The 59,415-nt window shown below is 51.2% G+C and overlaps 2 protein-coding genes across 13 annotated transcripts; one reads left to right on the top strand and one right to left on the bottom strand.

Annotated features, from left to right (window-relative positions):
- Window positions 1-3,630: 3,630 nt before the first annotated feature.
- LOC100973723 (pepsinogen A5) lies at window positions 3,631-14,399 on the top strand. Its single transcript, XM_034932728.3, has 9 exons — window positions 3,631-3,820; window positions 4,428-4,590; window positions 6,828-6,945; window positions 7,815-7,933; window positions 8,609-8,808; window positions 11,066-11,182; window positions 12,318-12,462; window positions 12,565-12,663; window positions 13,774-14,399. The coding sequence occupies exons 1-9, from the start codon at window positions 3,765-3,767 to the stop codon at window positions 13,921-13,923; spliced, it is 1,167 nt and encodes a 388-aa protein (XP_034788619.3). The 5' UTR covers window positions 3,631-3,764; the 3' UTR covers window positions 13,924-14,399.
- A 6,539-nt stretch (window positions 14,400-20,938) lies between these two features.
- VWCE (von Willebrand factor C and EGF domains) lies at window positions 20,939-59,080 on the bottom strand. 12 transcript variants are annotated; one of them, XM_003828442.4, is made up of 20 exons: window positions 58,679-59,080; window positions 55,231-55,325; window positions 55,013-55,102; window positions 54,548-54,676; window positions 50,084-50,200; window positions 46,554-46,670; window positions 45,551-45,679; window positions 44,558-45,000; window positions 44,389-44,482; window positions 42,150-42,232; window positions 39,258-39,345; window positions 37,166-37,251; window positions 35,871-35,988; window positions 34,412-34,497; window positions 31,665-31,761; window positions 30,203-30,285; window positions 27,847-27,937; window positions 27,681-27,763; window positions 27,212-27,302; window positions 20,939-21,966 (listed from the first exon to the last, which is right to left on the bottom strand). In XM_003828442.4, the coding sequence occupies exons 1-20, from the start codon at window positions 58,786-58,788 to the stop codon at window positions 21,329-21,331; spliced, it is 2,868 nt and encodes a 955-aa protein (XP_003828490.1). In that variant the 5' UTR covers window positions 58,789-59,080; the 3' UTR covers window positions 20,939-21,328. The 12 variants fall into 12 exon arrangements, with proteins under 12 accessions (XP_003828490.1, XP_008952085.1, XP_054950366.1 ...); XM_008953837.4 differs by having other exon boundaries at window positions 31,665-31,757; window positions 34,432-34,497; window positions 58,679-59,074; XM_055094391.2 differs by lacking the exon at window positions 55,231-55,325.
- Window positions 59,081-59,415: the final 335 nt, after the last annotated feature.

A 59,415-nucleotide genomic window follows, 5' to 3' on the forward strand; every position in this document is an offset into this window, starting at 1 on the left:
GCTCACACGCTTGCTGGCAGGATTCAGTTACTTGCAGATTGTCACACTGAACGCCCAAGTTCCTTGCTGGCTGTCAGCTGGAGGCCACCCTTGATTCCTTCCTCTTGGGCCTCTTTATAGGGCAGCTTTCTTTATCAGAGTCAGCAAGGGGAAGAGTCTATACAGAGAGTGTGCTAGCAAGACACAACTTACGAGCCTGTATAATGTCATCACAAAACTGACATCCCATCTACTTGGCTGTATCCTGTTAGTTAGAAGCAAGTCCTGCCTACACAAAAGGGGAGGGGATTATACAGGGTTGTGAACACCAGCAGCATGAATAATTGGGAGCCATCCCAGAGTCTGTCTGCCATACCCCTGAATTGGTGTCAGCAAGCATGCCAGAGTCCCTCAGGGTGCTAAAATCTCTAATGTGGAGAAATATTATCATCTTCACCAATCTGAGAGCTTCCCCTCAATGTGATCCAAATATCCATCCAGGTGGAAAGGAAGAGCCCCTTCCACACCAGCTTTTCCTTCAACTGACCACAAATGCGCCAAAGGCATGGCTTAGTCCTACCATGCTCAGGGATGTACCCTCAGCAGCTAGAGCATCCCTGCACGGTACACAGCAAGTGCACAATAAGGCATTTGAATGAATGTGTTAAGGGGCTTGCAGGTTTCTGCCTGGGGAATCTTCCTTCTGCTTCCCAAATATACTTCTCCTCTGCTCAAAATTCCCATGTGGGCCCCAGACAAGCTGTGCCCCTCAAATCAGTGCCCATCCTTGGGCTCCAAGCTCCCTCCCTTCCATCTGGTGGCAGCCTTGAGTGAGGGGATTCCATCTGGTGCCCCCAGAACTTAGGCAGCATCTTCAGGACCATCAGGTTCTTCACGAGTGCTAGGATCAACCCATACTTAGGTGACGGATACTCCAAATACCCTGACTTCATCATTACTCTTTCTATGCCTGTAACAGAATATCACATGTACCCAAAATATGTAAAATATTATGTATCCATAAAGAGAGAGAGGGCCGGGTGCAGTGTGGTTCACTGTAATCCCAGCACTTTGAGAGGCTGAGGCAGGAAGATCGTTTGAGCCCAGGAGTTCGAAACCAGTCTGGGTCAAATAGTGAAGCCCTGTCTCTACAGAAAATACAAAAGTTAGCTGGGTGTAGTGGCTCATGCCTATCGTCCCAGCTACTCAGAGCCTGAGGCCAGAGGACTGATTGAGCGTGGGAGGTTGAGGCTGCAGTAAGCCATGTTCATGCCACTACGCTCTACCCTGAGTGACAGAATAAGACCCTGTCTCAAAAAAGAGAGAGAGGCTTGAGAGGGAGGAAAGAGAGAGGAAGATAAGGAGGCACCAGAAGACATGAACGTGGAAAATACGAGAGCTAGTCATACTGGAGTGAGATTATAGTTAAAAAAAAAAAAAAAGAAAACAAAACAAAAGAAAAGAAAATGGGCCCAGGATACACATTTGGGGCACAAAGATGTCAACTAACAGGGGAGTCTATAATGTCAATGTGTTTTCTACTAACCACCACTGTCCCTGAACTTATCCACACTGCCCACTCCTCAATACTCACCTGGAGGCACTGGGGGCACTTGGAGCTTTTATAGAACCTGTGGCTCTCATGGCTGGACAGTCTGAGGATGCCCCAGGGGATCCGATTTCAGAACAAGATCCTGAGACAGGGCTTCCTATCTACCTGGTGACCTCCCCGCTCCCCTGTCCTCCTCCACAGCAATTTCTGCATCAGGGTTTTCACTCTACTTTGTCCACTGAATAAAAATTCACAAAGTGGAGGATCCATTGGGTTGGTAAGCATCCTCTTTCTTTTTTCTTTTGTTGTTTTTTTGTTGTTTATTTGTTTGAGACGGAGTCTAGCTCTGTCACGCAGGCTGGAGTACAGTGGCAAGATCTCGTCTCATTGCAACTATGTCCTGAATTGGTTCCTTCCGGTGGGTTCTTGGTCTCACTGACTTCAAGAATGAAGCCACGGACCCTCGCGGTGAGTGTTACAGTTCTTCAAGATGGTGTGTCCGGAGTTTGTTCCTTCAGATGTTCAGATGTGTCCAGAGTTTCTTCCTTCTGGTGGGTTCGTGCTCTCACTGGCTTCAGGAGTGAAGCTGCAGACCTTCGCGGGGAGTGTAACAGCTGGTGCTTACTGGTGCATTTACAAACCCTTCAGCTAGACACAGAGTGCTGATTGGTTCATTTACAAGCCTTTAGCTAGACACAGAGTGCTGATAGGTGCATTTGCAATCCTTTAGCTAGACACAAAAGTTCTCCAAGTCCCTAATCAACTCAGAAGCCCAGACGGCTTCACCTCTCACAACCTCTGCCTCCTGGGTTCAAGCGATTCTCCTGCCTCAGCCTCCCCAGTAGCTGGGATTACAGGCGCCCACCACCATGCCCAGCTAACTTTTCTACTTTTAGTAGAGACGGGGTTTCACTATGTTGGCCAGGCTGGTCTTGAACTCCTGAACTCAGGTGATTCACCTGCCTCAGCCTCCCAAAGTACTGGGATTACAAGTGTGACCCACGGTGCCTGGCCAAGCATCCTCTTTCTAAGTCACTCACCCACGAGTATGAATTGTTTGCCCAGATTGCTTTGCTCCATTGTAGCTGATTTCAACCCAGTTGTAAGCCTGGAGCACCTGGAGAAATCAGACCTAGGTGGGATCTCAAAGGTGGAGAGGGTGGGAAAGGAGCAAAAGAAAGAGAAGGGGTGCAGAAAGGGAGGGACACAGATTCCAAAGACATACCTGGCCTGTCTGAAGTTTGCCTCCTCCAGGAAGGGAAAGCAGCATTCTCCCGGTGCTCTCTCCCTCCTCCCCCATGTACTGCGCACATCTCTTTCCCAGACTCAGCCCAGTTGCACCAAAAGCAAGTCGCAAGTCCCATAGGCTAGTCAGACGCCCAACAACCCCACACAATGACACTTATGTGGGGAATTGTGTCCTGAGTCCCAAACGACTGACCCCTCAATGTGCTGTGGATAAGCAGTGACCACAACCAGTACCACCTATGACTGAGTCGGGGGGCTCCTCTCTAAGAACCCCAGCTGCGTGACCACGGGGACAAATCAGGCCACCTGGGGCTCCTTCACATCTGTCCAATGCTGCGTCAAACGCACTTTTAACCAATTTTGTCGAAATGCTCAGCTGGTAAAGTTTTAACGTAGGCCCTTGTCAGTGCTTCAGAAATAAGCCTCTGGCGGCGCGACAGAGCAAAACTCCGTCAGGAAAGAAAGGAAAGAAATGGAGAAAGGGAGAAAGAGAAAGAAAAAAGAAAGAAAGGAAGAAAGAAAAGAAAGAAAGAAAGAAAGGGAGGGAGAGAAAGAGAGAAAGAAGGAAAGGAAGGAAAGAAAAGAAAGGAAACAAAGGAAAAAAAAACAAATAAGCCTCCAGGTCATTGCTTAGAAAGAAAAAGAAAAAAGAAAGAAAAAGAAAGAAAAAGAAGAGAAAAGAAAAGAAAAAAGCCTCCAGGTCATTGCTCCTCTCTCTCTCTGCGGGTCCACCCCCATGGCACCCTCCCCCCTCCCCATGGTGCAAGGTTACAATGGAAAGTGCCTCAGCTGGAAAGGTCTCAGAATGCGGCTCAGGGCAGCCACAATCTTATCAGGAGCTTTTCTGTTTGGGATCAGGGGAACCGGTGACTTTCCGAGGCCGATAAGGCGGGACCCAACTTGTATATAAGGGGCAGCTCATGCTGCTGCTCTGCACCTTCCTCCCGTCTTGCCTTCTCCCTTGAGTTGGGATCCAGGAAGAACCATGAAGTGGCTGCTGCTGCTGGGTCTGGTGGCGCTCTCTGAGTGCATCATGTACAAGTGAGTCCGGGTGGCGTGGGTGTGAAGATGCTGCCTCTCACATCACCTTTCTTTCCTCCCGTGTCTTCCTTCTTCCCTTTTTTCTCTCTCTCTCTTCAGCTGTCTCCATCCCCCTTTTCTGCCTCTCTCTCTCTCTGCCCTTTTGGGAGGCAGCCCTGCAGACATGGTTAAAACTCGGGCCCAGCCTGAATCTGGTTCCCAGCTCCAGCGCTAGTCAGCTTAACCTCTTTGCATTATTGTGCAGAAGTGGGAGCCTCTCTCTTCCTTCCATCTTCCTCTCTTAAACCAGCTGGTTGAGAGTCCAGCCTGGGTTTGGTTCCCAGCTCCAGCCCTAGTCAACTTAACTTCTTTACATTATGGGGCAGAAGTGGGAGCTCCTCCCTTCCTTCCATCTTCCTTTCTTAGACCAGCTGGTTAACAGTCCAGCCTGACTCTGGTTCCCAGCTCCACCACTAGTCAGCTTAACTTCTTTGCATTGTTGGGCAGAAGTGGGGGCGTCTCCTTTCCTTCCTTCTTCCTTAGACCAGCTTCCCTTCCCTTCTGGGGCTGCCACAGCACCTGGTCAGCAGAATCCTTGCCTAATTCCTCTTCCTTCTCCAAACCACAGGGTCCCCCTCATCAGAAAGAAGTCCTTGAGGCGCACCCTGTCCGAGCGTGGCCTGCTGAAGGACTTCCTGAAGAAGCACAACCTCAACCCAGCCAGCAAGTACTTCCCCCAGTGGGAGGCTTCCACCCTGTTACACGAACAGCCCCTGGAGAACTACCTGGATGTGAGTGTGCGGGCAAGTGGTGGGGCCAGTTCTGAGGACTTGGCCAGCAGGAAAGAGGGTGTCCCAGGGGTCTTGGAGGACACTTGGGGACCCAGAGTCTGCCCCCTAGATGTCAGTGGCCCAGGGCAGGCAGGAAAGCTCACAGTCAGAGCTGTTGCTCTTTTGTTCATTCATTCATTCGTTCACTCGTTCATACAATGTTAATTTCTCTGAGCACCTCATTCTATTTCAGGGTCTGTGCTGGGCTCAGGGGGAGACAGTGGTGAGCAAACTCATAGCCTAGGAGACAAACACAGTAATCAAGGGGTCTCACAAACCAATGAAAAGAACAGGCAGCAGGAGGACTACAGAGTGACGGTGTCACACTGCGAGAGTCTGCCACTTGGGCAGGGAGCCTCCCTGGAGCCACGCAGGAAGAGCAGGAGTTTCCAAGAGAACAAGACAGAACTCCACATAGCCTGATCCCTTGTGCCAAACCCTGTAGCAGGCGGGAGCACAGTGCATTTGAAGGGGAGCCGAGAGGGAGGGAAGAAGGGTGCTGCAGACTACAGTCTGAGGAGCTGAGGGGTGGACGCAGAGAGACTCCATCCTAACTGCCTCTGATTTATCTTAAACAGGGGGTGACAAGATCATATCTGAGTTTCAGAAAGATCACCCTGACTTTGTTATTTGAGACCCAATAGCAAACACCCTGCCCTCCTGCAGATATTGTATGTCCCCTCTGTGACTGGCACAGGGCACAGGGCACAAAGCAGTGATGCCCGTGGTTCAGAGACTGGCCTCTGCCATCCAGCAGACCTGGTGCAAATGTGGGTCCTAGTGCCTCTAAGCCACAGGACCTTGGCCAAGTCATTTAAATACTCTGAGCCTGTGTCTTGGTCTGGAAAACAGAACCACTAATATCTACCATCAGAGGTTGTTGCCAGGAATTAACACGATCATGTTTTCTGGAGGGCTTAGCATGGGGTCTGGCAGGCCCTTGGTAAGAGGCTTAATTAGCGCATTTATTTAGTTCACAAATATTTAACAAATATTGGCACCTCTCTATGTGCCAGAGGCTATGCAAGTTGCCAAAATGATGGTGAATAATCAAAGTTCCTGGAGCTTATACTCTAAAGGGGATGACAAATAAACAACCATGTAAGATAATTTCAGGTAATGATAAGGGCCTTGGCAAATTAACTAATGGGAGTATGGGGAACAAGAAGATTGAGAGGGGGCAAATTTAGATAAAGTGGTCACGGAAGGCCTGTTGGCAGAGGGGACATTTGACTAGAGAGCTGAATGATTGATTTTTGATAAAAGGATCAGCCAAGGAAAGATCTAGAATAAACATTTTCCTAGCACAAGGAATAGCCAGTGCAAATGCCCTAGGGCAGGAGTGACTGGTCATCGCCAAAGAACAGCAAGCAGACCAGTGTGGCGGGAACAGAGCCGGCAGGGGGAAAATGCTGCCACTAAGAAGAAAAATACTGGTTGATTGGCTGAGGCGGGTGGATCACTTGAGGTCAGGAGTTCGAGACCAGCCCGGCAACATGGTGAAACCCCGTCTCTACTAAAACTACAAAAATTAGCCGGGCGTGATGGCACACAGCTGTAATCTCAGCTACTTGGGAGGTTGAGGCAGGAGAATCACTGGAACCCAGGAGGAGGAGGCTGCAGTGAGCCGAGGTCACGCCACTGCACTCCAGCCTGGGCAACAGAGCGAGACTTGCCTTAAAAAAAAAAAAAAGAATAAAAATTCTGGCAATGCCCTTTCTTGAAACCTGCTGTACACATCTAGATGTAGAAATAAGAAAACTGGACAGGTTTCCATCTTTAAGTGGCTTGCTTAGCTTCTGATAAACAATTTAAGGCACAAGCACTTAAGCTGTCACTTGCCCGGTGCTAGAAGGTTCCACCCCCATCCTCTGAGAACATGGGCTGTAAGGATGGGAAGACTGTGACAGACAAGACAACAGCTGAAGAGGGAACAGCAGATTGTTAGGTGCTTGTGGTGCTTAGCAGAGAGCAGAGGGTAAATTGGGGGAGCAATCAGGGAAGACTTCAAGGAAGACGGGACGCCACGGCTGGGCTTTGAAGGATGAAGGCAGTGCCTGGGAAGAGAAAGACAAGAACTGTGAGGAATGAAGGAAAAGGTGGAGAGGCGGACTGAGGAGATGACCCAGAGACAGCCCCTAGGGAGGCCCCAAAACAGAGACCCCGGTCCATGAACTGCCCTGTCCTGGCCTCTGCAGGTGGAGTACTTCGGCACCATCGGCATCGGAACTCCTGCCCAGGATTTCACTGTCGTCTTTGACACCGGCTCCTCCAACCTGTGGGTGCCCTCAGTCTACTGCTACAGTCTCGCCTGCAGTAAGTGCCCAGCCCGCCCTACCCCACTCTCGCTCCCCAGCACCAGCCGACCCTGGGGAACCCTGGACACTCGCGGGCTTCAGACAGCTCCCACCTCAAGCCTGCTGGAGCCACTCAACAGGCATTTATTGAGCACCTACTACGTGCCAAGCACTGGGCTCAGGTGCTCCAGGGGGTAAAGGGATGAGTGATATGATCCCTGCGGTCAAAGACTACACAGTCTGAGGGCAGAGAGAAGCTCTCCTAAATAACCACAGGCTGGGAGAGGAAGTATGGGGGGCCCAAAGCAAGACAGGGCCAAAGGGCTGTAGAATAGCCCACCAGGAAAGAGTCCAGTACGTGTGAGAAAATGGCTCCAAAGCCTGGCTAGAACACGCTAGAGGTCAGTGCTGAGCTCCTTTAAAAAAAAAAAAAAAAAAAAAAAAAAACATTGGTTTGCTAATGAAAGAGAGTTTGTCTTTGGAAGTCATGAACAATGTGTGTCGCAGGTTCCTTCCTCTTCTAAGTTTTAATGAAGATGAGGTGCCTGTGGCATCATCCACATCATAACGGGAGCACTGGCTGGGGGCTAGAGGGTGAAAGCGCTCGTCACTGGGCAGCCACGGGCCTGCTCCACTCAATGTTGGCCTGGAAGGGTCCCCGGGAGGTCCTTGGGGTTGGCTGGGGACCTGCCATCAGTGAATGGTCCCAGTAGTTCAACGAGACAGGACAGAACCTGGGGTCTCTTGGGCTCCAAGGGTCTAGGGGGAAAGGTCGCTGCTCACCTCCAGAGCCCGTCCCAGGGCCAGGACACCCTATCCCAGGAAGACATCCAGCCCATGACCTTCACCCAGCTCTCAGAGAATAACACTCACCGCTTGTCCTTGCAGTGGACCACAACCTCTTCAACCCTCAGGATTCCTCCACCTACAAGTCTACCAGCAAGACAGTCTCCATCACCTACGGGACCGGCAGCATGACAGGCATCCTCGGATACGACACTGTCCAGGTGGGCACCTGCAGGCTGCCGCTGCATCCCCCCATCAGGCACCCCCAAAATAAGCTTATTCCAGCAAGACGGGTCTTGGTGATCACAGAAGTAACCTGATTGGGGGTGCAGGGTGGGGGAGAAGCAGCAGAGGTGTCACAGACATTGCTAGCTCAGGTGGCAGTGAGTAAAAGGGTGGGGTGCGGGGAGCCATAAGCCAGCCTCAGCTCCACCCAAGCAGAATGTTATGGAGTGTGGGGAGAGTCAGTAAAGTCTCAATTCTCTACTAGCACCTCCTCCTCTTCCTTCTTCTCCCGACATGCAGCACCCCAAGTCATGAAATCTCCACAAGCCCTCCCTGCTACTTTCGGGGCATGGCAGGGGTCAAAGGCCTGGGGTCTGGGGTCTGCTTTGCGTTTGTTCATCAGAAACACAAACACACAGTGACCATCTGTTCTCCAGCAAAATCTCACCCTGAGTCATAGACTGTGGCCATCTGGAGATCAGCTGCCATGGTTACCTCCAGCAGAGGAACCAGCATTCCAGCAGACAGTCCCTCTGCCCTCCTTCCGGGCTGATACCCTGGAAGCCAAGTCCTGCATGAGATGAACCAGGGTGGCTCTGGGCCTGAGGCTGGCACCCAGAGCTCAGTGAACATGACCTGATGGTGAACATCATCTCGGTTTCCCCACCCAGGTTGGAGGCATCTCTGACACCAATCAGATCTTTGGCCTGAGCGAGACCGAACCTGGCTCCTTCCTGTTTTTCGCTCCCTTCGACGGCATCCTGGGGCTGGCCTACCCCAGCATTTCCTCCTCCGGGGCCACACCCGTCTTTGACAACATCTGGAACCAGGGCCTGGTTTCTCAGGACCTCTTCTCTGTCTACCTCAGCGCGTAAGTTGAGTGGAGAGGGGCCTCCTCCCACCTCCCCCTCCAGAGGTCACAGTGTTCCTGCCCAGCAGGAGCTGTCCAAGGCTGGCTGGGATGGAGAGGGTCTTGGGAAGCAAGGGATTTGAAAGTCAATGTCTGAGGCTGGAGAAGTGTGTCTTTGGAGAGTAATAGTGCCAAGTCTGTCTCTGACGGGCCATGTGCACTCCATCTTATTTTACCAGTGTCTTTGTCCCCTAGATGTGCACAACTCAAATGTCATCAGCCATTTGCCCCTCAGTGCCAGTTCGCCCATCCTTGGCCCCCAAAGATACCATTTAAAGTGAATACACTTAGCCAGGCATGGTGGCTTATGGCTGTAATCCCAGCACTTTGGGAGTCTGAGGCGGGAGGATCACCTGAAGTCAGGAGTTCAAGACCAGCCTGGCCAACATCGTGAAACCCCGTCTCTACTAAAAAATACAAAAATTAGCCAGGCAGGGTGGCAGGCGCCTATACTCCCAGCTACGCAGGAGGCTGAGGCAAGGAGAATCGCTTGAGCCTGGAAGGTGGAGGTTGCAGTGAGTCAAGATTGCGCCACTGCATCTTAGCCTGGGCAACAGAGCGAGACTCCATCTCAATAAATAAATAAATAAATAAACAAATAAAATAAAGTGAATACACTTAGACCAAAATTCCATAGCACAAAAATGAAAAGATTTGATCAAGACGTATCATGAATGATGACATTTTTCAATCATGAAAGCAAGTTTCTTTTATGACTTCATAAAATCTAGGTTCCATTTGTGACCGGGGGCTAATTCTAGGAATGAACAAAGAATAAGTGAGCAAACAAACAAATGAACAAAGAATAAACCAAATGTCAGTTTGGGCTGAGTAGAGTGTTATGCAAGAACACCTGAGGGCATCCTCCACTTTCTTAAGACATTCAGCTTTCCTCTAACACTCACCTACATCGTCCTCTCTTGAAAGGGTTCGCCGTCATTCATGTGTCTCCTCGGTTGGTAACTACACGTCTAGGTCCTCACTATATTGCATTGCACTGTGAGATGTTCACAGCAAAGGTGGGGTGGGTTCAGTGAGTGGGGTCATGTTTTAGAAATGGCCAGTTCTCAGATGATTAATCTCTTTTTTGTGTGTGTGACAGAGTCTCACTCTCTCACCCAGGCTGGAGTGCAGTGGTGCTATCTCCCCTCACTGCAAGCTCCGCCTCCCGGGTTCACGCTATTCTCCTGCCTCAGCCTCCCGAGTAGCTGGGACTATAGGTGCCCGCCACCACACCCAGCTAATTTTTTGTATTTTTAGTAGAGATGGGGTTTCACTGTGTTAGCCAGGATGGTCTCGATCTCCTGACCTCATGATCCACCCGCCTCGGTCTCCCAAAGTGCTGGGATTACAGGCGAGAGCCACCGCGCCCAGCCTGAGATAATTAATTTCTTATTGCCATCTACATTTCCTTCCACATCTAACCTGAAACTGCAGAGATTTAGAAAATGAATATTGCAATAACAAGGACTCCTGCAATTTACAACAGGAAGGCTCTTTGTCATGTATTCCTCTTGGCCAGTTAATGTTCAAGGTGGCTCTGAAACATCATCTGCCTTTATGAGCACTTAAATATTTCATGTGGGGCCATTGTATCTCCCCAGCCAGATCCCAGTTTCTCAATCTGGGCACTGTTAACATTTCAGACCACCATAAGTCCTTGCCGCCAGGGACTGTCCTGTGCATTGTAGGATGTTTGGCAGCATCCCCAGCCTCTACCCATGAGATGCCGGCAGCATCCCCTACCCCCACCCAATCATGACAATCCAAAATGTTTCCAGACATGCCCCTGGGGGCAAAACTGCTCCCAGCTAAGAACCAGTGACCTCCACCCTCAAGTCCTTAAGAGCCGACACTGTCAAGCACTCACTTCCCTGGGGTCCCCATGGCAACCAGAGCGGGTACCACCGTGGAAACCACACACTCAACCTACAAGGCCTGTGTTCTTCCAAACGCAGTTCCACCACTCCCCCGCTGTGTGACCTTGGGCAGGTGGCCTCACCTCCCTCAGGCTCAGTGTCCTCATGGTAAGTGGAAATAACAGTGACGGTGCCCACTGCACGGGCCCTGGCCTAAGAGGAAAAGAAACCACATTGGTCACACCCCAGGACAGCCCTGGAAAGTGCCCAATCAACGGTCGCTCTGAGGAGGCAACAGCAGATGGTCACACAAATGGACGAACAAAAAAATTCATGTCTTCTCCCCTCACTTTCCACAGCGATGACAAGAGTGGCAGCGTGGTGATATTTGGTGGCATTGACTCTTCTTACTACACTGGAAGTCTGAACTGGGTGCCTGTTACCGTCGAGGGTTACTGGCAGATCACCGTGGACAGGTGAGACTGCCATGGACGGGCAGCATCCAGGCCTGGGCCCCAGATCCCATTTCCTTATGGATTCATAGCCAATCAGCTTTCCAGAATCCCCCCAGGAACAGCTGGCACAGGGGAACACACTCCAGGGGGAAGGTGGAAGTTGGCCAAGCCAGAGACCCCTAGAAAGACACCTCCCTGCAGGAGGAGGGAAGAGCTGTCTGGGAAGCTGAGACTCTGCAAGGGTGAGATAGCCACTGTCCTCCTAGTCACGGAGGCAGGACCATCCACCAGCATCCCTGGGGAGAGCAGGAGGACCCACCTGTCCACGCATCTCACAATTTAAGGGGCCGGTGAACCAGCACATGCTCCTCCCACTCGAGGAAACATGTCACTTTCAGTCTAGAAGTGGGGCAAAATGGCTAAGAAATTGTGTGAAGTCACTTCGTTCCCCCCTCCCCTTCAGGGCCTCCCCGGTCTCCCTAGCAGCTTCATTTCCATGCTGTTCTTCCCCAGCTAGCCTGCTAGGGTGCTCAGTGGTGTGGGTTTTCCCAAGGATGAACAATTTCCCAGGACAGAGACTTTCAGTACTAAAACTGGGACCAGCCCAGGCAAATCAGGACACATGGATCACCTCATGTCTGCCCAGCCATGCTAGAATTTCACCAGTTCCTCCAACACCTGCCCCAGCCCTCTGGTCTCTGTCCCTCTCTGCATACCATCCCCTGATGATGTCCTCCTTCTCTCTTCACCTGCCTGGCATTCCTGGGTGTCTGTTCCCCTGGCTGCTCCCCTCCACTACCTCTCACCCTGGACCCTGTTTTTGTTCCCCACCACATGCCTGACTGATCATCTTGCCCTTCTGCCAACATAACTTATCTTGCCAGCTAGGCCGGGAGCTCCCTGCAGCCCGGAACTGTGAGGCTGTCTTGTTTCGCTTGGCGTTTCCCATGCCTGGCAGAGAGTAGGCACTTGGGAAATATTTGTAGGGTAAATGAATGCGGGATGAATGAGTGCGTGAATGAGAGGAACAGAAATTTCACGCACTGGCCAATGGATGGGTGGGGAAGGAATGTCTGGGCTCACTCACCTCCTTGTTCCTCCTTGGAGAGAAGTACCCCTGAGGGCTCAGGGAGCTTAACTTGCTTCTTGCCCTCAGCATCACCATGAACGGAAAGACCATCGCCTGCGCTGAGGGCTGCCAGGCCATTGTTGACACCGGCACCTCCCTGCTGACCGGCCCAACCAGCCCCATTGCCAACATTCAGAGCGACATCGGAGCCAGCGAGAACTCAGACGGCGACGTGAGTCCAGCCCCGACTGCTCTGTTCTACACTCAAGTAGTGGGTGTGCCAGGCAGAAGGGACAGAAACCCTTCTAACTTTTCTCACTCTCACTCTTTCCAGATGGTGGTCAGCTGCTCAGCCATCAGCAGCCTGCCCGACATCGTCTTCACCATCAATGGAGTCCAGTACCCCGTGCCACCCAGTGCCTACATCCTGCAGGTGAGGAGGCTCTGGACCAACCACTAGAGAGGTTCACACAGAATGTGGACACAGAGTCCCCCTCTGCAGAGGGAAAGTGCACTTCCACGAGCTGAAGCCAGCAGGCAGAGGCAGACGAACATCTGCCCTAGACAGCCTCCAGAGAAAAAGAATATATTAATAACAAATGCAGGAATAAGAACTCGGATACAGCCCCCTAAGGGAACAAGTGAAGCAAAGGTTAATGGAGTGAAAAGAGGATTCTATTTGGACCCCTGCGTCCAAGTCCTAAGTCTGAATTACTAGCCCATTGATTCTGAGCAAGCTACAGCTCATCTCACCCTCAGTTTTCGCATCCAAAAGGTAGAGATGGCAGCCTTCCCCACCCTCAGAGTGCGTTTAGGTTAACCAAGTGAGACTGATCACATCAGAGCTACCAAGGGTTGGGCAAATGGAAATCCTAATTTCCATAGGCTGGGGCTTCTGACACTTCTACCATCTCTACCAAGTAGCAAATCTTTAGCTATACGAGCCACAAGAAAACTATTTCCCTTCTGTTATCGTAACATCAGGTGGAAAACTAATTTTGCCAGTGGACTCAAGTTATTCAACAAGAAGCACTGATGCCTGGGCTCCCCCACGGATTCTGATTACATTAGGAGAGGGCAAGGCCTGAGCAATGGGATGGGGCTGCGGGGGTTCAAAGCTCCCCAGGTGATGTGCAGACAAGGTCGCAGCCCAGTGACTTAGTGAGGCAAGAGGGCTAATAGCTCATCCGGTTTGCCTCTGACCGGATCAGAATAATAATGAGAAAAGGCTATGGCGGCAGGGTTTTCAAACTCCTTCCTAGCAGCTGAATTCTCTCTAAGCCCCTTAGCACCAATGCTGATGTCAGGGTTCGTGTGCCTGCCAGAAACACCAGATAATGTCCAGTAATGCGTAGAAACCAGTCGTGCAGTGGATGGCTTCTACAGGCCGACTCCAGGCCAAGAACAGCCGAATCCCTGGACACTGAGCCAGGAAGCTTCTCCTTGCACGTGCCTTACAGCTGGACCAGGGCGCCCTGGATGTTTATCACCCAGCGCCTATCACGGCGTGTCCCAGCTCCACTTTTATTCTCCTTTTCTCCAGAGCGAGGGGAGCTGCATCAGTGGCTTCCAGGGCATGAACGTCCCCACCGAATCTGGAGAGCTTTGGATCCTGGGTGATGTCTTCATCCGCCAGTACTTTACCGTCTTCGACAGGGCAAACAACCAGGTCGGCCTGGCCCCCGTGGCTTAAGCCTAAGTCTCTTCAGCCACCTCCCAGGAAGATCTGGCCTCCGTCCTGTGCCCACTTTAGATGTATCTAATTCTCCTGACTGTTCTTCCCAGGGGAGTGTGGAGGTCTTGGCCCTGTTCCCTGTCCTACCAATAACGTAGAATAAAAACATAACCCACTGAAACAGGTTTTGTGGAGCTGCTTCTCTTTGCTGGTCTTTTTCCTTCACATTACTGGGGTTAGAATGCCAGGGCAGGGATGAAAATGACCACATCCACTTGGATGGCACCCAACATAGTGACCCCAGCAGCCAACACTTCATGATGGAGCCAGGAAGACAGAGAGGCTTCAGGGGGTTGTGCTGGAAGCATCATAAAAAGACCTGGGGGCCAAAATACTGGGCTAATTGTCTTCTCATAGAAGGGACACAGAGCTGAGATCCTGCCATTGTACTCCATCCTGGGCGACACAGAGAGACTCCAGCTCAAAGAAAAAAAAAAAATAGGGCACTGAAGCTCTTAGTTGAGGGAGTCAACTTCTTCTTTCTCCCAAAGCCAATAAGAGATCATGAGAAGGCTGGGCACAGTGGCTCACGTCTGTAATCCCAGCACTTTGGGAGGCTGAGGCGGACAGGTCACCTGAGGTCAGGAGTTTGAGACAAGCCTGGCCAACACAGTGAAACCCTGTCTCCACTAAAAATGCAAAAATTAGCTGGGCATGGTGGTGTGTGCCTGTAATCCCAGCTACTCGGGAGGCTGAGGCAGGAGAAGCGCTTGAATCTGGAAGGCGGAGGTTGCAGTGAGCTGAGATCGCACCATTGCACTCCAGCCTGGGCGACAGAGCAAGACTCCATCTCAAAAAAAAAAAAAAAAAAAAAAAAAGAGCTCATGAGGAAAGGAAAGCAATCAGGAGAGTCAGGAAAGGTGGACACTAATGGTGATGTCCCTAAGTAGATAGGACAGGGCAGTGTTGTCTGCAAGACATGGACAAGAGAAGTGGAAGAAGCTGACACCCCACAATCTTATAGGATGCCCTTGTGATTCGCTGGCTACCAAGACTAACAGTTAATCTCCCCCAAGTCCCAGGCATAAGACACTGAATCCATCTGTTTCCCCATCTGTAACCAAAGAGAAAGGTCTTTCACTTCCCTGAGCAGAGGTTGTGAGACAGAGAATTAAGCATGTTCATTAGCATATATGCCCTAGAAAGGCAAAGAGGAAATGGAGCAGTTTCTCAGACTGGGCTTGGTAGCAAAATGTTCAATGGAAAACACAGTTTCAAAATAAGTATAGAACATGCTACATTCTAGGCCCTTCCCCAGGGTTCACCAGCTACAGTTCCCAATCAAAAGCTCTGACAAGTCCTGCTGCAAAGTGATCTGTTTCTTTTTAACTCAGCTGAGCTTCATCTCAGACTCTCTCTTGCTAGTAAGTCTATTACAGCCCTGGGCTCCCCGGCATGCATGCTGGGAAAATTCCCATAGCTCCTGCTTCTGGTGACAGCTGACCTAGGCTGTCTGCTGAAGACACAAACCCAGAGGCTGGAGCTGGGCTCTAGGAAGGGTGGGGGTGAGCTCCAACACCCAGTCTCCCCAGGGTCACTCTCACCCTCCCAAGCCCATTTTCCATAGCTGAATAAACTTTAGGAAACATAAATTTCATCTCATCCCTTCCTTGCTTTAAACTCTTAATGCCTTCTTGCCATTGCCATTGGAATAAAACAGCAAATCTTTGGCATAATTCCAGGTCCTGTGTGCTCCTTTCCCTCCAAACCTTCCCTGCTTCACTCTGATCCCGTTATCCTGAGCTCCGTCCACCCTGGCCTCCCACGGCCACAAAAGCCCATGTGTTTTCCCACCTCCAGACTTTGCACATGCTGTTCCCTTTGCCTGGGTTGCTTTTCCCTCTTTCTTGACTTGCTAACACCTAGCATCTGCAGACGTGGCTTAAATGTCACTTCCCAGCTGTGTGTGGTGGCTTACGCCTGCAATCCCAGCACTTTGGGAGGCCAAGGCAGGCAGATCAGCTGAGGTTAGGAGTTTGAGACCAGCCAGGCCAACATGGTGAAACCCCATCTCTACTAAAAATACAAAATTAGCCGGGTGTGGTGACCCATGTCTGTAATCCCAGCTACTTGGGAGGCTGAGGCAGGAGAATTGCTTGAACCTGGGAGGCGGAGGTTGCAGTGAGCCAAGATCACACCACTGCCCTCCAGCCTGGGCAACAAGAGTGAAACTCCGTCTGAAAGAAAAAAAAGCATATGGCTCAGTAACTTCCCTTCTGAAAATTTACCTTAAAGATACACTTGTAGATGTGCAAAGCGATGTAAGGACATGATTTTTTGTAGCATCATGTGGAAAAGCAAGATTTGAAATGACCCAAAAGTGCATCCACAGGAGTTGGTTCAACAACTTATGGTGCATCCACACAATATACAGCTGTAAAAGGAAGAAGCAAATGTGCTCACTGGGTGCTAAGATGGAAAGACCTTTTTTTTTTTTAAGACGGAGTCTTGCTCTGTCTCCCAGGCTGGAGTGCAGTGGCATGATCTCAGCTCACTGCAAGTTCGGCCTCCCGGGTTCAAGCAATTCTCCTGCCTCAGCCTCCCGAATAGCTGGGATTACAGGCACCTGCCACCACACCAGCTAATTTTTGTATTTTTAGTAGAGACGGGATTTCACCATGTTGGCCAGGCTGGTCTGGAACTCCTGACCTCATGATCCACCCACCTCGGCCTCCCAAAGTGCTGAGATTACAGATGTGAGCCACCACTCCCAGCCTCGGAAAGATCTTAAAAAGAGGGTAAGTTAAAAAAAAAAAAAAAGTGAATTACAGCGATTTTGAGCCTCTGTAAGTTTGTCCTACTTAGAAACCTACCGTGACTTGCCTTCAGGCCATGCATCTAATAACCTTTAAAATCAGGTCTCTTGAAACAGGTCTGATCATTCTGCCCTTTGGGAAGCTGCCAGGTGCAAGGGAAACTGAGGCCACAGAATAAGCTTCCGACACACCCCCATTCTGTTCTGTTTCTCAGAACCCTAAAAGTGGAATCCTAGCTCAGGAAAAATGCAAGGTGTCTCTATCCAAGAACAAACACTCCCTTGCTGGTTGGAGCCCAGGCTCCCGAGAATTCAGAGCAGCTTATCCCATTAAAGGCACTGCGCGCCCCACTGGGGGCTTCAGGTGGACTCCTGCCTCCTGGTGCACTGCGGTTTACTGTGGACAGAACATGTGCTTACATGGCCCAGTGAGAGCCCTGACCCAGCCCTCCACCAATGGCTCCTGCACCTCTGCCCCAAGAGCCTTCTGGTGCCTGGGGACAAACAGAAAGGCAGGCTCAGTACTATGGCAAGGCCAGCAGGGTGTGCTAGAGAGCCAAAAGCCCAGGACAAGGCTCGACCAGTGAGGGACGAAAGTTGAGGGACAACTACTGGTGCATCTTCACACCCTTGGGGGACAATCCTCAGGCAAGGCATGGGCTCCACAGTCTTCCAGAAGGTCCCTAGGACAAAGTGCCAATTGCCCATAGCTGCAACCGGCTCATCAATGCCCCTTGATTGGTCTTTTTCTCTTGGCTCTCACCCGAATACTATCTCTGGGTCTGCTTTAGGGGGAACCCAAACTAAAATAGTGTTCACAGGGCCCCTCCTAAACTGTGGGCCATCAGCTGTCTCTCCAAACACCAACAGGAGAACCTCATCAGGTGAAATGTGAAGCGAAGGAAAAACACCTGGACTGGGAGTCAGACGAATGAGGCTGTCTTCCCATTCAGCCGTCATAATCTGTGCAGCCTTAGAACACTCTCCTAACTTCTCTGAGCCTCTGCTTCTCAGCTGTAATATTGGGTGGGGAACAGTCCAGTTAAACATGTTTTTATACTTGGAAAAACTTGGGAAAAGTGTTTACAGCTGTCCCCCTGCCCCACCCCCAACCAATCTTTTTTTTTTTTTTTTGAGATGGAGTCTCGCTCTGTCACCCAGGCTCTGAGTGCAGTGGTGCGATCTTGGTTCGCTTGAACCTCTGCCTCCCAGGTTCAAGCGATTCTCCTGCCTCAGCCTCCTGAGTAGCTGGGACTATCGGCACGTACCATCACGCTTGGCTAATTTTTGTATTCTTAGTAAAGATGGGGTTTCACCATATTGGTCATGCTGGTCTTGAATTCTGACCTCGTGATCCGCCCACCTCAGCTTTCCAAAATGCTGGGATTACAGGCATGAGCCACCACACCCGGACTCCTTTTTTTTTAACATTCAAAATGAACATCATTGACATGAGTCCTATTTGCAGAGGCAGGTGGGGGGAACTAGTATTAAACTTAAATTGCATGCTAACTTATTGCATAAAGGAACAGCAATGAGGAAATTGGCACTAATTTTTAGCCACTACCATTTTGACAGATGGACTTGTTTGAAAAGTTGCAGCATGGGGGCAATGAGAATTCTACGCTTTTATCCTGAAATCAGACCCCACGTGGCATCACCGAGCCGGGTGGGCTGTAGCAAGCTTAGGGGCCACAGGGCCACAAGTGCAAACCACTGAGACTTATGGAGGCATTATCACACGTCATTGTCACAACTCCATAAAGTAGGCCTGTTATTATCCCCATTGTCCAAATAAGGGAGCAGAGGCCTGGCGCGGTGGTTCATGCTTGTAATCCCAGCACTTTGGGAGGCCGAGGCAGGCAGATCACCTGAGGTCAGTTTGAGACCAGCCTGGCCAACGTGGCGAAACCCCATCTCTACAAAAAATACAAAAACTAGCTGGGCATGGTGGCGTGTGCCTGTAATCCCAGTTACTCAGGAGGCTGAGGCAGGAGAATCGCTTGAACCTGGGAGGTGGAGGTTGCAGTGAGCCGAGATCATGTCACTGCACTCCAGGCTGGGTGACAAAGCAAGACTCTGTCTCAAAAAATAATAATAATAAGGGAGCAGAGACCTAATATCCCACAGCTAGTCCAGCTGAGCAAGGCTCCAACTTGAGATTCATTGGCTGCAGACCCCGCTCATGACCATGACCCTTTGTATCTTACTGGACAAAATGGCCTCTAAGTCCTTTGCCTCTCTAAACTGTTTGGTTTCCATGCTCCTATCTCCCACATTTATTATTCCTGCCACCAGCCGCAGGTTAGAGGCCAGGACTACACTGTCGTCTGGACTGGATACCAGGTTGCCTTTGCAGCCAGGAAACACTTCAGCAGACCCTTCACCCTGGGACACAGAGTGAGCAGCAGGTCAGAGAAGGGCTCAGAAGAGGGTGGCCTCGGCAAAGCGATGGGCCATGCCCTGGGGGTGCTTTCACTCCGCAGCCTCCATGGGTTTCAGTGGTAGCAAGTGTGGGGCTGCAGGCCCGTAATCCCAGTACTCAGGGAGGCTGAAGTGGGAGGATCCCTTGAGCCTAGGAGTTCAAGACCAGTCTGGGCAACACAGCGAGACCCTATTTCTACAAAATTTTTTTAAAAGTTAGGCGTGGTGGCATGTGCCTCTAATCCCACCCACCCAGGAAGCTGGGGTGGGAGGAAGGCTTGAGCCCATGAGGTTGAGGCTGCAATGAGCCATGATCATGCCACTACACTCCAGCCTGGATGACAGGGCAACATCCTGTCTCAAAAAAAAAAAAATGGTAGCAAGTGGTGACTTGGTGACAGGGCAGCTTCTGCTTTCCAGCCCCACATCACTTCCCTTATCACAAATCCGCATCCCCCCATTCATGACGGCACTGTCCTCTTTCCGTCTCTCATGCACACTGTGCTACACTGCCCAGATCCCCCCACTAGGACTGAAGGATCAGTCTCCCAGCTGCTGGGAAGGTGGTTGATGGCAGCTCTCTGGTCAATATGAGGCAGAAAGCCCTGCCCCGTGGCCCCAGCTCAGGACAGCTCCGAAGGGCCAGCCTAGCCCCAGAGCTCCCAGAGGGGGCTGGCTGAGGCTTCGAGAAGGCCCAGCAGCCCCAACTCTCCCTCCCTGCTCCTTCCCCCCTGCCCACAGGTGTTCCTGCTGAAAACACGTCTTAAGAAACTGCTGGCCCGGCCCGGCACGGTGGCTCAGGCCTGTCATCCCAGCACTCTGGGAGCCCAAGGTGGGCAGATCACCTGAGGTCAGGAGTTCGAGACCAGCCTAGCCAACATGGTGAAACCCCAACTCTACTAAAAATACAAAAAATTAGTCAGGTGTGGTGGCGGGCACCTGTAATCCCAGATACTCAGGAGGCTGAGGCAGGAGAACCGCTTGAACCCAGGAGGCAGAGGTTGCAGTGAGCCAAGACCTTGCCATTGCACTCTAGCCTGGGCAACAAGAGCGAAACTCCATCTCAAAAAAGAAACTGCTGGTCTGTCATTTCGTCTCAGAGGTTCCTTCCCAGAAGCAAGTCCTCTCCATCATCTTTTCCCTTCTCACTGTGGAAGCCCCCCAGTGTCTGTATGGTATTCCATGGTTTACATACTATGCAGCCATAAAAAAGAATGAGATAACGTCCTTTGCAGGAACATGAATGGAGCTGGAGGCCATTATCCTTAGCAAAGTTACGCAGGAAGAGAAAACCAAATACCGCATGTTCTCATTTGTAAGTGGGAGCTAAATGATGAGAACACATGGACACATAGACACGAAAAGCACACACTGGGGTCTATGGAAGGGTGGAGGGAGGGTAGAGGGAGAGACTTAGGAAAAATAACTAATGGGTACTAAGCTTAATCCCTGGGTGATGAAATAATATAATCTGTATGACAAACCCCTGTGACATGAGTTTAACTATATAATAAACCTGCACATGTACCCCTGAACTTAAAATAAAAGTAAAAAAAAAAAAAAAAAAGAAAACAGAAAAGAAAACCATGATCTTGGGGAAAAAAATAAAAAGAAGTCTCCCAATATAAAAGGCCGCCAAGTGCTTACAGGAGACCCTTCCCCAGCCCAGTCACAATTTGGTGCCAGCTTTTCTCCCCAGCAGTGGGGTAAAGGTGGATGCTCACTTACCACCTGTGGGCTTGGGGTCACGTTTCCCACCTTCCCACAGGTAAGCGGTGAATGAGCAGCGCAGCGTGGGGAAACCGAGACAACCTTTAATCAGGAAACCTCAGAGAGACGCATGACACCTGGCGGTACAGTCCCAGTGAGTGGAATCCCAGCCGGACGCAACTCTTCCTCCAGGAGAACTTGGCAGCCCCAACCGTTCTCAAAAGATGAGCCAGCCACGCGGTCCAGGGAGGATGCTGACAGTGGAAACCACTTCCTCCATTCTTACAGCACATTCCAAACACTTCTTGGGAACAAGGTTACATCCAGCCTTGGGGGTCTTCCATCCCCACCAGGGCCCCTGCAGGAGGGAGCCCAGGCATCCCCACCAGGTTCATCCTTGGAGCTACCCTGCACACACCCTGGGCCACTGGCAGAGTGTCCTCTCTCCAGAGTCTCCCGGACACAGTGACCTCCTTACATGGTGGACTCTTCCCCCCGAGAAGCCCCCACTGGGGGCTGCTGGGGGCCAGGGTGGGTGGTGGCTGCAAGGGCTGTAGAGAGTCTAGAGGTGGTGGGAGAAAGCATGCGAGGCCCGAGGAGGGTGATGGGGGTCTTCGAGGGGCTGGGGTCCATCATGGAAAGTGCTGAAGCTTCCGTCAGGAGGGTGGCAGGCAGAGGAGGCCACCTGGACACTATCCGGGCCCCAGAGGCTGAGAACGAGCGCTCTGGAGTCACAGGAGGTGGCTGAGGAGCCCCTGGGGAAGCTAGAGGTAGAGTGGGGGCTCCTGGAGGGGTCGAAGGCCCTGGTGAGAGTCGAGGGGAGGCCCCAGGCTCCCCTGGGAAAGTGCCTGTCAGCCCCAAAGCGGGTGAGTGTGGACCATGAGCTCCTGCCGGGCTTGTAGGTAAAGTCTGTGTTTTCATCAAGTTCATTCTTAAAAGGAGCTGGAGGAGATGAAGCACCGGCCTCGAGGGTGATGCTGTCGAGGGCCCAGGACAGGAGCTACAGTTGACAGGGGCCTCAGTGTCTCCATGCAGGCTCCGACCAGCTTTGCTGAATGCCACATTTCCGTGAGGGGAGAGCCCCTGCTTTTCTTCCAGAGGAGACAGGGAATCTAGAGAGACGAGGGTGAAACGAGATGCACAATGGCTCTCTCCAGTGGCCAAGGTGGCTCTGGGACAAGGTATACCAGGGACACCCAAGCTCTGTCCTCAGAGGGGCCTCAGCACACCTGGTGAGGACCAGCCAGCTCCTGCCTCCAGGAAGGGAAGACTGAAGGAGCCATGAACGGAGGGAGGCAGGCAGTTAGCTGTGTGACCTCACGCAAGGCATGCAACTCTCCTGGGCCTCTGTTTCCTCATCTGTAAAATGGGCACAGCAGTAAGGACTGAGTGTGAATGAAAGGGTGCACGGAGAGTCTCAGCCTAAACCTCAATGTGAACTATAGACATTGGATGTCAATGACATGTCAGTGTCAGTGTAGGATCACCGATTATAACAAACATGCCACACTGGTATGGGGTGCTAATAGGGGGCAATGCTGTGTCATGTGGAGTCTGAGGCATATGGGAACTCTCTGTACTTTCCACTCAATTTTGCCATGATCATCAAACTGCTCTAAAAAATAGTTTCTTTGAAGAATTTTTTAAAAAGTCTCAGCCTAGGGCCTGGCATATCATAAAGGCTCAGTACACAAGGAGAAAATAAACACAGATGCCCCTTGACTTATGATGGGGTCACGTCCCAATAAACCTGTAAATCAAAAATGCATTTCTGACCAAGCGCAGTGGCTCACGCCTGTAATCCCAACACTTTGAGAAGCCGAGGCGGCGGATCACCTGAGGTCAGGAGTTCAAAACCAGCCTGGTCAACATGGTGAAACCCCATCTCTACTAAAAATACAAAACTTAGTCGGACGTGGTGGCACGTGCCTGTAGTCCCAGCTACTCGGGAGGCTGAGGCGCGAGAATCACTTGAACCCAGGTGGCAGAGGTTGCAGTGAGCTGAGATCGTGCCACCGCACTCCAGCCTGGGAGACAGAGCAGGACTCCGTTTCACCAAAATTTAAAAAAAGGCTTTTTTTGGGGGGTGGGGGGACAGGTTCTCACTCGCTTGTCCAGGCTGGAGTGCAGTGGTGCAAACATGGCTCACTGTACCCTCAACCTCCTGGGCTCAAGCGATCCTCCCATCTCGGCTGTCCTACTTGCTGGGACCACAGTCACATGCTACCACACCTGGCATTCTGTTCTGTTCTGTTCTGTTCTGTTCTGTTCTGTTCTGTTCTGTTCTGTTCTGTTCTGTTCTATTCTGTTCTATTCTGTTCTATTTTATTTTTGTAGAGACAGGATCCTACTTTGTTACCCAGGCTGGTCTCAAACTCCTGAGCTCAAGTGATCCTCCTGCCTCAGGCTCCCAAAGTGCCGGGGTTATAAGTGTGATCCACGGTGCCCAGCAAAAATGCATTTAATACAGCTCACTTCCTGAACACCACAGCTTACCCTGGCTGACCTTACACGTGTTCAGAACCCTTATACTGGCCCACAGTTGGGCAAAATCATCTAAGTCAATCCCTATTTTTTAATAAAGTGCTGAATATCCATGTGTCACATATTGATAACCCAGGAAAAGATCAAAATTCAAAATACAGCAAAATTTTGATGGTTTCACATCATTGTAAAGTCAAAAAATCATTAAGATAAACCACCAGAAAGTCAGGAATCATCTGTGAAAGAAGGAAGAAGCTCAGCAAAAAGAAAATGAAGAGTGAAGAAGCAAAAAAAGAAAAAGTATCGGCCCAGGCGCAGTGGCTCATGCCCATAATCCCAGCATTTTGGGAGGCCATGGTGGACAGATCACTTGAGGTCAGGAACTTGAGACCATCCTGGCCAACATGGTGAAACTCCATCTCTACTAAAAATACAAAAATTAGCAAGGTATGGTGGTGCCTGTAGTCCAGCCACTTGGTAGGCTGAGGCAGTAGAGTTGCTGGAAACTGGGAGGTGGAGGTTGCAGTGAGCCAAGATCATGCCACTGCACTCCAGCCTGGACAACAGAGAGAGACTCCATCTCAAAAAAAAAAAAGAAGAAGAAGAAAGAGTATCGAAGGTATGATCAAGGAAAAATCAGATGTTGTCAAGCACATAAAAAACTGGAATGATTATATTTTAAAAATCAACTATTCATATTAATAGATGGTTGCATAACTCTAAAAATATGCTTAAAATGACTGAATCATACACTTTAAATGTGTGAATTGTATGACATATGAACTTTATCCTTAGAAAGCTGTTATACTTTTAAAAAATCATCAAAAGAGGCTGGGCTCAGTGGTTCATGCCTGTAATCTCAACAGTTTGGGAGGCCAAGGCGGGACGATTGCTTGAGTCCGGGAGTTGGGACCAGCCTGGGCAACATAGCAAGACCTTGTCTCTAAAAAAATAAAAGTAAAAAAATTAACCAAGTGTTTATCACTTCATGGGCTTGGAAATAAAACAAAAATAGAAACAAAAAATTAGCCAGGCAGGGTGGCATGCACCTGTAGTCCCAGCTACCTGTGAGACTGAAGTAAGAGGATTGCTTGAGCCCAGGGGTCGAGGCTGCAGTGAGCTGTGATCGCACCACTGCACTCCAGCCTCGGCAACAGAGTGAGACCCTGTCTCAAAAAAAAAAAAAAAAAAAAAAAAAAAAAAAAATCATCAAAAGAAAGTAATTCATATTCTACTTCAATAAAAAGTTGTTTTTCCTTAAAGGGAGCTCTTGTTAATAAGAGGTAGGTGGTAAACATAGTGTGCTTCAGGAGAAGGAGCTGGGCTCTGGAGGTTACCTCTTTGTTTTTGTTTTTGTTTGAGACAGAGTCTTGCTCTGTTGCCCAGGCTGGAGGGCAGGGCGCAGTCTCAGCTCACTGCAACCTCCATCTCCCAGGTTCAAGCAATTCTCCTGCCTCAGCCTCCCAAATAGCTGAGATTACAGGTGTGCACCAACATGCCCGGCTAATTTTTCTATTTTTAGTAGAGACAGGGTTTCACCACGTTGGACAGGCTGGTCTCAAACTCCTGGCCTCAGGCGATCCACCCACATCAGCCTCCCAAAGTGCTGGGATTACAAGCGTGAGCCACCACGCCAGGCCTGGAGGTCACCTCTTTGGGCCTCAGTTTCCCCAGGTGGAGGTAGGAGGGCACGGTGGGAAACAGGATAGGATAGGAAATAAGAGAGACCTAGGCTTAAGTCTTACACACCAACTAGAAACTTAACTTCTTTGAGCCTCCATTTCCCCACCTGCAAAATGGAGATAACATAGCAGCCACGCTGGAACACTCCATGAACATTTAAATGAGGTAATACATTTAAATAAGGTATAAAATGCTCAGTATGCTGCCTGGCACATTAGCTAGCAATCAGTCTCTAGACAGTCAGGGGACTAATATCCACTAGCATGCAGAGAGGTTTGTGGTGGTTACAATGAAGTACAATCTATAATTCCCCAACATGATGGATTTGAAGGCTCAATGGATATTCCTGGCGCCACCCGCCCTAAAAGCTCATCATCCACAGATCTGAAGAGCTGCCCCCGAAAACAGAACATACTCTTCAAAAGGTCAAAGGAGTTAAACAAATATTTTATAAAAAAGGAAATTCAGGCCACCATCAGTGAAAAAAATTCCCTGTCTTCCTAGAAGTTTAAAAAACATAAAATAGATCCAGCAATCCCACTGCTGAGTATTTATCCAAAAGATTTAAAGTCAGTTTGGGAAAGAGAGCTGCAGTCCTGTGTTCACTGTGACACTATTCACAATAGCCAAGCTATGGAACCAACCTAAGCATCCATCAATAGTACTTCATTGTGTGCATATACCACATTTCTTTATCCAGAATGGAATACTATTTAGCCTTTTAAAAGAAGGAAATTACAGGCTCACGCCTGTAATCCCAGCGCCTTGGGAGGCCGAGGTGGGTGGATCACTTGAGGTCAGAAGTTCGAGAACAGCCTGACGAACATGGCGAAACCTTGTCTCTACTAAAAATACAAAAATTAGCCGGGCATGGTGGTGTGCGCCTGTAATCCCAGCTACTCAGGAGGCTGAGGCAAGAGAACCACTTGAACCTGGGAGGCAAAGGTTGCAGTGAGCTGAGATCGCACCACTGCACTCCAGCCTGGGTGACAGAGTGAGAATCCTCAAAAAAAAAAAAAAGGAAATTCTGTCATCTGCAACAACATGGATGAAACTGGAGGACATTATGCTAAGCGAAATAAGCCAGACACACAAAGACAACTATTGCAAAATCTCAGTTTTATGTGGAATCTAAAAAGGTTGAAGCCAAAGAAGCAGAGAATAGAATCGTGGTTACGAAGGCTGGCAGGGGCGAGGGGAATGGGGAGATGATTGTCAAAGGGTACACAATCTCAGTTAGACAGGAGGAATATGTGTTGTGTTGTGTTTTGTGTTGTTTAGAGACAGTGTCTCTCTGTGGCCCAGGCTGGAGTTCAGTGGCGTCAGTTCTTGGGAATCAATCCACTGTCCTATCTAAAAGCATTGACTCCAGTCTGAAATCCTGGCTCTACTACCAATCAGCTATGTGATCTCGAGCACAGCACTTCACCTGCCTGGGCCTGTTTTCTCACCTGGCACAGGAGGATGACGAGAGTATTGCAGGGGTGTAGACACATGAGGTGTCCCGGCACACAGTGGGTGCTCAACACATATTAGAGATTACTCTTCTGCAAAACGGACTTAGTTCCCATGTTGTAATTTAAAACAAAGAAGAAAGCATAGGAAGAGGTTAAGAAAGGGGATAAAGAAGAAAAAGGGAGTGCAGGCCGGGCGCAGTGGCTCACGCCTGTAATCCCAGCACTTTGGGAGGCTGAGGCAGGCAGATCACGAGGTCAGGAGATCGAGACCATCCTGGCTAACACGGTGAAACCCCATCTCTACTAAAAATACAAAAAAATTAGCCAGGCGTAGTGGCAGGCACCTGTAGTCCCAGCTACTCCAGAGGCTGAGGCAGGAGAATGGCGTGAACCCGGGAGGTGGAGCTTGCAGTGAGGTGAGATAGCGCCACTGCGCTCCAGCCTGGGTGACAGAGCGAGACTCAGTCTCAAAAAAAAAAAAAAAAAAAAAAAAAAAAAAAAGAAGAAGAAGAAAAAGGGAGTGCAAATAAACAAACATCATGGTGTGTGGCATCATGAGCACGGGATGAGGGTCAGCAGGCCACAGCACAGCTGTACAACCTTGCGCGAGCCGTGTTCCCTCTCTGAACATGCCTTTCTCTTATCCAGCCCTTTACAAGTTCTATGTACTGGGGAAGAAAAGTAAAATGGAAGAAGATAGTGGAGAAACTCCAGGACCCAGAGACCCACTTACCTGGACAGGAAGAGCAGCAGTCCCCAGGAATCAGGGCAGGGTCGGCACAGGCCCGCTGGCAGGGAACCTTCTCACAGCTCACCTCTCCCAGCTGGGGAAGCAGAAGGAACCCCATGAGGAAGCCCAGAGCATCTTGCCTGCCCTGGGCAGTGCCCTCAAGGGCCTCTTGCACCAGCAGCAGGACCCACGGAAAGATCCCGGGACAGAGGCTGCAGTGCCTGAGCCCTCGCCTGGAGAACAGGTAAAGCCACCCATGGCAGGACCCCCTTAGGGAAACCACTTCTCCCTCTGGACTTCCACAGAGGGAGGAGATGGTCAAAACCAAAGATATTCTGGCAGTTAATTAAAGGTGGAGGATGGCAGGAGGATGGACTTATGCTGGCTAAAGGGCTCCATGTTTTGCAAAGGGACAAAAGGCAAGGAGCTGCCCTCTGGCGGGGCCGCTCCTGGGTTCCCAGGCCCAGCTCACCTGGCACGTGCACCGGGTGCAGGGTTCATCATCCAAGGTGAACACCTGGCCATTCGCCACCTTCCTTCCCTCGTAGTTGCAGTCTGTGGAGGCAGAGGAGACAGGAGCCCATGAGAGCCGAGGCCTGGCCGGGAGCCTGGCACGTGGGGCAGCTGGTCCCACTCACCTCGGCACACGGGGCAGCACTCTCCGTCAGGGTGGAAAGGGTAGGTACAGGTGATGGGGCAGTCCACGGGGGAACAGGCCACTGAGCCCAGCTGCAGGACACAGAAAACACACAAGGCCCTCGGTTCAGGGCAGCTGACAAGACACTCAGGAAGATGCCGCTCCTATAGCCACTGAGCGCCCATCAGAACAATCAACATTGTGGGAGGAGTCCATGGTGGGGCAGTGGGGCAGGGGGCGCATTTTCTCTGTTGGGGTCCAACTTCCCACTAGAATTCAAGCCCCTCGAAGGTAAGAACATGGCCTTGTCCACGGAGGGCATCTGTTAACGGGTGCCTGTTGCATAAACTGCCCAGAAAAGATAAGCACCAAAACCCGATAGAGAAAGATCCAGGGGCCAAAGTTCCCCAAAGCCCGAGGCTGAGAACAACTAGGGCCTACGTGCAGTGGGTCACTCAGGGTAAGTAGCCCAGGGCTGTTTACATGCACAGGGCTGTTTACCCTGAGTTTCTCAATCTTTCTGCAGACCGTGTCCCTTGTCACGCATGTACTCTGCTGAGGCTCACTGATCACCAAAGAAATACCGCATCTGCACCCACACCAGCAAAGCAGCGTCATCCCGCATTCAGGGCGTCAGCATGATAAGCATGAAGAATTTTTTTACCCGGAGTGGTGGCTCACACCTGTAATCCCAACATTTTGGGAGGCTGAGGCAGGAGGATCATTTGAGGTCAGGAGTTCGAGACCAGCCTGGCCAACATGGCAAAACTCCGACTCTACTAAAAGCACACAAATTAGCTGGGCGTGGTGGTGTGCACCTGTAATCCCAGCTATTCAGGAGGCTGAGACAGAAGAATCACTTGAACCTGGGAGGCGGAGGTTGCAGTGAGCCAAGATGGCGCCACTGCACTCCAGCCTGGCGACAGAGCGAGACTCTGTCTCAAAAAAATAAAATAAAATAAAAGAATTATTTTTTCATCCAGGCATAGTGGCTCACAACTATAATCCAGCACTTTGGGAAGCTGAGGTAGGAGGATCACTTGAGGCCAGGAATTCAAGACCAGCCTAGGCAACACAGCAAGATCCTGTCTCAGTATTTTTTTATGTAAAATTTTTTTAGATACATTTTTAAAAAGAAAAAAAAAAAACTTTTTGGCTGGGTGCAGTGGCTCATGCCTGTAATCCCCAAACCTTGGGAGGCCAAGGTGCGAGGATTGCCTGAGCCCAGAAGTTCCATACCAGCCTGAACAATACAACACGACCCCATCTCTATGAAAAGAATTTTTTAATTAGCCAAGTGTGGTGGTAATCCCAGCTGGGTGTGATCCCACCTACTTGGGAGGCTGACATAGGAGGATCGCGTGAGCCCAGGAGGTCAAGGTTGCAGTGAGCCAAGATCACGCTACTGCACTTCAACCTGGGTGACAGAGCAACACCCTGTCTCAAAAAAAAACATTTTTTTTTCATTTTCCAAAAACTAAATGATACTATGGGACATGCTTTTTCAGACTGAGAGGCAGTATGACCCAGGAGAAGAAATATGCATCTCGGAATCACAATACTAGGGTTCCATTCTCAGTACTTTGATTAACTAGTTACGGGATCTTGAGCAAAGACTCTCTCTGTGCCTTGGTTTTCTCATCCAGAAGAATGAGATGACAAACTCTTGAATGGATTAGCTGAGTGCATGCCTATGAAGGGCGTGGCACACGGCAAGAGCTTGACCACATGGGTCTACTGAAAAGGTTCCAGTACTGGGTTCTGGGTTTGTGCGTTTCACCTCCACCCTCATCAAGAATCCCTAAGACTCTCTCTAGGGGGTAACCCGGAAGCAGAGGACTTTGCCAGCCAGGTTTAAAAATATTTCTCTGGGCTGGGCATAGTGGCTCATGCCTGTAATCCCAACACTTTGGGAGGCTGAGGTGGGCGGATCACCTGAGGTCAGGAGTTCAGGAACAGCGTGGCCAACATGGCGAAATCCCGTCTCTACCAAAAATACAAAAATTAGCCAGGCGTGGTGGTGCATGCCTGTGGTCCCAGCTACATGGGAGGCTGACACAGGAGAATCGCTTGAACTCGGGAAGCAGAGGTTGCAGTGAGCCAAGATCACACCACTGCACTCCAACCTGGGAGCCTGGGTGACAGAACAAGGCTCCATCTCAAAAACAAACAAAAAAAATTTCTCTGGCCCTGTCTAAAGGGTCACCCTGGGCAGGACTGGAGGGAGCTGACTTCCACCATGAACCAGAAGCATCCCTTGTCTTGGAGGTCTCTGGATTTTGCCTCTGGGATTCAGGAGCCGATGTCAGTTGTGGGGGAGTTTCCAGAGGCGGGAGTCAGATCTGGGTGGTCCATACCAGGCAGATGCAGCTCAGACATGGGTCCAGCACAGACGGGAAGGTCTCGTTGTTATAGAAGATTCTGCCTGTGTAGGTGCAGCCTGCCAGAGAGAGCATGCGCTGAGCACCAGCTGGGAGTGGCCAGGCACCAGGCTTCCCGCCAGGGCCAAGGTCATAGGCTTATCTGGATGGCAAAGGGGAGGCCATGTGCCTCCCCAGGCAGTCACCCTGGGAGTTAGGGAAGGGACAAAACGCCTGTCTGGATTGTCTGAATCGGGTATTGACTTTTTTCCCACTGGATTCAGCAAAAGGATCAAGTGTCTTGGCCTCAGTGTCCTCACCCTGAAGAGTGGGGAGATTCATCCTCTACCTCCTCACCAGGGGGGATCAGGCAGAAGAACTGGGAAATACGAGGTGTGTTTGAGGCCCCACAGCATCTTCCCAACCTCCTCTCTGCCCTCCAAACTCACTCAAACCACCAACCCCACCTGTCCAGAACATTCCCCAACACTACTACCCTCTCTGATTCCTGACAGCCCCAGAAGCCTGATGTGAGTGATGCCAGCTTGGATGATACTATCACATACTGCTAAGTGTAAAAGCAGGTGATGAGACAGTAGGGGAAGCTTTAAAAAAATAAAATAAAATAAATAAATATATGTATGTTTATATATATAATATATATATATAATGTACATCTACTAAATGTGTGTGAGCATCACAAAAAGACACTAGAAGGACATAAACACAAATTTAACAGTGCTAATAGGTCCTTGCTAATATTCTTTATTTTTGCTTTCTGTACTTTTTTTCTAAATTTTCTATAATGGAGCTGGGTGCATTGGCTCATGCCTGTAATCCCAGCACTTTGGAAGGCCAGGGCAGGCAGATCACCTGAGGTTAGGAAATCGAGACCAGCCTGGCCAACATGGTGAAACCCCATCTCTACTAAAAATACAAAAATTAGCCAGGCATGGTGGTGGGCACCTGTGATCCCAGCTACTCGGAAGGCTGAGGCAGGAGAATCACTTGAACCCGGGAGGCGGAGGTTGCAGTGAGCTGAGATCGCGCCACTGCACTCCGGCCTGGGTAAGAGAGCAAGGCTCTGTCTCAAAAATATAAGATAAATTTTCTATAATAAAACATTACTTCTGAAATCATGGAAAAGGTAAAAATGACTATTAAAAGGCAAAAATGACTGTTAAAACTTCTCTCCTCCTGCTGTTCTCCAGTTGTCTCACAGGTGCAGCTCCTGTACCACCCACCTGCACCGTAAGCCCTGCATGTCTTCAGATCTGCCTCGAGCACTCAGAGGGGGCCTGACTTGGGTAAACTGTTCTACCTCAGTTTCCTTATCTGTGCAATGGGGTTGTCCCTTGGGGTTGTTAGGACGACATGAGATGAAGGCTGTATAGGGCTTAAGGAGCCCAATGCCTGAGATGCCCTGCCCTGGGGGCTTCGGGCAGAGGCAGGGGATTACCTGCTGAACAGTCTGGGCAGCATTGTCCAGGGATCCGGATCGGGTGAGGGCAGGAGTCCACACAGTCTGTCCTCTTGCAGCTCACCGAGCCATCTGCCTGGAGGAAGGAGGAACTTCACCAAGACCCCACTGGTGACACCAGCCCCTGCCTCCCCGCCCTGCAAAAGAAACAGCAACGCTGCAAGCTGGCCAAGGCTTGCCCTGAAAGGCAACATGATGCGGCTTGAAGATGGCAGGTCTCCCCTAAAGAGGGCCGGCTACTTGAGAAAGGCCATGTGAACCTTCCAGGAAGTCTATGCATCTTTAAGGAGAAGGAAGGTCAGGGCTGGGATTCTGTCTCCTCCGCTTCCTGTAGCAGCCAAAGCCTGCACCATCACCACCATCCTAATCCTTTCTCAGCTTTTCCCTGGAACCCTGGCTCACCAGGAACCTACAGAATACCATAAAACCCTATTTTTAGAAAAAACAATGCCACCAGAAGTGTCTATTTCAGAGAGCCAAAGTGCCATACAAGGTTTCTTTCTTTTTTTTTTTTTTTTTAAGACGGAGTCTCACTCTATTGCCCAGGCTGGAGTGCAATGGCGCAATCTTGGCTCACTGCAACCTCCACCTCCCAGGCTTAAATGGTTCTCCTGCCTCAGCCTCCCGAGTAGCTGGGATTACAAGCATGCGCCACCACGCCAGGCTAATTTTTGTATATTTAGTAGAGACAGGATTTCACCATGTTGGTCAGGCTCGTCTTGAACTCCTGACCTCAGATGATCCACCCACCTTGGCCTCCCAAAGTGCTGGGATTACAGGTGTGAGCCACCGCACCCGGCCTCTTTTTATTTTAAAAAAAAAAAAAACACAAAAACAATCTGACAGTTTGAACCTTTTGTATCACTCTCTTGGTGACTGATTATGGGTGCCCGAAATCAGTCATAAAGGAGAAGACAGCACAGGAAGGACTTTCCTCCCAACTCTAATTTCAATGAGACGTATTCAGCTTACAGCATTTTTTTTTTTTTTGAGACGGAGTCTCACTCTTTCACCCAGACTGGACTGCAGTGTCTCTATCTTGACTCACTGTAAGCTCCGCCTCCCGGGTTCACGCCATTCTCCTGCCTCAGCCTCCCGAGTAGCTGGGATTACAGGCGCCCGCCACCACACCCGGCTAATTTTTTTTGTATTTTTGGTAGAGACAGGGTTTCACCGTGTTAGCCAGGATGGTCTCGATCTCCTGACCTCATGATCCACCTGCCTCGGCCTCCCAAAGTGCTGGGATTACAGGCGTGAGCCACCACGCCCGGCCCAGCTTACAGCTTTTTAACAAACGGCTCATCGAAGGCACTAGAAGGCTGGGCTTCTCCCACATGAAAGTGCACCCAAATCACCTGGAGGTTAAAATGCAGTTTGTGAGAGCAGAGGTGTGGGCAGGGCCTCGAAAGGCTGCACGTCTAACCAGGGCTCCCAACGCAGGTGCAAGGGACCTCATTTTGAGAAATAAACCTCTAAAAGACTCGAAGCTCTTAAAGTAGAAAGGAAAGCCAGCATGTATTAGATTGGTGCAAAAGTAATTGCAGTTTCTGCCATTATAAGTAATGGTAAAAAACCGCAATTACTAGTACTTCAATAATGAGCTAAAACAATTGTATTTCTGGGTGGATAGCTGTGTTTGCATTGTTGTTGATCTGACTCAAACTCATGCACCTCCTTACCCATTTCTGAAATGGTGAGGTCACAAGTTTTGCAGTCATGAAGAAAACATTGCAATTTCACAGAAACAGCCTGAACAACTGGGTCTCAGGCTACCCCACTCCCTCAGTTATCCATGCCTGGGGAAAACCTTCTATGAAGATTCCTAATTCTTACTCCTCATGCCGGCAGCTCCCTGCACATGCACAGTGTGTTACACACACTTTTTTTTTTTTTTTTTTTGAAACACGGTCTTTCTCTTCTGCCCAGGCTGGAATGCAGTGATGTGATCATGGCTCACTGCAGCCTCGACCTCCTGGGTTAGCCTCAGGAGCTGAGGAAGCGATCCTCCCACCTTAGCCTCCCAAGTAGCTGGGACCACAGGGGCATGTCACTACATGCAGCTAATTTTTGTATTTTTTTGTAGAGACAGGGTCTCACCATGTTGCCCAGGCTGGTCTCAAATTCCTGGGCTCAAGCAATCTTCCCACCTCAGCTATGTTGGGATTACAGGCGTGAGCCACCACTCTTGGCCATACACACTTTTTTTTTTTTTTTTGAGACGGAATCTTGCTTTGTCGCCCAGGCTGGGGTGCAGTGGCGCGATCTCAGCTCACTGCAACCTCCTCCTCCCGGGTTTAAACGATTCTCCTGCCTCAGCCTCCCAAGTAGCTGGGACTACAGGCACCTGCCACCACGCTCGGCTAATATTTTGTATTTTTAGTAGAGACAGGGTTTCACCATGTTAGCCAGGATGGTCTCAATCTCCTGACCTTGTGATCCACCCACCTCGGCCTCCCAAAGTGCTGGGATTACAGGCGTGAGCCACCGCACCTGGCCAACAATACACACTTCTTAAGGCCAACTGCCAAGCACCATCGTCCTCACACATCTACTGAGAGCAGGATAAACTCGGTCCAACCCTTTTTGTGAAAGTGGAACTTGACAGCACTGGAGGGAGACTGCGGCCAGCCTGAGGCCAACCTCTGGAGGGGCCAGGACGCTTGTCTCCTCTGGGTGAGGCGGGGCAGCCAGGTAAAGCAGCTGAAGGCGAGCAGGTTGTCATTCACCTGGCAGATGCATAACTCACAGGGGTCACCAGGCGACCAGATCTGTCCAATCGGAAACTCAACCCCGTTGTCGTCAAGAGAGCAGCCTGGATGAGGACAATGGCAGAGAAAAGACGGCACAAGACCTAGAATACAACAGCAGCAAGGACAGACGCCTCATGCGCACAAACACACACAGACACCGATATCACTCACACACATGGACACACAAACTTACACACACTCATACAAATGCACACTTACACAGATACAATTCACACAGATACACAAACATACACTCATACAAATGCACACTTAAATATACATGTACACACAGATACCATTCATGCACAGAGACATACACATACTGATACAAATGTACATTTGCATACACGCACAGATACAACAGACACACATGCTGATACAAATGTACATTTGCATACACAGATACAACACAGACACACATGCACACAGACACACACATACTCATACAAATGCACATTTACATACACACACAGATACAACTCACACAGACACACATACACTCATACAAATACACTTACATACACATACATATGGTCAGACACACACACACAGATACTACTCACACAGAGAGACACAAACTTACACACAGACACACTCATAGAATCATACACTTACATGCACATACACACATACAGACATGCATGCTCACACAGGCACACACAAAAACACAAAAACAGACACATAACATACATACCACAGAGACACACTTATACTACACAAAACAGACACATGCTCATACACAAAGACACATGTACACAGACTCCCACACACAGATACCATTAACACACTGACACACACACACAGAAAACTACTCAGAAACACACAAACACACAAACACACAGGCACACACTAAGACATACTACACAAAACACAGATACACACTCGTACACAGGCAAAGACACATGTACACAAATTTACACCCATTCATATAAATGCACACATACACATACATGCTCACACAGACACACACTACTCACAGACACACAAACTTACTCTCACACAGACACACTCATACAAACATACACTTACATGCACACACACATATGCAGACACAACAGACACAAAGATGCATGCTCACACAGGCACGCACAAAAACACAGACACATACACACACACCCACAGAGAGACACATAGACATACTACACAAAACACAGACACACCTCATATACATAAATACAAAGACACACATACGCAGGTACCACTAACACACCAACACACAGATAACCACTCACAAACTCAGAGACACACAAACTTACACAGGTACACACTCAGACACACTACACAAAACAGACTCACACTCATACACATGCACACAAAGACACATGTACACACACACACAAACAGCACACACACCAGCAGTCTCAGCAGCAGGTGAAGCTCAGCCTCTCTCCCCAGCATCCATGCCCTGTGTCGGGGCAGCCCTGGACCAGCTCACCTGTCGAGGGTGTGGGCTCCTGGCAGGCGAAGCAACACTGCCCAGGGCCCAGCCGCCACTCTTCTCGGGGGCAGGCCAGCTCAGGGCAGGGCATGAAGGAGCACTCCACCTCCCCATTCTGGAAGAGAGCCCAGGCACAGAATGATGAGGGCAGCACCCCGCCTGGGGACCATGGAGAGCTAGAGGAGGCCACAGGCTGCCATCACCCTTCCAGCTACGCAAGTGAAACTGAAAGAAATCTACTCAAGTGAAACTGACAAAGAAATCTCCACGGAGCACAACAGTGGGGTGGGGGGAACCGGGAGTCCTTCAATGGGGGCTGGGTGTGAGCCCAGGAGGGCATCCTGGGAATAGGCACGGCCTTCACCATCTCTCGCCCTCCCGCTTCCATCCAGGCTCCCTACTGCCTAAACCGTTCGGCAGCTTCACCGAGTGCAAAGCCCTCAATGCAGCTGGTGGAGCCCTTCAGGACTGAGTCAGGGGCAGAGGCTGTCAGTGCCCACCCAGGTCCTGTCTCCGAAGTACTGCCAGTGGCTGATGGCAGCTGCGTCCTCCAGAGATGCCTAGATGGTCACCACCCCCACTCCCTGGGGAGCAGAGACAGTCTCTATAACTGACTGGCCCTGAGGTGCAAGAGCCTTGCTCCCCAGCACGGTCCACTGCCCAGAGCTTCCCAGGGATCAGTGTGAGACCACACCTTCACCCTGCTTCCTCTCCTGCCCCACCCTTCTTCCCTCGCCAGTTTCTTCTGAGAGCACTCCCTTGGTAAGTCGCCTGCACTGGCCCTGCTTCTAGGGAACACAACCCAAGATGCAACCCCTACCTGCAGCCTTGCCGCCTGCCTGACTCTCTCCATGCTCCAGGCAGAATGGCCATCTCCAATCCTCCACCCTCTTCTGGGTACAGCAACCTCAGCTCCCCACCTGATGAGTCCCTACCACCCTCCAGGTCTCTACTTAACATCCCGCCTTCCAAAAAGGCATCAGGAGCCCTGAGCACCCGGCCATCAACCCACCTAGGCAGTGGGCTTCCGGACCAAGGGGACTGGGGCTTCCTTGTGCTTAGCTGTGTCCCCAGCACACAGTAGGTGCTCTGTAAATAGCAGTGTTGAAAGATGGAAGTTCAAAGAGACTGTGGGAAGACCTGGGGGATCCCTGTAGTGCCTTTGCTTCCTCAGTTTCCCTGTTGCTGTATGGCAACTCATGTTCTCCTAGTCATGTCAACCTGAGTAAAGTGTTGTGCCTCGCTCCCCTCTCCATCAATTCCACAGGCTTCGGGACGCTCAGCCACCATACCTGGCAAACACAGGTGGTACACTCGTCACCGCCCCCACTGAACACAGCCCCGTCTGCGTACCACCGGCCGTGGAAATAGCATCTCACTGCAGAGGAGAAAGGGAGAAGCAGCTCAAGGTCTTTGGGCAGAGGCAGCTAAAGAAAAGGGGGAACAAATGGGTAGGGAGCCCCGGGGCACTTAACACACACCCACGACACTCCACAGCATGCTCCGTGCCCAGGAACCCAAAGCACTTCTCCCCCTCCAAACCCCAGACACAAAACAAGTCATGCCGACAAAGGGGTGGGTGTGGCAGTTCATGTCTGTAATCCCAACATTCTGGGAGGCCGAGGTGGGAGGATCTCTTGCACCCAGGAGTTTGAGACCAGTCTGGTCAACACAGCGAGACCCCATCTCTACAAAAACTTTAAAAAATTAGCTGAGTGCAGCAGTGCGTGCCTGTTGTCCTAGCTAATCAGGAGGCTGAGGCAGGAGGATGGCTTGAAACCAGGGGTTGAGGTTATAGTGATTGCACCTCTCTACTACAGCCTGAGCGACAGAGCAAGACCCCATGTCAACAACAACAAGAAAAATCTGACAAAGAATGAGTCACATGTAAGATGAGGTCCTCAGCCAAAAAGGCAGGGGAAGCCTTAAATAACTAAAAAGTAACAGAAAAAAAGAAATAAAAAGAGACTGTCCAACACCTAAGACAAAGGTGCCACCTTAGACAAATGATGCTACCACCCCCTGGAGGCTGTGAGAATTTGGGGAGAGCCTTTGATTTGAAGATCCACTCCAGCGAAAAAACAGCCTTAGAAACTGCCCAGGCCCACCTGCCACTAGTCAGACTGCCCTGGGCTCAAATCCGAGCTATACAACTCACCAGGGAATGACTTTGGGCAAGACACTTAAAGCTCTCTAAGCCTCAGTTTTCTCATCTGTACAAGGGGACCGATAAGGGTTCCTATCTCACAGAGACTACACTGACTATGCAAAAGTAAGTCAATTTAAAATAATGTAACATTTAAACATTAAGAAAAAAAACACTTAAAAAGAACACCAGCTTTGAAATCAGGTAGACTTGAATTCAAGTTCTGCTCCATTACTTAATGGTCATGTGTCTTTAGGCAGTGACTTGAACTTTCCAAGCTTCAGTGTTCCCATCTATAAAATGGGGCAATAAATAGTACTGCCTTACAGTGGTGACATAAGGGTTCCATGAGATGGAGTTCTGGCAAGCGCCCCACACAGCAAGGGGCACAGAGTCAGCAGGGAACATCCATGGCAGCGATGAAGCCATCCCAGGAAAGAAAACCTTGTTTTTAACAAAGGACCAACTCATTGGTGGCTAAGGAGAGACCCTTCCCTGCCCTGGGACAGCAATGACAAGGGTGGACTGAAACTCCATCCTGCCTGAGCTGAAGGTGCCTCCTAAGGCAGGGGAAAGCTGGGCTGTGAGCACAGTCTAGCCTCAAACTGCTGTGCACATAAGTGCACAATAAAAACAGGCGCTTTGAAATGCTTCACTTGATCTGAGTTTGTAAAGCAGAAAGCAATCTCCTCCCTCACTCCTCCACTCACCCCACCCCATTGCACACTCAAAAGACATGCTCCCCTACACACACAAAGAAGCAAAATGTAAAACTGAGCTCGGGGGCTCACGCCTGACATCCCAGCACTTTGGGAGGCCGAGGCAGGTGGATCACCTGAGGTCAGCAGTTCAAGACCAGCCTGGCCAACATGGTGAAACCCCATCTCTACTAAAAATACAAAAATTAGCCCAGTGTGGCGGCAGGCGCCTGTAATCCCAGCTACTCGCTACTCCGGAGGCTCAGGCAGGAGAATCACTTGAACCTGGGAGGCGGAGGTTGCAGTAAGCTAAGATCATGCCACTGCACTCCAGCCTGGAAAGCAAGTCTCCCTCTCGAAAAAAAAAAAGGAGCAAAATGCAAAACTGGGCTTGGGGGCTCATGCCTGTCATCCCAGCACTTTGAGAGGCTGAAGCAGGAGGACCACCTGAGGCTCAACACCAGCCTAGGCAAAATAGTGAGGTCTACAAAAAATCTAAAAAAAAAAAAAAAAGCAAAATTCTCCAAGAGTGTCACTTACCTGGAACACAAGTACAGCAATCCGACTGTGGGGGGGTCTGACAGGGGCCAGAAGGACACTCAGGAGAGATGCAGGACACGTTTCCAGCCTGAGGAGGAGGCAAGAGAGGGCACTGGGGGTGCGGGTGTGGAACAGGGTTCATTCCCCATCTCACAGCAGGCCCTTCGAACAGGAAAGCTGCCTAAAGGAGGCCACAAGAAACCCTTAAATGCTGCCGTGTCACAGGGACAAATTCCCGGTGTTTATGATGCTGATATGGTTTGGCTGTGTCCCCACCCAAACCTCATCGTGAACTGTAGCTCCCGTAATTCTCACGTTGAATTGAATTGAATCATGGGGGCAGTTTCCCCCATACTGTTCTTATGGTAGTGAATAAGTCTCACAAGATCTGATGGTTTTATGAGGGGTTTCCCCTTTCGCTTGGTTCTCATTCTGTCTTGCCTTCCACCATGTAAGACGTACCTTTCACCTTCCACCATGATTATGAGGCCTCCCCAGCCACATGGAACTGTAAGTTCATTAAACCTCTTTTTCTTTATAAATTACCTAGTCTCAGGTGTGTCTTTATCAACAGTGTGAAAATGGACTAATACATATGGTGTGGTTAGAACACCTCCATGCCATAACACACCATTCCAGGAAAAAGATCAGGGCAGCCCAGCAGGCAGAGCATGCTCCCTTCCTTATGCAAATGTGCCTGGGAGCTCTGGAAGGTGCTGGGGAGCAGAGAACAGAGCTGATTCCTGCAGGGAAGGAGACCCCAACACACCTTCCCATCATGTGAGTTTTGAATCAGGTGGCTCATATTGGCTAGTCAAAGAATTAAATTTCAAAATAAATGTTTTAAATTTGACATTGAGACCAAAGAGCCCCCAGTTTTGGAGTCAGCCACACCTGAGTTCCAACATCTGCTCCTCCCCTGTAAAGACTTTGGGCCAAGTACATCACATCTCTGAGCCCTGGTCTCCCCATCTAAGAAATAGGCTGGAATTGGCGTGTCTCTCAGGGGTTTCCAAAGTTTACATGAAATGAGATCATGCATGAAAGCACTTGGGGCTGTGTGCAGTGGCTCACGCCTGTAATCCCAGCACTTTGCGAGGCCGAGACAAGAGAACTGCTTGAGCCCAGGAGTTTGAGACCAGCCTGGCAACATAGGGAGACCCTGTCTCTACAACAAAAATAAAAATAAATTAGCTGGGGTGGTGGCACATGCCTGTGGTCCCACTTACTTGGGAGGCTGAGGTGGGAAGATTGCTTTAGCATGGGAAGTCAAGGCTACAGTGAGCCATGATTGCACCACTGCACCCCAGCCTGGACAACAAAATGAGATGCCATCAGTAAGAAAAGAGGAGAGGAAAGGAGAGAGGAGGGATAGGGGGAGGGGGAGGGAGAGGAGAGGAGAAAGGGAGGAGGAGAGGAGAGGAGAAGACAGGGAAGGGGAGGGGAGGGGAAGGGCAGGAGAGGAGAGGGGCAGGAGAGAGAGGAAGGAAGGAGGGAGGGAGGGAAGGAAGGAAGGAGAGAGGGAGGGAAGGAAGGGAGGGAGGGACGGAGGGAAGGGAGAGAGGAAGGAAGGAAGAGAGAAACAGAGAAGTGAGAGAGAAAGAAAGAGAGAGAGAAAGAGAAGAAAGAAACAAGAAAGAAAGAAAAAGAGAGAAAAAAGGAGGGAGGGAGGGAGGGAACTTGGCTGCTGTGCTTTCATGTAGCACATAGGAAGAGTTCGATAAGGGGTGCTGGTGGTTGTCTGCATGCCCCTGATTTCACACTGCAGCATCCACCTTTGATGCCAGAGCAAGAGACACTTAAAGATGGTCATGACTCGGTGCAGTGGCTCATCCCTGTAATCCCAGCATTTTGGGAGGCCAAGGTGGGAGGATCGCTTGAGCCCAGGAATTTGAGACCAGCCTGGCCAACACAGCGAGACCCTGCCTCTACAAAAAAGAAAAAAAAGAAAAATTAGCCGGATGTAATGGCATGAGCCTGTGGTCTCAGCTACCTGGGAGACTGAGATGGGAGGATCGCTTGAGCCCGGGAATTCGAGGCTGCAATGAGCTATGACTGCACCACTATACTCCAGCCTGGGCAACAGAGCAAGACACTGTCTCTAAAATTAAAAAAAAGATGGTCAGAGGGTGGCAGTGAGGGCTGGTAGACAGAGCCCTGACTTTGGGCTCAGACAGACCTCAAATCCCAGCTCTGCCACCTCCCAGCCTCTGTCTTTTCATCTGCAGAATAGGGGCAGTAAAGCTGACCCCGAAGAGCTGCTGGGAGCCTTGGTGAAGAAAGAGATGAGAAGCACCAACCCTGGGCCTGGCACTCAGTAGATGCTCCTAATCAGCATTTTCTTTTTTTTTTTTTAAGACAGAGTCTCGCTCTGTCGCCCAGGCTGGAGAGCAGTGGCACGATCTCAGCTCACTGCAACGTCAGCATCTGGCAGGGCAGGCACACAGTAGGTGCTTAATAACTATTCTTGCAGGAGTGAATTTTCCCAAAGCCAAATACTTTTAACAAGCTGAGTTTGGTAATGAGCCTTCTTTCTCCCAAATGTGGAGACCTTTATTGTGCTGGCAAATATTTTGCCTGGAGAGAAAAACAGCCTCCCTGGTGGGAAGTTTCCGAGGGAGTTTCGTCCCCTCCCCTTCCTAAACAGACAGACCCTGTGTGCCTGCTGGCTGTCTGCTGTGGAGCAGAAGCCTCCCTTACTCCACCAACCTTCGTGTTTTACACTTCCCTCCCCCTTTTAAATTCTACAGCTTCTAACCAAATTCCACAACCTGAGAATGTTCCCTTCCACTCAACAAGCTCACCTTTAACATCCGGTCTTTTCCTCTTCCTCTAAAACCCCCAAAGGTTAAGAAAACACCCACGAGGCTTTGAGGATCTTGTGATGCTTACCAGACAGACACAGACGGTGCAGTTCTCATTGGGAGGTGAAAACACATCCCCTTCAGCTCGGACGACACCACTGTGAAAACAGCCTTTGAAGGACAAATAGGAGGTAGAGGCATCAGACCTCTTCAAAGAAGAGGAAGCTTGAGGTCTCGCTGCTTCTCCATGCTTAATGTACCTGGAACATTCTCTCACTGCCCTAGGTGTCCCAGGAGTGGTAGATTCAGGGTACTCTGACTGTGTGGTCCTGCAAGGATCAGCCGTGGTGGCCCCAGAAGGGTCCATTCATGTCTCACAAACCCACAACTGTCTGGAGAGCACAACATTTTCTTCCCAGAGGGCAGGAAAGGCAGCCTGGTTTCAAAACCTGAGGCCAGGCGCAGTGGCTCACACCTGTAACCCCAGCACTTTGGGAGGCCGAGGCGGGCAGACCACAAGGTCAGGAGTTTGAGACCAGCCTGGCCAACATGGTGAAACCCCGCCTCTACTGAAAATACAAAAATTAGCTGGGCGTGGTGGCGTGCGCCTGTAATCCCAGCTACTCGGGAGGCTGAAGCAGGAGAATCGCTTGAACCCGGGAGGCAGACGTTGCAGTGAGCCGAGATCGCACCACTGCACTCCAGCCCGGGTGACAAAGCAACACTCCATCTTAAAAAAAAAAAAAAAAAAAAAAAAAAACTGGCCCTCCAGCTCCATTAACCAGCGTGTCCCTGGACATGTCACTTCACCTCTCTAGTACCTAGCTTGTCTTCACTGCAAAATGAAAACACCATCATGTACCCTGCAGGGATCTTGGAAGGATCCAAAACCTGGGCAATAAAGTACCCAATACTTCGCACTCAAGACTCAGCGTGTAGCGGGGACATAGCCCACAACAGTCATTAAGAAAATCAAGCCAGGCCCAGCGGCTCATGCCTGTCATCCCAACACTTTGGGAGGCCGAGGCGGGCGGATCACTCGAGGTCAGGAGTTCAAGACCAGCCTGGCCAACATGGCGAAACCCCGTCGCTAATAAAAAAAGTACAAAAATTAGCCAGGCTTGGTGGTGGGTGGCTATAATCCCAGCTACTTGGGAGGATTGCTTAAACCCTAGAGGCGGAGGCTGCAGTGAGCCGAGATCACACCACTGCACTCCAGCCTGGGCGACAGAGCAAGACTCCATCTCAAAAAAAAACAAAAACAAAAAAACAAACAAACAAAAAAACAGTGCATTTCCATTTTAACCCTTAGGAAGACTTTTTAACTACTGCTCAATCTCCAGCAACCTCAGTGTCATATCACCAAGACCATCAGACAAAGAATCCCCTCCCAGACCAACTGAATGAGAATCTACTTTTTTTCTTTTTTCTTTTTTCTTTTTTTCTTTTTAGCCAGGGTCTCACTCTGTTGCCCAGGCTGGAGTGCAGTGGCACAAACATGGCTCACTGCAGCCTCGACCTCCTGAGCTCAGGTGATCCTCCCACCTCAAACTCCCAGGTAGGTAAGATTACATGTACACACCACCATACCTGGCTAACTTTTTGTATTTTTTGTAGACACGGGTCCTCCCTATAGACACGGGGCTAGTCTCAAACTCCTGGGCTCAAGTGATCCGCCCACCTCGGCCTCCCAAAGTGCTGGGATTACAGACTTGAGCCAGCATGCCCAGCCAAGAATCTGCATTTTAATAAGAATCCCCTTGATTCAACTGCAGAGCAAGTTTCGAGAAGCTCTGTTAAGGATCTGTGAAGAATTTGGGTCCCTATCCTTCCAGCAATGGGAGGCAAATGAAAAACCATCAGCAGATGGTGGGGGCGAGTCAAAAAGGGGGCAGAATTTAGAAACAACTACTCCTCCGCCTGTAGGAGGGTAACTGGGCAGGAGAAGGGGACTGCACAGTGGATTTAAAGAGGCTCAATGAATGACTGAATAAATGAATGAGCGAATGAAGCTGAAAACAGATGCCCAGAAGATGAAAAGTCCCCCTTGAGGCATATTACAGCATAAATGAGTGGTTCTCAAAGTATGGTCCCTAGACCAGCCACGTCAGTATCACCTGGGAACCTGTTCAAAATGCACATGTTCTGGCCCTATCCCAGACCTACTACATCAGAAGCTTTGGGGACAGTGCCAAGGGAAGTGTGGCTTAGTAAACCCTCCAGGAGATTCTAATGTATGCTAATGTTAAAGAACAGCCTTTTGGCTGCAGGAGGGCGCAGAGAAAGGAAGAGGCAGGACTACGTCCTTCCCTGGCACCAGCTCTCACCTGTGCACGATGGGCAGCACCCACCATCTCTGGAGGGAATTGGGTGGGAACAAGCAGCTTCACACCTCACCTTTTCACAGGTCACCTTCCCGTCCTAGAAGCACAAGCAAGAGTTAGAGCCACCACAAGGCCCCAGACCAAGGAAGCTCCGGGGACCCCTAGTACCCACCTCGCACCAGCACTGGGAACACCCAGGCTCTGTCCAGCGACTCCTTGATTCATGCATGGCTCCCAGGTGCCAGCAGGGAGAGGGCCCTGCTGCCAGCCGGGGGGACTCAGGGCCCCTGGGTGAGGAAGGGGTCCCCATCACCTCTCCCTGAAGGAGTGAGGGGGGTCTGAGGTTCCCCAGCAGGGAGGCAGTAGGCACTGGGGTGGCCATCAGGGTGGACAGCAGCCACACAGGGGCAGAAGGGGAGGATGTGGGTAGTCGTGGGGTGGGAGATGGGAGGCGGGTGGTCCTGACTCCGGCTGGGGGCCCTGGAGCCCCAGAAGGAGGGCTATGTCCTGGGGACAGGGCAGGCCGGCCGGCCTCAGGAAGCAACAGGAGCATCTTGGACGGGTGTTGCCGGGGTTGCAGGATGGCAGATGGGGCCAGCACGGCTTTCGGGAAAGCTGAAACAGAAGCACGGAGGTCTCTTGGGGTGGACAGCTGAGACAGGAGGCAGGGTTTAGGGAGACCTGGGCTCGGCTCCACCACCACAAGTCCCTGTTCACCCCCCGTGGTCTGCGCAACATTCTACTATGTTTATGGGGACACTGTCGCCGTTTGGCAGGGCGAACCACGGAAATGGCTGTCCCTGTAGCCCAGGATACTCGGACTCCTGTTGGGTTTTATCCTTTTATCATTTGGGAAAAAAACAGAAGGGCTGGGGAAACAGTGAAAAGAAGAAGGAAGAATGGATAAAGAAGTGGAAAAAGAAAGCGAGGAAGAAAGTGGAGTGTTGAAAGTAACAAACAAGATGAACTGAAAACAAGGGCAGAGCAGAAAGGGAGCCTAGCGCCAGGTGGGCGGGGCCGGGGTAGGGCGGGGCCAGGCGTTGAGTGGGCGTGGCTGGGCGCCAGGAGGGCGTGACGGGGAGGGGCCAGGCTCTGGGGGGGCGTAGCTGGGGCAGGCACTGAGGGGGCGTGGCCAGCCGCTGGGAGAGAGGGGCCTGGCGCTCACCTTCACAGGACACGCGGTCAGCTCGGAGCCGGAAGCCAGGTCGGCATGTGCATAGGAAGCTGCCCACGGTGTTGTGGCAGGAATGGTGACAGACTCGCCTCTCCAATGGCCTGCGACACTCGTTTACATCTGCGGGAGAGCCTCGCTGCGGACAGCTGCTTTGTTTGGGCTACGGAGCCCTTCTTCCGCCCATCCCTTAGCTCAAAAGACTTGGGGAGTTTCTCTGCCATGTTCTTACAGGGTCCATCCCTGCCCCGAGGTGCGGGATGTGACTCAGACAGCTGGGAGCGGGGCTGAAATCTAGTGCTTGTCTTGTTAATAGGTTCACACATCGAGCAGGTATTTAATGCGAGTATCAGAGACTCAGCCCCAGCACTATGCAGCGGTAATTAATTGCTGCGTGGTAGGGGTAAGCCCCAATGAGAAGCTCATCTCCAAACCTTCCACCCTCCCGTTTTTCTTTCCGAAAAAAGTCTCAAAACTCACTGGGCTGCTGAAGGTAGGCTTCGGGACAAATACCTAACTCCGCTAGAACAAGGTCTTTTTTCAGGCCCATGGGACCCCACCTTAAACCCATGAGCCAAGCTCAAACCAAACATGCCAATCCCTTTCTGGAAATTTCTGCTAATGGGCTGAGAAAACAGGGTCTCCTTCTAAACCAGAGGAACCAAGACATAACGTGCTTTATTTACCAAGGGGAGCAAAGGCAGCCAAGAAAATGGGTGAGCAGAGAGGAATCCTTGGGGTGTATCTGGGAGAGGAGCGGAAGAGAAACATAACAGGATGAAAGTGGCAAATGGCCAGGAAAAGTCCAAGACAGGGTCTTCATGCAGAGCCACGCCAACCCCAGGGACAGGCAGGCTCTGAGCCAAAGGCTCAAGCCCCTTCAAGCTCCAGAGGACCAGAAAGTCTAATTGTTAACCTTCCCGGGTCCCTGGGCTCCCTGTCCATCTTCCTGATTGGCAGCCTAAGTGTGCAGACCACAGGGTCCTCCCTGCCTTACCTACACAGGAGTGACGGTTGCCATGAAGGTGGAAGCCAGTTCGACAGGAACACTTGTAGCTGCCAATGCTGTTTTTACATCTCTGCTGACAGGGAGTCCCTAGGCATTCGTCAGTGTCTGGCAGGAAAAGGGACAAGACTGGGGTTCATTTCCCCAACAGAACCTTGGAAATATATGGTCCCCTCTTCCTCCCTCATCTCCATCTCCTATACACACAGGGCTGTGGGGAACCACCTTAGCTGCCCCTCTTCTGCACTGCCCACATCCAGTCCTAAATACTCTCTGGACCAGCCCACGTCTCTCATCCTCACTGCTACCCCTTAGCCCGGCCACATTCATCTCTAGTCTGGAGAATAGCCAGAGCCTCCAGTGTGTCTCTCTATCTCTACCTAGGTTCCTTCAAGCCATCCTCTGCACAGCCTCCAGGATGTTCTGACCAAAGGGCATTTCTAATCAGGGCCCTTCTGCTCAAAACCTCTCCGCTGCTCCCACAGGCCACAGACCTCATCTTAGGGTAAGACAGCAATGCCGCCCCATAGCTCACGATGCCTTTGAACACAGTCCTGGTTCCCTTGCCCACCTCCTTCCTTGCCCCTGACCTTCACTCTGGCTTAAATTCTTTTTTGTTGTTGTTATTGTTTTTTGAGACAGAGTTTTGCTCTTTTCGCCCAGGCTGGAGTACAATGGCGCGATCTCAGCTCACTGCGGTCTCCATCTACTGGGTTCAAGCAGTTCTCCTGCCTCAGCCTCCCAAGTAGTTGGGATTACAGGCATGCACCACCATGCCTGGGTAATTCTGTATTTTTAGTAGAGATGGGGTTTCACCATGTTGGTCAGGCTGGTCTCAAACTCCTGACCTCAGGCGATCCACCTGCCTTGGCCTCCATTACAGGCGTGAGCCACTGCACCTGGCCACTGGCTTAAATTCTTGCCATCTTCCAAATGCACCACGCTCTTTTGGTGCTCCACTTTTGCCCATGTTCTCTGTCCGCCTCGAATGCCTTTCCCTCTTGTCTGGCTGGAAAACTCCTACTCATACTTCAAAACTCAGCTTCAGTGGAACCTCCTCTGTAAAAGTTCCCTAGTGCTGTTTGAAATTGTGAAAAACTGGAAATAATCTCCATGTTCATCAATAAGAGAAGAGTTAGTAAACGAAATATTTGCACTGCAGAGTCAGCAGTTAAAAGGAACAAGGCAAGTCTATTTACTCTGATGTGGAAACATCTTCAAGACCAACATTGGGCAGGGATAAGGGGAACAAGCAAAGGAATGACTAGGTTCAAATCCCAACTCTGGCTGGGTGCAGTGGCTCATGCCTGGAATCCCAGCCCTTTGGGGGCCAAAGGGGGAAGGATAGCTTAAGGCCAGGAATTTGAGACCAGCCTGGGCAACACAGCAAGACCTCATCTCTACAAAAAAAAAAAATAAAAGAAAGAAAGAAAGAAGAAAAAAACCTTAGCTCTAATGTGATCTTAAGCAGTAACAATTTCCTTAAGCCTCAGTGTTCCTTTCAATAAAATGGAGATAAATAATACCAACTTCACTGGGTAATTGTGAGGGCAAAAGGAGAAAATGCGTGTAAAGTGCTTAGCCCAGGACCCAGGACCCGAGAGTTCAGCAACTATCCTATCTCTGTAAGTGCCCATGTACGTGCGTACACATCATGGGGAGGGGCAGGGAGGGCACACAGCAGACCAATGCCTGAGTGCTATGGACTAAACTCTGTCCCCTCAAAAATCGCATTGAAGCCCTAACCGCCAATGTAATGGCATTTGGAAGATATGCAGGTAAGATAAGTAGGTAAGAAGATAATTAGGGTTACGTGAGGTCATGAGGGTGTGCCCTCTTGATGGGATTAGTGTCCTTTTAAGAAGAGACATGAGAGGCCTAGCTGGGTGGCTCACGCCTGTAATCTCAGCACTTCAGGAGGCCAAGGCGGGCAGATCATTTGAGGTCAGGAGTTCAAGACCAGCCTGGCCAACATGGTGAAACCTCATCTCTACTAAAAATACAAAAATTAGCCAGTCGTGGTGGCGCACACCTGTAACCCTAGCTACTTGGGAGGGTTGGAGGATCGCTTGAACCCAGGAGGCGGAGGTTGCAGTGAACTGAGATTGCAACAATGCACTCCTGGGCAACAGAGGGAGTGTCCTCTGTCCTCCTCCATGTCAAAAAAAAAAGAAGAAGAAGAGATACCAGAGAGCTCTCTCTCCAAGTGAGGACACAGCAAGAAGACTGCTTTCTGAAAGCCAGGAAGAGCCCTCACCAGAAACTGAATTAGCCAGTGCCTTAATCTTGGACTTTGCAGCCTCCAGAACTATGAGAATCAATGTCAGTGGTATAAGCCCCCAGCCTGTGGAATTTTATCATGGCCGCCCAAGCAGACTAAGATGCGCAGGCTATTCTCCAGGGAGAGCAGAGGGCAGCAGTGGGAAAGAGGGCCTGGGCTAGCACCATGGCTTTTAAATTTTTTCTCATAATTTATGAAAATGTCAAACATAAAGAAAATAATAATGTAAGATTCAGGGGGAGCTCACAATTATCGGCCTTGTGAGATTCTTTCCATAATGTGTAAATAAAAGACATTTTAAAAGAATGAGTAATAATTGTAAGATCTCTCATCCTGCAAACTGAAGAGGTAGGATTCCTTCTCTTCCCTGGGGTTTCCCAACACTTATCCCTCATCCTAAGCTTGTTCTTCTGCTCCCCATCAGACTTGGAGGATCCTACTCCCCAGGGTAGCTCCAGAGCCTGGGCCAGCAGTGGGGCAGGTGAAACTGATGAATGTAGTCAGTGAATGACCCCATCCCGGTATGCCCCTCCCATGGCTCCTCGGGACTCATGGCCTGAGTCTCTCCCAGCCCTCCCTCATCTCAGTAGCCTCCTTCCCCAGGTTGGTCGGCCCACTCTGCCCTGGCTCTCCTCACGGCCTCTCCTCCATCACCATCCCTTTATCCTGCAACAGCAGCAGCAGGTACTTTGTTTTCTGAGATGAAGTCTCACTCTGTCGTCCAGGCTGGAGTGCAGTGGTGCAATTTCGGCTCACTGCAACCTCCACCTGCTGGGTTCAAGCAGTTTTCCTGCCTCAGCCTCCCGAGTAGCTGGGATTACAGGTGCTCGCCACCACGCCTGGCTAATTTTTGTATTTTTAGTAGAGACGAGGTTTCACCATGTTGGCCAGGCTGGTCTCAAACTCCTGACCTGAGGTGATCCTCCCGCCTTGACCTCCCAAAGTGCAAGGATTACAGATGTGAGCCAACCCGCCAGGGCAGCAGCAGTCGGTTCTAACTGTTAGATGTGCTGGGATTCAAACTCTGACTCCACCTCTTACTAACGACTTGGCCTTGGGCAAGCCTCAGTCTCCACATCAGTCAGACAGGAACCATAATAGCATCTCCCTCCGAAGCCGGTGGTGAAGGTTCAATGCAGTGGCGCACAGAGCACACTGCGCTGGGCATGGCAGGGCTGAGTGTTCAATGTGGCATCCCCATTACCCCTCCCAGAGCAGCCATTCCTTCTCTGCAGCTCACCTTGGCAGCTGTGGCGGTCGGCAGACAGCTGCATGCCCGGCCCACACTCGCACACAAACCCACCTTCTGTATTCACACAGTGGCCCTCACAGGAGGAGGTTACACATTCATCAATGTCTGGAAAGACAGAAAGCACGTGTTTACACAGTGGTCCTCGCAAGAGGAACTTACACATTTGTCAGTGTCTGGGAAGAAAGCACCCTTGCAGGCCGGGCATGGTGGCTCACGCCTGTAATCCCAGCACTTTGGGAGGCCGAGGCCCGCGGATCACCAGAGGTCGGAGTTCAAGACCAGCCTGACCAACATGGAGAAACCCCGTTTCTACTAAAAATACAAAATTAGCCAGGCATGGTGGTGCATGCCTGTAATCCCAGCTACTCGGGAGGCTGAGGCAGGAGAATCACTTGAACCCAGGAGGCGGAGGTTGCGGTGAGCCGAGATTGCGCCATTGCACTCCAGCCTGGGCGACAAGAGCAAAACTCCATCTCAGGAAAAAAAAGAAGGCCGGGCGCGGTGGCTCACGCCTGTAATCCCAGCACTTTGGGAGGCTGAGGCGGGCAGATCACGAGGTCAGGAGATCGAGACCATCCTGGCTAACATGGTGAAACCCTGTCTCTACTAAAAATACAAAAAATTAGCTGGGCGCGGTGGCGGGCACCTGTAGTCCCAGCTACTCGGGAGGCTGAGGCAGGAGAATGGCGTAAACCTGGGAGGCGGAGCTTGCAGTGAGCCAAGATCGCACCACTGCACTCCAGCCTGGGCCACAGAGCGAGACTCCATCTCAAGAAAGAAAAAAAAAGAAAAGAAATCTCCCTTGCACAGCCCTCTCTGACATGACTGTGACTCAGGAACAAATCAACCCCACAAGGACCCTGAGCCCACACCAAGCCTGCCCTCAGCAGCATGGAATCCCCACCTGCACCCCAGGAAAAAAGAGCAGACACCAGGAAGGTCACTGGCTATGAGGAAACCCCAGGAAGGAAGAGGCCAAGGGACTGGGGCCCCCTTTAACCCATGAAGATCAGATGACGAGAGAAGACGGCTGAGACTGAACTGTTTCCAATGGCCCTGGCCCTCAGGGCAACCCCAAAGGGCCCTCAAAAGGGCAGAGGGCAGTGGACAGGGAGGTTGATTAAATAATCAACAGAGTCATTCTCTTAAAGGTTCATAGAGCACCAACTGCGTGCAGCAGACCCAGAGGGGTGCTGTTGAGGACGCAAATGTGACTAAGACACAGCGCTGACTCCAGATGTTCACGGTCTGATAACACAGGAGCCAAGACACACACCCAGGGGAGAACAGTGCCTGCTGGGATGATATATGCCCCACCAGCGACAGACTGGCCCAGGCAGGAATGCCCTGGAAGAGCGACTGGCTGAGAGGACCAGGAGTATCGGGAGAAGGACTGCCCAGGTGGAGAAAGGGTCTGAGGTGCTTCCAGGCAGCAGCTGGGCTCCTTGCAAACTGTACTGAGGCCCAGACTAGCTGAAGCTTGGGTTCCTTTTGAGGCAGCAGGAGACAGGACTGAAGATATGGATTAAGAGGAGACTAAGGCCAGGCGCAGTGGCTCACGCCTGTAATCCCAGCACTCTGGGAGGCCGAGGTGGGTGGATCACGAGGTCAGGAGATTGAGATTATCCTGGCCAACATGGTGAAACCCCATCTCTACTAAAAATACAAAAATTAGCTGGGCATGCTGGCACGTGCCTGTAATCCCAGCTACTTGGGAGGCTGAGGCATAAGAATCGCTGAACCAGGAAGTCAGAGGTTGCAGTGAGCCGAGATCGCACCACTGCACTCCAGCCTAGCAACAGAGTGAGACTCTATCTCAAAAAAAAAAAAAAAAAAAAAAAGATGAGACTAAGTTGCGGTGACTAAATCCAAGTAGTACTTTACGAAGGTGAGCCTAGTGAGATGTTCTGATCTGAGGGATGATAGGAGCTGGGAGACAGATTTCCCCAAATCATGCTTCATGCCATCCCTTCCCTGCCAAAGATCCGCGGCAGCTTCTGAGGACCTACGGGCTCAGCTCAGTCTACTCAATCTGCACTCACTGTGTAGTGAGCCTCGCCACTGTGGCCCCCAAGCCCATGGGACACTCCCACTCTCCTTATCCCCTACTTAGCCTTCTACCCAGCAGCTACCCACTCTTCCCAACAGCTGGATCGTCAAGACCATGCTCAACACCACCAAGAAGCCCACTCTGACTAACCCCATTCCACTGGGATGTCTCGTGGCTACAGTCAGTGCCACCCTGTCCTGCAAGTGCTTTGACATTGTTCTCTGGCTTTTCCTTGGTTCCGTTTGCCTCTGCAATGAGAAATATGTGCAGAAAATGTCCCAAGGTGAAAGGCATTCAGGAGCAGATCAATTGCTTCCATTGGTTTTCCTATCTGGAGGAGATGCTGCAACAAGCAATGAGCTCCAAGACCCCTTTATTGAGACCCTTGGACCCAACAGCATCCTTCTGGGAAATAATCAGAGAAGCTGACAGGAAGCCTCTTTATGGCGCATTTTTTTTTTTTTTGAGACGGAATCTCGCTCTGTCGCTCAGGCTGGAGTGCAGTGGCGCGAACTTGGCTCACTGCAACCTCCGCCTCCCGGGTTCAAGCAATTCTTCTGCCTCAGCCTCCTGAGTAGCTGGGATTACAGGCACCCGCCACCACGCCCACCTAATTTTTGTATTTTTAGTAGAGATGGGGTTTCACCATGTTGGTCATGGCTGGTCTCGAACCCCTGACCTTGTGATCCACCCACCTCGGCCTCCCAAAGTACTGAGATTACAGCGGTGAGCCACCGTGCCCGGCCCTATGGCAGCATTATTTATACTGGTGAAACACTGCAAACCTCTTAAATAAGGGACAACAGACAAATAGTTATTTCAATTACAGCAACCACATATGTAACTGCTAAAAAAAATTTTTTTTTCTTTTTGTTTTTTTGAGACAGTCTTGCTCTGTCGCTAGGCTGGAGTGCAGTGGTGTGATCTCGGCTCACTGCAACCTCCACCTGCTGGGTTCATGCAATTCTCCTGCCTCGGCCTCCTGAGTAGCCGGGATTACAGGCATGTACCACTACACCAGCTAGTTTTTGTGTTTTTAGTAGAGACAGGGTTTCACCATGTTGGCCAGGCTGGTCTTGAACTCCTGACCTCAAGTGATCCACCTGCCTCAGCCTCCCAAAGTGCTGGGATTACAGGCGTGAGCCACCAAGCCTAGCGAAAAAAAAAATTATGTTGCAAGGAATTGTTAGTGATGCCTACAACGTAAAGTTAGATGGGAAAAATAATAAAAGCTACAGATAAGATATAATCCCAATTTTATAAAGCATACATATATGCTGCATGCTTAACATACATACACACACATACACACACTCACAAACACAGACACACCCAGGGAAAAGGGCAGGAAAAAAAACTTCATTTTAGTAACAAATATCTCCGGGTGGGGACTTCCAGAGAATGCTTATTTTCATCTTTCTCCTCTTACTTTCCAAATGTTCTACAATGAACTATCTCTTGCTTTTCTATTCAGGGGGAGAAATATTACTTTTACGAAGTTAAAACTCCAAAAAGGCTTTTGTCGCTCTGGAAAGATTGACAAGAAACTGGTCACAGTGACTGTTCCTGGGGAAGGTAACAGATTTTGTCCGTAGAAATGTTTTTAAAATCACAAGCAAATAATACATTCACAAAATAATTATTGAGTTTAGCGTCCCTCATCTTTTAAATGTCATTTTCCCAAGGAGCCTCCCCTGGCCAACCCTCCCAACTCTGGGTTCCATGCCCCTCTGTGGGCCCTGGCACCTTGCCCTTCCCAGTTAAGGTCCCCATGACAATTGAGCTGTTCTTGTCCTGTTACTTGTCTTCCTTCCTCATATTCAGAAACTCCCTAATGGGGCTGGGTGCGGTGGCTCATGCCTGTAATCCTAACACTTTGCGAGTCCAAGGTGGGTGGATCACCTGAGGTCAGGAGTTCGAGACCACCCTGGCCAACATGGCGAAACCCTGTCTCTACTAAAAATACAAAAATTAGCTGGGTGTGGTGGCACGCGCCTGTAATCCCAGCTACTCAGGAGGCTGAGGCAGGAGAATCATTTGAACCCAGGAGGTGGAGGCTGCAGTGAGCTGAGACCATGCTACTTCACTCTAGCCTGGGCAAAAGAGTGAAACTTCGTCTCAAAAAAAAAAAAAAACTCCCTAACAGGGACCAACTGTGGCTCCCATAACCGCAGTCCCTAGCTCAGTTCCTGCCCCTAAGAAGTGCTCAATAAATAATTGTAAAATAACAGAAGTGACACATTTCTTTTGTTCTCATGTCTCTCTGCCCACTCTCAAACATCAGAGCCTATCTTGGCTCAGCTTGGCCTTGCAATACACTGGAGACCATCCCGGCAGAAGGGGGAGGAGATATAATTCCCGCTGTCCCCCTCCCCCTCCCCCACCACTCCCAGGCGTCTCACCTGTACACCTGATGCCAACAGCTGTCTCCGTCATCGAGAAGCCCACGGGGCACACTCGGGCCACCTCCTGACAGCCTCCATGGTTGCAGGTAAGGTCACAGCCGTACTCCCCACATGGTCCATGGGTTTCTAGAGCAGGCATCACACCAGTGAGCATGCACCCCGTGGCAGTCCCAGCCATCCCCACTTCACCAGGGTCCTCCTGAATTCTGTTGGGAGGGTAGCTCTGAAGGCAAACAGGCCTGGGTTTAAATCCAGCTCTGCCATTTACCAGTTGTGTGACCCCAGGCAAGACAATAACTTCTGTGTCTCAGTTTCTTCATCTATAAAATGGGCACAAAATGTCTACCTAACGGAGTTGTCTGAAGCTGAGACGCCAGGACACATCTCAAGTGCCCACTGCCCAGGACATAACCTCAATGCTCATTCATCTGTTCCCATCAGCCCCTTCCCATCCCCAGTTACCTGGGCAGGTGGCCCCTTGCTCTCCATCCTGGCAGGAGCAGACATTGGGAGCGATGCAGATGCCACTCCCACAGCCGAAGGAGCAGAGGGCTGAGAGGAGAAGTGCAGGTGAGAGACGAGGAACTGGGGCCCCCCGTCTGCCCCTCGGACCAGGGACTGAGGGCTGGCAACACACACTGCTGGAGGAGAAGACTTGGGGCACAGGGACAAGCACTTACGCAGGGTGCAGTGCCCACCACCCATAGAGGGCGCCCAGCCAGGGCAGCAGCCACTCCCAAACCCAGAGAGGCAGACGTGGGGGCCCAGTCGGCGTCTGCAAGAGAAGAGAGAGCACTTTCCTCATTCTATACTGGGGGAGACATTGGTCAACAGGAAAGTCTCCCAGCCAGTGTGTAAGTGAATCAACAAACAATTCTCGAGAACTGTCTGGAGGGGCAATGGGAAGTTTCCAAAGAAAAATGACCCAAACAGTCTTCTCCTGGAGGCAAGACAGAGACAAAAGTGTGAGACAATAGATACTGGCCTCCTACAGATATCTGCCACATGAACACACAGCAGAGTGGCCAGGAGAGGGGCCTCAGAGTTGAAGAAAGGCTGTGCAGTAGATGAGGAGCCCCAGGGGTGGCTGCCTCAGGACCTTTGCACTTGCAGTTCCTGCTATAAGAAAGGTTCTTATGGCTGGGTGTGGTGGCTCACGCCTGTAATCCCAGCACTTTGGGAAGCCGAAGCAGGCTGATCATTTTGAGCCCAGGAGTTTGAGACCAGCCTGGGCAACATGGTGAAACGTCGTTTCTACTAAAAACACAAAAACTAGCTGGGCATGGTGACACACACCTGTAGGGTCAGCTACTCGGGAGGCTGAGGTGGGAGAATGGCTTGAGCCTGTGAGGCAGAGGTTGCAGCGAGCCAAGTTGGCGCCACTGCCCTCCAGCCTAAGTGACAGAGCCAGACCGTCTCAAAACAAAAAAAAAAAGAGAGAGAGAGAGAGAAAGATTCTTCCTCAGACACACACTGGGCTTCCTCTCTCCCTTCACCCAGATCTCTGCCCATGGCACCTTCTCAGAGAGGCCTTCCTTGTCCACCCTTACCTTGCTTTATTCTCCACATTTACTTCCTGTGACATTAGTTTTTAATTTATTAATTCATTGTCTCCCCTACAACTCCCTGATGACAAGGGTTTCTTATCTATTTACCCCAGCACCTACAGCAGTGCCTGGCATGTAGTAGGTGCTCAATAAATGGCTGTTGAGGGAAAGGTTGAGAAGGGCAATGGCATAGGTGACATCTCTTGGGTGGGTGTGGGGTCATGAATGAGCTGCCCAAAACTGGAGGCAGTAGGGGTCTGTTCAAGCAGGAATGAGGTCCAGAAAGGGCAGGAAGCCAGATGCATCCAACTGGTGCTGGGTGCTGAGTAAGGCGTGACCATACAGCCAAAAACAAACTACTGCCCCCACCTTCAAGGAAAGTAGGGCAGACCAGGAGCTAGGTGATAACAGCATAGAGTGACAAATGCCACAGTGGGACAGGCTGTGGAGCCCTGAGGAGGGTCGGGGGGGTTCCTGGAAGGGCAGCATCTAGGCTGAGGTGAGAGAGAAAACTTTGGGAGGCCAAGGCAGGCAGATAACTTGAGGTCAGGAGTTTGAGACCAGCCTGGCCAACATGGCAAAACCCTGTCTCCACTAAAAAAAAAATACAGGCCGGGCGCGGTGGCTCACGCTTGTAATCCCAGCACTTTGGGAGGCCAAGGCGGGCGGATCACCTGAGGTCGGGAGTTTGAGACCAGCCTGACCAACATGGAGAAACCCCGACTCTACTAAAAATGCAAAATTAGCTGGGCATGGTGGCGCATGCCTGTAATCCCAGCTACTTGGGAGGGTGAGGTAGGAGAATTGCTTGAACCTGGAAGGCGGAGGTTGCGGTGAGCTGAGATCATGCCACTGCACTCCAGCCTGGGCAACAAGAGCAAAACTCCATCTCAAAAAAAAAACAAAAAAAAAAACAAAAATTAGCCAGGTGTGGTGGCATGTGCCTGTTGTCCCAGCTGCTCGAGAGGCTGAGGCATGAGAATCACTTGAACCCAGAAGGCAGAGGCTGCAGTGAGCCGAGATCGCACCACTGCACTCCAGCCTGGGTGACAGAATAAGATTCTGTCTCAAAAAAAAAAAAAAAAAAAGTAGGGCAGTCAGCAAAAGAAGAGGAAGGGAGAGGGTGTTCTAGCAGGGGAAACAGCACAACTGCAGGCCTGGAGGGGGACAGAGAGGACAACTGCAACCAGCTCCAGTCATGGACTGGACAGAGGGTGATGAAATCCAGCCTGGTTTGAGCTTCCAACCCCACCGCAACAGAAAAGGGACAAGAAACCCCTTCCCAATGGTGTTCCACCAATGTTCAGAGCGGAGGGAAGATGATTCTGCAAGGCAGGCACTTTGTAAAGCACCCACTCTGCGCTGGGCACTGGGGACATGGGACAAGGCAAACTTATCGTGTTCTTGGGGAGAAAAATCTGTGCCAAAATGTGACAAGTATTCCGGAAAGGGAAGCTCAGGGTGCAATGGCAGCACACAAAAGTCTGAGGAAAGCTGTCCCTGGGGCCTTTTTCCCTCTCTGAGGTCATCACAGAAGAAAGGGGGGGGCCCTCCTGCTGGCGGGAGCTGGCAGTGAAGTCTCATCCACCCCCTTGCTGGAGTGATTATGGCAGCAGCCTGAGAAGGAGGGGACCGGGCGAATGAGCGGAGCCTTGGGACTCTCAGAAACGGACAGGCAGTGCCACCAAGGCGGCAGATAAAAGGGTGCCCAGGGAGGCTGATGGAGTCGAACTCTCAGGTGGGCAGGGACCGAGCACCCGCCAGAGCGCCCTAAGGAGCCTCCTAGGGCTGGTGACAGAGGGACAGGTGGTGGGAGCCTGTGGAACGCCGGGGAGTCGGGGTAGGATCTGAGCAGGAACTGGCGGTGGCTGTGGAACACACGTGTGAGCTACAAGCCTGGCCGGGCCGCCCCCGCTGCGCGCCCCCCGGAGGACGTGGCCGCGGGCCAGGCCGCCTGCTGACACAGTGTTCCCTAGCTCCGAGCATCACGCACACACGCGCACGGCCCCACCGCGGCCCGGGGGAAAGCACGTGCGGAGGGCGGCATCCATCGCGAAAGACAGCGGAGGGGCATGCACCCCACCCCCACGCGCGCACACGCACGGACAGAAAACGAAAAGTGACCCAGAGACCCCGGCTGTTCCAAGGTCCATGAAGTTCGTAGGGCCAAGACCCAGGGAAAGCCCCGCGCGGCAGGGGAGGCCAGGCGCTGCCCGGGCAGAGCCACGGGCACGCTGGGGGGTGAGCCAGCCAGTCCGGAGACCAGATGGCACGTCCTGGGCTCCCCTCTCCAGAGGTCCGCGCTCCAGGGCACATTAGGAGTCACCCAACGCCTGGACCTCCGATCTCCCAGGTCCCAGTCTGGACAGCCCCAGCCAGGGGCGCACGATGAGCACCCGCCTAGAGGCACAAGTTGCTGACTCTTTGTGCCGTCCCCGAGCTGTGCCCGCGCTGATAGCACCCCAGAGGAAGCCCCGACACGCGGCTGCCTGCGGCTCCTGAGCGCCCCTCCGCGCCTCTCGACTGCAAGCCGGTAGCGCTCTCCCGGGCGGGGGAGCGGGGAGGAGCTCCGGGCGCTTACCTCTCGGCCGCGAAGTGCCCGGGCGGCTTCCTCCCGGTGTAGCCTCGGGCTGGTGCCCCCGGCAGCAGGAGCGCGACACAGGCGGCCCGAAGGAGCAGTCCGGCCCACATGACCGGCGGCGGCGGGTCCCCCGGGCTGGGCTCGGCTCCTGCGCCGCGCGCGGGAGAGGGGGCTGCCGGCCCTCGCCCCTCCTCCTGGCGCCGTGGGGAGCGAACCAGCGATCCCCGAAATGGCACGCGGAGCTGAGCAGGGGGGCTGGGGACGCCGAGAGGAGGGGCCGAGGGCCGCGAGGGGACGCGGCGGACGATTGTGGGGAGGGTCTCTGGCACCTCGAAGCGAAACACACAAAGGCAACGCCGCCCGCCTGCTGATGCCTCTCCGAGAGGCGCGGAGCCCGGGGCGGGGGCAAAGATCAGGGACCCCTGGGGGCGGGGTTTCGCCCTCGGCCCACACCCCCTGCCCCGGTTTGGGAGTCGGCTTCCTGCGAAGCGCTGACTGAAGGCGTCAGACCGAGGCCCCGGGAGGAAACAGACTTCGGGAACAAGGCTAGCACCAGAGGCTGCGCGCCCCGGGCATGGCCCCTGTCGGTGGGACCCGAGACGCCTTGTTGTCACGAGGTGGGAACCGTGGAAATTCGAACCCACGACGCCAGGTCGCTGTGCCGCTGAGCAGTTCTAGGCCTGCCCCCAGCCTGCCAGAAGGTCTGCACCCTAACGCCGGAGTGCGTTGATCTGTGG

The sequence above is a fragment of the Pan paniscus genome, chromosome 9 (genome assembly GCF_029289425.2).
Source record: "Pan paniscus chromosome 9, NHGRI_mPanPan1-v2.0_pri, whole genome shotgun sequence".
Lineage (NCBI taxonomy): Eukaryota > Metazoa > Chordata > Mammalia > Primates > Hominidae > Pan > Pan paniscus.

Coding starts and splice junctions, on each gene's coding strand:
- LOC100973723 (XM_034932728.3), top strand. CDS start 3,765: ATGAAGTGGCTGCTGCTGCTGGGTCTGGTGGCGCTCTCTGAGTGCATC. Junction 4,591..6,827: donor CCCTGGAGAACTACCTGGAT/GTGAGTGTGCGG, acceptor TGGCCTCTGCAG/GTGGAGTACTTCGGCACCAT. Junction 6,946..7,814: donor CTGCTACAGTCTCGCCTGCA/GTAAGTGCCCAG, acceptor TTGTCCTTGCAG/TGGACCACAACCTCTTCAAC.
- VWCE (XM_003828442.4), bottom strand. CDS start 58,788: ATGTGGGCCGGACTGCTCCTTCGGGCCGCCTGTGTCGCGCTCCTGCTG. Junction 54,677..55,012: donor GCAAGGGGCCACCTGCCCAG/GTAACTGGGGAT, acceptor TGCCTGCTCTAG/AAACCCATGGACCATGTGGG. Junction 34,498..35,870: donor GGAGCCCACACCCTCGACAG/GTGAGCTGGTCC, acceptor GTCCTCATCCAG/GCTGCTCTCTTGACGACAAC.